The following is a 71,709-nucleotide window of genomic DNA, read 5'->3' on the forward strand; positions in this document are numbered from 1 at the left end:
TGCATTCCAAGTGCAGTGTGCAGGCTCCAAATAGCAGAAATACGTGTTGGCAAGACCCTGGTCACTGCAGGGACCGAATCATAGAATCATAGAATCATAGAATCATAGAATCACCAAGGTTGGAAAAGACCTAAAAGCTCATCCAGTCCAACCGTTCACCTATTACCAATAGCTCCCACTAAACCATGTCCCTCAACACAACATCCAGCCTTTCCTTGAACACCCCCCAATGACATGTGCTGTCCAGAAGCAGCCCCATGTGCTGTGTGGATGCAGTCAGGACAGCTGGAGTGGGGATGGAGGGGAAAGTGCAGTGAGGTATGGTGATCTACGTGGGCATCTCGTACACCCAGGGAGTTTGGGAAAAGCCAGCATCCCCATGCTCTGAGTGAAATTTCCTGCAGACGCCCAGGGTCAGGGCTCTGAGCACCTCGTGGAGCTGTGGGTGTCCCTGTTCAGTGCAGAAGAGATGGGACTGGATGGCCTGGAAAGGTCCCTTCCAACACAAACCATTCTATGACTCCATGGTTCTAAGAAAGTTGGGTGTCCAAAGGCTTCATCTACCTTTGGGCTCCCTCTGGATTTAGGAGGAGGTGATGGGTTTTGGGGTATCACCATGGTGAAGCACTGCCTTGATCGGGGCAGTCCCAAGGTGCCCATTAACCCCTGCCTTCAGCACTTACTTTTGAGGTGAGGAAAAACAACCACAGAGGGAAACAGGGACTGAAAGACAAGGAGAACCTGGACGGTGCTGTTTTATCCCAAAGGCAGAGAAAAGGAAACAAGGCAAAGGAATGAAAACAAGGGAAACCTCGAGAGGGAGACGTGCTTGGCAGCCCCTACTGCCTCACTCTGCAAACACGGAGCAGCTGTTATCCCACCTGGACCTGGATGCTGGCTTCTCTGCATCCCTGGAGCGTCACGGAGCAGTGGAGATGCTCCACGAGTGCTCAGGGCACAGGTAATGCACAGCCCTGAGAGGTGATGGGGAGAAAGGAAAACACTTTTATGTTGTTCAGAGTGAGCTCTTTCTTTCTCTATTTTAATTTTCAGTTGGATGAAGCTGTGGGGAATGTGCTCCCTTTTGAAAAGGAACTCTTTGGGTTGTTCCCTTTTTCTTTGTGATCTACATTACCAGTTTTGGGGTTTCTCAGGGCCAAATTGCATGTGCCATCACCCCTGTGCCCAGCAGAAATCACCAACCCATCACCCCCAGTTCCCATTGCCCTCGCTGGCTCTGTATTTAATGCATTACATGGGAAAGCAGAGCTGGTCACTTGGCCCCAGTGGTGGCGTTGGGTTTTTCTTTGTGGTTTAAGGCCAAGCTAAAGGGCAAAGGGATTTGGGAAATGAGTGGTGCTTCGGGGTGGGCGCTGGCTCTGGGTAATCCCTAATCCCACAGCATGTGGAGAAATCCTGGCTTTGGGACACCACAAACACCATCAGTCCATGTCAGCGTAGCGGGGTGGAAACAAAATAGGGGGAATTTGCTTCATAGGAGGGGAAGAAGCACGAGGCAAGGTTTGAATCGCAGGGGCTGCGTGTGAAGGAGAACAGAGCTGGCAAAAATGAAGGGAAACACTCAAACCCCTCCATCTGTGGGAAAAGATAGGGTGGACGCAGCCCCTCTGGGGGACAACCTAAAATCTAGGGGCTGCCTGCAATGGAATGGTTCCTATTTGTCTGGGGAAAAGCGACGTCTGCTCCAATTAGCACGTCGCGTGCGCGTGCAGGGGAGGAGATGTTTTTGTTTCCTCTTAGGAAGAAAGAAAAGAATGAATAACAACAACAACAACAACAACAAAGCACGAAACGAGCTCTGTTGCAAAGCCAGAGTGCTGTGTCAGAGAGACCGGGATCCAAATGGTTTCTCTGAACCCTCCAAGAGGAACGGAGCATCCAATGCGGCTGGAAAACGGAGCACTACCTCCTAAAGCTGCCCTGGGGGAGGCCTTCAGTTGTTGAGGATGATTTTACAACTCCCCACAGCTGGGAGATCAGGAGCAGATGCCGACGGGGGCTCTGGAAGGGTTAAAACCATTCCGCCTGTTCGCACTGTTCCTTCTTAATATCGCCCTTGAATAAACAAACAGGCGAATCCCACCCTCTCCCCGGAGACTCGTACTTGGCTTGTTTCAGAGAACAAATGATAATTATTTGCCTTCATTTATTTATTTATTTAAAATTTCATTGTCTCCTTTCGGCAGCCATCGGGATTGAGGAAACCGAGTGACAAAATGAACAAGGGAAGCCATAAACTCGAATTAAACAAATCACTGATAAGCCCAGAGCAGAAAGGAGATAAAAACCCGATGACATTCCCCTCGTGGCACAGAGGCTGGAGATGTTGATAAAGCGCAGGGAGACGGATGGATGCAGCCAATGGATGCCAGTAGGTTAGGAGATGCAGGCGCAGCAGTGTCCTCCTTGTTCTAGACATTAGGACTGGCTTTTTGGGGATAGGTCAGGAAAATATCAGATAGATCACGACGTTTGCAAGAAATTCCATTGCTTTGCTGTAGCAGAGGCTGGCTGGCTGCAGGGGATGCGCAAAGCACTTCACAACCTCAGGATTCAGCCCTTCGTCTGCTCCTCTGCTTCTTTCCAAGGACCAGTTTCAGTTTCTGGGGAGGAGAGCAGTGCTGCATCACACAGCTGCCCAGGGGGTGTGTGGGGGGGGTCACCATTCCTGGGGGTGTTGCAGAGCTGTAGTGATGTGGCACTGAGGGATGTGGGCAGTGGGCATGGTGTGGTGGGTTGGGTGGGGATGAAACAAAAAGAGTAAAGGAGAGGTGGTGCTGCTGTGGATGTGATGGCATTCATGTGGTTGGAGCTGCACTGAGCATCCCCCAGGCATTCCCACACCTCAGCAAAGAGACTCCACGTTTTCCTCCTTTGGGAATGGGATTCGTGTGCCTTTCCCTTAATCTCCCATCTGAGAGCCCCTCAGAGCCAATAATGAAAGACTTCCCCCTGCATCAGGATTGCTGCTTTGCGAGATTAAAAACTGCCCCTCAAGGAATCTCCCAGCCATAACAAAGCCATTTGCTAAGATAACATTAGTTCAGCATTGGGGCTGCTCATGGCACGCTCAGAGGAAGCACTCAGATGGCTCCTGTGGCCCTGACCAAAACCAAATGCATCCACAGACCAAAGGGGCCACCTGGCACGTCCCATGGATGCCTTAAGTCACTTACTGGGTTGAACTGGGAAAATCACTTCTAGACATGCCTAACGGAGGGAGAAAGCAGAGCACAAGTTTGTGCCCTTTTGCACGTGATGGCAATGGGATGCTTTCACAGCAAGAGGGATTTGGGGACAGGATGGCGGGAAGAGCTGCTACTGTTGGATGGGGTTGCATCACTGCAGGGGAAGGGAGAAGGAAAACAGGAGTTTGGAATCAGGGTGAAATTCCTCCTGGCTCTCTGCTTTCTTCAGAAATAAAAATACCCCAAATAGCCTGAGAACGAGGCTGCTCAGCAGATGGTACTTTGCCCCTTTTGGGATGCTTTCTATCTTTGCAGCTGGGAATCCATTATGGGAATCTGATCCCAGGAGGCTGCAGATCTGCAGGCCCAGGAGCTTGGGTAGCTTGGGAAATTTGCAGTTGTGCCCTGCGCTGAACCTTGGATGTGAGCCCAGCTCTGATCTCGCTCCATCCGAGTGCCACTGAGCCCCTTCCCCAGGCTGCAGCTCCCCAGCCAGCCAAGCTCTGCAAAGCCACCCCAGGTCCCACAGTCTCTTTCTGTCCCAAACCATGTCCCAGTCCCCAGCTTCTTTGGCGGAATGCTGCATCCAAGCACGCACCATATGTGCTCTCATCAAAGCATTTCCCAGTTTCCTTTCCCAGCACTGGTGGCTTCCTCCAACCTTTTCTTGGCTGTCCCTATTCCTGGGGACATCTTGTGCTCAGCACACTCTATGGATAAATTTTCCATGAATTTTTAGGAACACTTGGTGAGAAGTGCAGTGATTCTGTGACCAAAGCTGGGAGCAGATGTTGGAGAGATGCATTTTGGTGCTCACCAGTCACCTGCTCAGCATCTCCTGCACTGCATTTGGGAGCAGGAGCAACAGGGACGAGATTTTTTCAGAGCCATGAGACATTGTGGGAAAGCCAGCTGAGCTCTGAACAGCTTCTTCCTTTGGGTTTCCTTTGAAAGTAACTCCCAGTTTAGCGCCTGCTTTGCAGAGCTGTGCCTGCAATGGTGCCTGAGCCCAGAAATCAGGGTGTGATTTGGGGTTGTGCTGTAGGCTGCAAAGGATGGAGAGGAAGGCTGCATCCCTTGGGATGCTCTCAAGTGCTTAAATGGTTTGTGTTTACGAGAGCTAAAAATATTTCCTAGGGGAGGGAGAGGGGACAGAAGGTCTGTTTGCTCTGTTATCGCTTATAGGCTCTGTTTTGGAATGAGGCTTAAATAGAAATAACATGGTATTGAAGGTTAAGTAAAACACAGTCAAGCAGCATCCCTGCGAGGCACAGGGCAGCTGGGATGAGCAAAGCCCCTGCATGGCCCTGGGGACAGAATAGGGACGGGGATCCCAGCCCTCAGAGCTGCCACGCATCCCATGGCCATGCTGGTACCTTGCTCAGCAACGCCTGGGTTCCTGCCCTGTACTGCAAACTGCAGCTGGGCCAGGAGTTTCTTGATTGAGCTTTTCTTCCCCCCAGACTCAGCTGAAAAATAGGAATCTAGGGACACTGCCCATGGGAAGAGGTTCTGATGGATGCTCTGGGAGCAAGGGGCTGGGGTCTCCTCCAGATGGGTCATATCACCCACGGTGAGCTCAGGGTTTGCAGCAGGGTGAGAGGGGGGCAGCGCTGCTCAAGCTTTCTTTTTAAAGGGCATTCTGTTTCCAGTGTGAAAAGGGAATAAATCAATGACTCTCATCGTCCTGAGAAAGGCATGTCTGTGCCCCTGCACCACGAGACCCTTGTGTTGCCCCCTGTGACACTGTGTTGGTGATGCACCAACAGACACAGGCTGGGCATTGTGCAATGTGCTCCCAACAGCCCAGCAGTGCCCAGCCACGCTGCAGAGCATCAGCACGGCTCCCCCAGTGCCATGATCCCCTTGGGCAATCAATGGGACATTGTCTGGGGAGAGCACTGGGTGACATACAGCAGAGTGGAGCGGTGGCACAGAGGTCAGGAACGTGAGGACGGTCCAAGTGCCTTTCCCCTGCGCTCATTAATTCTATACGTTTTGCATAAATTCCAGCACAACGAGGAATTTGGGAGTGCTACCAACCCATCTGCTTTGAACCGGCACTCTGGTTTGCAGGAAGGAATGTTACTGGGAACAACTCCGTGCCTAAAATTGGGTCTGATCCAAATCTTGCTGCTTCACCCTTCTTTCTGCCTTGAGCTGAGACCAAACCTGGGACTGAGAAGAAGCTTGGGAAAGAGAAGAAAGTTGAGCAACCTGGGGCTGCATTCACATCTAAGCCTCCCAGCTTACCCTGATGCTTCCAGCCCCTTGCAGATGGATGGGCAGTGCTGGTGATGGAGGAGACAGAGCCAGATCCTGGCTGGGGAGTTTAGAGAAAGAACTTGTAAATGGAGAAAGTGATGAGCACACAGGGATGCCTTTTCAACAGCCAGGAGAAGAAGAAATCGGGAGCTGACACCCATCTTGGAGGGTTGTGTGTTCTCCTGATGGGCTGAAGGACCATCTGGTGAAAGGATGGGGTCTTTAGAAGATGCCCATGGCAGCAAGAAGGCAACACAGGGACTGAGTGGCTCTGCTTTCCAATTCCTGCTTTGTGCACAGGGTCTGACTTTCCCAGCTTGAATTCCTCGTGTCTATTCAGACCATGTCTGACTTCCATCCCAGGCACGTCTGTGCGGCTGCTTAGGGAAAACAAAGCTGGGAGGACGGAGATAACATTGCTGATGTTGGAAATCTGTGCATCCCTTGGTGCTGGGAGATACCTACAGCAAGTAGGGAACTTTCTATGAAAAATCACAGGTTTTGCTAAGGCTCTCAGGAAAACACTGCTCTCCTGCCAACCTCACATCGCATCAGCGCTCTGTAGACAAGATCTCCCTCTGTGCCCTGCACGGATGGATGTGTTTTTGCCTTGGCCCCACCAAACAGCCGTGAGTCAGCTAATCCAAACCAAACAGCGCGGGGAGCGGGAGGTCAGCCCAGTGCGCGGCTGTGAACTCAGAAACAGCACCTCGAGCAGAACCAGGGATAAAATCACAGCACCACGAGCAGGGCAGTGCTGGGTGTCAGCGAGGACTGGTGCCAGGTCAGGGAGCACCCGGTGTGACACTGGGAGATGGTGACTTTTCCCATCCCCTCTGCAACCTTTCTATGCAGATGCTTCCCACCAAGAAGCCTCTGCATTCACTTCACCACTGCCTTCTTGTTGCATCCCTCTTATTTTTGGGGTCATTTTCACCCCTGTTTTGCTGGCTCCCCTTTCTTTCTTACCCTTCTCTCCTCCAAAAGCATCCCTTGGACACGCTTGCGCAGAGAAAAAAGTCCTTCCAGCCAGCTGCCAGCTCTGCCTTTGGCCTCTTGCTCCGGTTTCATGTTTGACTCTAATCCCACAATTTATACAGCGGAGCCCTGGGCCAAACCCAGCGTCTCAGGAACCTGCCAGAAACCTCAGCTTTTCCTAAGCTCTATAAACAGTTTCCTGCCTCCATCCCTGCACCTGCTGCCCATGCCGTGCTGCCGGCCAGGGATGCTGATGGCATCCTGAGGATGGTGGTACCCTGGGGATGGTGGTACTGTAGGGATGGTGGTACCTTGGGATGGTGGTACTGTAAGGATGGTGGTACTGTAGGGATGATGGTACCCCCAAGAGGGACAGGATGCCCAGGGGTGCTGCTCTGCTGGATGGGATGCCCTGTGCTGCATCCCCTTCGCTCTGCTTGGCAATATCTGAGGGCTGTGAAACACTCACCCAAAGCATGAGCAGTGAAAGAGTTCGATTCCTCAGAGCATCTCAGGGCAACCTGGGAGAAAGCAGACAAGGAGTTAGGGACAAGGAGAGACGTGTAGGTGTCCCAGACACCAGCAATGGCTGCTGGTGTGCAATACAATCTTTTGAAGTGGAGCTGCAATGTATTTCTTCATGTTAGTTTCCTTCCCCTATGTTTTCAGAACAACTAAAATCCCAGCGATGCAAACAAGCAGCAGGAGTGGGGCCTGGGGAAAGCACAGAGTGGGGAGATCTCTTCTTATTGTGCTCCTAAAACGCAGTGAGGACACTGCAAATTACGGAGCACCATCTGCTGGCACGTTATTTATTGACTGCCTCTTTCCTTGTGATGCAGCACTGGGGCAGCACTGAAGCAGCTGGGGGCATTATACAAGGGTGAACCCAAAGCACGGTGAGATGAGAAAACCAAGTGGGCAGAACGTGCTGGGTAAATGCACAGAGGCAAAATCCCACTCGCTCCATCGAGGGCAGGACTTCACCCATAAACCTCATCCTAATGGGGAGTTCAGAGCTTAACTTCATTAAACTGATGGTGTCCTTCCTGAGCGCGAGATTAAAACCAGGAGACTTTGCAGGTCTCTGCTGGCAGCATTCGGGGCTCCAGTCGAACGGGACATAAAGCCATTTCCTCCTGTATAAATCACCTGAATGCTTTTAGCTCACCCCGAGGCCCAAAACAATGCTTTCAGCTCAGGTTTGCTCCTTGGTAATGCGTGCTGGCAGCTGGCCCCATCAGTCTCCGGCACAGACATGTAACTCAAGCCTCTGACAAGTGCTGATTTAGAGCTTCAGCCAGTAAATCAGCATAAAATCATCGGAGTGCTTGCTCATATTTTTCCGAGTGGGGCTTTCTCACATGCAAGGCAAAAGGTCCTGGGACCCAGTGCTCACTATGGGACACCAACCGCAGGCTGCTGTGTCCTGGACCCTGCAAACTGCTGTCAAATCCACACAGTGCGCAGGATGGAGATGCTGGGAAAGCAGTGCAAGAGGGCTTTCTGCCGTGGAAGCTGTTTGTGCATGCATGAAGTTGGCATTGCACAGCTTTGGAAGCCCTTTGCAGCGCAGGGAGCTGAGGGTGCACTAGTGGGCTGTGTCGTGCTATACGGGATGATGCTGGGCCACTGTAAATGAGCCAAAGGCTGTGTTTCCCAGCATGGATTTCTCTCCCGTGGGCTCTTCTGCTGGCACTAAGGGAATGGGAAATTTGCAGTACTTCAAAGCCCCTCTGCCACTCTAGACTGTGTGATCCAAGCCAAAGTGCAGCCCCAGTCCATCATCCAAAGAGGGATGTTTGTGTATGTGTGTGCAATGACAGACTGGAGAGACCTGGAGCTGACAGCCAGATGCTTTCCCCAGAAATAAAACGGGTTAAGGGCTTTAAAATGCAGGAAGAGCCTGTGAAGGAAGCACCACTGCAGTCAGTGGCTGTGACAGCCCTGGCCCTGGGTCCCAGCATCCCAACAAGCATCCACTGCCATCCTGTGTGCTGAGGGGAGACAAAAGGACACGACCCAGACCTCTCAATCATTCCACATCAGTAAGTCCTTAATGGGGGCAGAGAACTGCAGAAGTCAGCATCCCCCATGGGTTACAGCTAACGCTTCTCCAAACAAACACCCATCAGATGCTGATAAAAAGTTGCTTTCCATAAACACTCTGTTTATTGCACTGTCCCACTGATTCCTCTGCTGTCAAAACAGAAAGGCAAACGAGAGCAGGGCTGAAACCCATCCCAAAGTCCTACCAAGCTGTGAAAGCATTTGGTGACTTTGTTCCTGGCTTGGATTTCTTTTTTTTTTTTTTTTTTTAAATTGTTTGGATTTGGTCACAAGCAGGAAAAGCTGATCTCATGACAGCTGAAAAAGCCCCGTGAGAGCCCGAGCTGTGAGATCTGATGTCACGCACGGGCAGTCCAGGAGGGAAGGAAACCTCTGTGTCAGCCCAGAAAAGCAGGCAGCTCAGCTCGCCTTGCCTCCAGGCAGCTCTTGGTGGCACGTGGATGCCCGAGGCTTGTGCCTGAATGGTCAGCCCCAGGGAGGGGCTGGGGGTCCCACCAACATCCCATCCAAAACCTGCCTGAGAGGTTGGCACGCAGGCTGAGTCAATGGACATAGGGTGACAGAGCCATTCAGGTTGGAACAGACCTCAAAGAACATCCCATCCAACTGCTGTCCCACCCCACCGTGCTCACTGCCCACCTCCCTCAGTGCCACATCCCCACGGCTCTGGAACACCCCCAGGGATGGGGACCCCACATTGGGGAGCCTGTAAAGATCAGTGCCAGCTGCCACCCAGAAATGGGGGAGCAGCAGTTGTCAGAGAGCTCAGAACCCCCTCAGCTGCCAGGTGCTGCGCTGTGCACACGTGAAGGTGTTTCAGTGCAGGGAAGCATTCAGGCTCAGGCTCTCGTTCCCAAAAGCCGATGCAAAGAATCCTGTTTCACTCTCTACACTGCGATTAGCCACGTGTACAATGGGCTGACCACTGGTATGCGTGGCAATGCCAGAAGTAAATGAAACTCCTCCCTGGGGAGAGGGCTCCATTGCTTTTGGCTGCTGAATTTGTGAAGTTTTTTCACTGTTTTTTTTTCTTTTTTTTCCCCCAAAATGCCTCCTTGGAAAACGCCTCTGGATTTTGATGTGAAGAAAAAATAAACCCAACACTTTTGGTTGTGCAAGGAAAGAAGGAGGAAAAAAAAAGAAATCATTGATATTTTTGAAAGCTGGACGATTTAACCAAACATGGGAGAAATTGAATAGCATCCACGGCCATTGGAAGTGCTTAAAAGAGCTCCGTGAGCCTCCTGACAGGAGAGCAGCCTGCTGACACCTTTCACATGCAATGAGTGCAGCTCACTGCTGCAACAGGAATAAGCCATGGGGAGGGTGCTGGGAAGGCAAGGATACAGAGGGCTGTCCCGCCTCAAAGCACTCGTGTGCTGTGGGCTGCCTCTATTCTGTGCTCATACACTGCAAGAAAGGGATGGGGGCAAAAAGGGCATGAAAGAGAAATGGACAGGAAAGTGAGAAGTGGTGGTTTGCACTCTTTAATTTCCTTATCCAAGTGGAAGCTGCTCTGGTAATGTGTGCAAGGAGTGAATACCTCCAAATCTTCCCAGCAAATGAATAAAACCAATAATATTCACAGAGCGTGGATTCGACTGATTTCCCTCCGTGTGTTTGGACTGAGATCTGACAGCTCTGGATCCAAAGGGGAGATCTGTGTTCGACTTCCTTGGCTCTGGATCACACCTAAGGAGCTCGTGTTTGAGCAGCATCACCAAAGGCCCTACCAACACACCTCCACTGAACGTTGGGTCGCTTTTCCCTTCTGGTCCACAAATAAATTATCTGCCAATAAATGGAACCAGAAGTGGCTTGGCCAGATGTTCTGCTGGGGCCCCAGGGAGTCGTGGTGCAGAAAGGGTAAAATAGGGGGAAAGAGAGAGAAAAAAAAAAAAAGAAGGCAAATAAAAGATAAATATGAACATGGCAGCTCCATTGGCTGCTCAGCGCCGGCGTGGGACCCCCGGCTGCAGCAGCTGTGCCCATTATGGGGTGAGGTGCAATGCCCCAGCTGGGAGGCCGTGCCAAAAGCAGGATATGGGAAAAGACCATTTTCAAACACAGATGGATTAAACCTTGATTCCTTTTTAAATGAGATTTTAATGCGCTGGCTGCACGCGGCCGATGGATATGGGAGACGCTGGCTGGACATGAGATGGGTTGGGGTTGAGTGTCCCCAGGGCACCTTGCTGACCCCATGGTCTCCCATGGGAGAGGCACACTTTGGTGTCCCTGTGCTCTCAGCCCTTGTGCTGAGCTGCAAACCCTGGAGCACAACGCTCTGCAACCCACCAGAACCTACAGACGGGAGATGGACAGATGGAGCAGAAGGACCTTTGATTTTGTTGTGTTTTTCCAGCTGGAAAGAGAAAGAGAAAACAGAACGTTCCCACAGAGGAAACACTATTTACTTCTTTTTTTTTTGCTTTTTTTTTTTGCTTTTTTATTGTGGTGGAGCTGAACTGTAACAAGTCACTTTAGCTCTGTTGAACGCAGGATTTTCTCACTTTCCGGTAAACTGCAGTTACCATGGAGAGCTCTGAGACAAGCCAAAGGCAAAACATTGGAAACTACACCCAAACTCACCGCAGCCATATCAAACAGTTAATTAGAAAGGCCGTCCATGTGTTTCCCATTCCCTGGAATGGTTTGAATCAATTGCCCCGTGATTTATCACCTGTTTTCTGTGCGAACGGTTCAGCTCTGCTCTCGTGCATGTGTTGGAAGGGGGATCTGTGCTGTGCAGCAAAGGAGGGGAGGGAGATATTAAGGACTTACAAAAAAAAACCAAAACCCAACAAAAAACAATCATCAAATAACCAATTCTGCTCCTTCCTCCAGTCTAAATCTCCCCCCGGAATGATACGCTCTGGATTCTGGTGGGATTTCTATCCCTTGGCAACTGAGAAAAAAGGAGAGACAGCTTTTGATTTTGGAGCACTGAGGATTACAGCTCACCGGGCCATGGCAGGGCTGTGCTGTGCAGGGCCCAGATAGGATTCAGTCCCAGCTGCTTCTCTCCCCTTCCCTGTCCCCATCCCTGCATGAAGCAGAGCCCATCCGGATAGGTGGCTGCAGATCCTCATCTCTGGGTTGCATCTCCTTTCCAGGAACGCTTTTCCCCACTTATCTCATGCCTTAAAACCCACAGACCACGGGGTTCCCCCTTGGTGGCCCATGCATCCCGTTGCCACCCTGCTGGCAGGCATGCAGTGATGGCTGATGGGCAGTTGGTGAAGCCTTAATGCCCAGAGCTAAATTCCCAGTTGGGCTTCATCCCCGCTCCCCCTTCACAAGGCATGGGGAGAACACACCTTGGTCCTGCCTTGTGCCAAGAGCTTCAATGCAGAGTTGGTTTCTGCTAGCATCCAAAAGCAGCAAAGAGATGGTTTGGAGGAGATCCCTCTGACCTTCAGCTCTTTCCAAAGCACGCTGACCTGATTTTTCCACTGCCATCTGCATCGCTGCCCTTTGGGGTCGGGTGAGGTTGTGAGCCACTGCAGTCCCCTCCGGTGGTGTGGGTTCCTCCAGGAAAGTTTGTGGGGATGGCTGGGATGGACACGGTGTTATCAGCAGCCATTCCCCCACGCTATGCTCCAGTGAAGCGTTCTGACCGAGGTGTGTGGGGCTGATTGGAAACCCTGCACATTTATCTAACCCATCCCCCAAAGCAGCTGTTGGCCTGAAAGGTGGCTGCTCCTCTCGCGCTCCGCATTCCACCTTTCCTGCCAAGAGTGGGGGAGAGAGGGAATAAAAGCTGCTCTCCTATCATTAGCAGATGATTGAAAAACCTTTCAGCTCCCCGAGCCAAGCGTGGGAGATAGCAGTCCTGCAAGACAGGAGCCGAGAAGCCCACAGCAGCAGATGGTGGGAAGAGGCAGGGACTCCCCTCCATCTGCAGAGGTTCGATGTGGAGCTTGGGGTGAATCCTACACCTGCAGCAAGTGAGCAGAATGCAGCAGGAGCGTGGCAAAATTGCCATTTACCCACACACCTCTGTTCCCATAGTGAACATATGAATGTGTGCACTGCTTTAGCTTGAATTTATCTTTTCATTGCTCTGAGTTCCGCCAGCCTCACTCCTGTCCTGCTCCTGGCCACAGAAGGGAAACAAAGTCATTGCCTGGCACAGGGGTTACTTGCCCCATTTGTCTGCAGATCTCCTTTGCAAGAGGAGAAGGTCAGACCCGTGCCTCAGTTTCCTCTCTCACTGCAAAGAGAAGAGCTGGTGGCAGGGGATGCACAGAGCTGCCTTGGAAAGATCCGCAGGGTTGAGCTGCTCTGGCTGTTTGCACAGCCTGGGACCCTGCAATCTGCGAGGAAGGAAACCGGCCTCAGGCAGCAGGAAAAAAGAGAAATCTCCCAGGACTTTCCAAAAGTTTTCCCACCCTGTGAAAAAAAAGGGCAGTGGTGCACATGTGCACTCATGCCCTGGGACTGCTGCAACTCCTCATGCAGCCCCAACCTGCAGGAGGGAAGAAAATGGCAGGGAGATCTACAAGGCAGGAGGGAACGGGGCTTGCAAAGAGGAATGACCTCTGTGAAGTGCTCTGAGGAGCAGCAGTTTGGAAAGGAGGATCTCAGCTACAGATGTGTGCACGACGGATCCAAGAGCAGTCAGCTGCCATCCAGCTCGGATGGGCGGCTGTTATCGGCACTCACGCTCCGTTCCACGACAGCTCCTTTTCAGACACTCTGTTCTGACAGGCTGAATAAGAAATTCCTCTTGTCTTCATTTTCCAAATCCAGAGTCAACGCTTTGTCCTTTTTGTGGCTGTGAAATATTTTGGCAATGCGGGGCTCCCTCTCCCACCTGGGAGTTTGCTTTGATTGCATTGACAGGGCAGTTGGACTAGATGGCCTTTAAGGGTCCTTTCCAACTCAAACGATGCTACGATTCTGTGACTTCCTTCAGCCCATTGCTGCAAGCAGGGCTCCAGGGGCTCTGCCAACACCACAAGAACTGAAGGAAGGAGGGAGAAGGGAGGAAGAAGAATCAGAGCTGCCCAAACTAGAACCCATGGACTCCAAAGGGTTGGCAGCAGGGTGTTTGTCATCACTGCAGATGTAGGGAGTATGTAGGAGCAGAGCCAGAATTTGCTTTGCATATGCTTTATACAAGAGTGAAAACTCAATCTGCTTAAAAACATGAAGAGCCAGAACTGCTGCTGACGTGAGCCCAGGCTGTGACAGCTTTGGTTAAGGAAAATCACCTAGGTGAGCACAGGGCACGCTGCCGTCCTGCTCAGGGTGCTAGAAGAAGGCTTGTGTGTTTGCATTCTAGGTTACATTCCCTTTCCATTTATCAGGGAGACACCGTGGTTTCTTGTGCTTTATTATATTTAATGGGGTATTATTTTTTTTCTTGCTGGCTGTTTGTTTGAGAAATTTCTCCCAGGGGAGCTCCTTTTTGATCGCTTGGTTGCCAGACAGAATGACATCAGACAGACGCTCAGAGGAATGATATAAAGGCAGAGCCTTATTTCTTAATAACAGGCTCTGGCAAAACACAGAGTGAAGTTAAACATGCTGGAGAGCACCAGGACCCAACGCTGCATGGGCTGCAGGGCAGGGGGACAGGAGGGGCTGCTCTGCCCAGCCCATGCATGTTCACCCCTGCTTGTTTGTGGCCAGGGTGTCCTGGTCCCTTTGGGAGCAAAGGAGATGGGGTGGCAGAAGGCATTAAGGTGGGCTTGTGCTTGCAGACCAGCTGGTGCCAGTGTGTGGCTGTGTGCACGGGGCACTGCTTATCAGTTCACTCTTTGTGCCCTCTGTGCTCCTTGCGGTGTTCCACAGACTTTCTGCCTGTTCCCTCTTCCTCATTCCAGCAGCTGATAGCAAGAGCTGAACGAGATGGTCAGACCCTCCCATTGGAGATGGGCAGCAGCCCAGGCACCAAGTGACCTAAGGTTCACAGCTGCCTCAATGCCCAGTTACAGATATTGGAGAAACCTCCTCAGTGAGAGCTCCTACACAGTCTGACACTGAGCTAAAAGCCATCTAATGTTATGGTTACATCTGGCTTTCAGTTTCTTCTTGCTCTTCTTCTTAAGTTGCTCATGAATTTTTTTTGGGGGGGGATAAAATCCCATTTGGGCTGAAGTTGTCTATGTTTGGACATCCCTCAAAACTTCATTTAAAGAAATGTAGAAAAGGGAGAAGAGGGCTCTGTCAATTCACATATTTTGTCATTCAAAACCTGAGCTTCCCCTCACTTCCATCTTGGACTCCCACATCCAATTCGTACCCTACTTCTCAACAGCACCCAGAACTGCCATGAGAAAATGCTGTGAAACCCACTGTGCCCTGAGGCTTTGTGGCCAATTCAGGCTCTCTGCTCTGTCAAGTTGGCTGAGATGGTTTCACCTCCTCCCATCTTTTCGGCACGCCGCATTTTGGAGGAGCAGTAAGGAAACCCAAGCAGCCAGCAGTGGGATCAAAGCGGGGGCTGTGTGGGGTGGGAGCAGTACGTGCCCAGGAGCCCGAGGACAACTCGCCTGGGAACAGAGCACTGTTGTCAGCCCCACAGAGGAGAGCATTCTCCATTCATGCCCACGCCATTGTCTGCCCCATGAGGAGCACCGTGCCGTGCCGCGGTGAGGATGGCCGTCTGCACACAAGAGATGCACTGTGGCGGCTGCTGGGCAGGCAGGGAGGGGATGCACGAGTTAATTGGGCACAGAAAGGGGTCTGTAGGGGTCTTGTGTTTCCCACTCCCATTTGGGTTGATACGTTGCTGGAGGGGGAATTCCCAATTTCTACTGGAGTCGGCACAACACAGACACCCTGGTTTGATGTGTGATACCTACAGGCAGAGTTTGGAGAGTCAAACCCACCAGATATGAGCCATGATGGGATTAAATCTGCAGTTTTTTCAGGAGTTCATATGGATTTCAAGAGCAGCGATTTGAACAAAGGCTTCTCCAATCAGCAGCTTTGGGAAGGGCCTTTGCGTGCTTTAGGCAGCTTTGGCTAAATTAATCACAGAATTAGATGGCTTTGCCCAATTCACATGGCTTTGCCCCACCTGCAGAACCCTTACATCTAAAAAGTCTGAGTGCCAGCTGTCACCAGACCAAGCTCTCATTCTCTTGAGGCAGTTCTCTGTATCCAGCTCAGTGAAGGTCCCAGATGTGGGTCTTCTCCTCCTTGTCTCCTCCCAAGTACCCCAACTCAGTGCAGACATCATTTTACCATCCCGTGGAGCAGCTGCCACCTGTGAGCAGATGGTTTGATGCTGTGGGATTAGTAAACCTGGATCTGAGCAACAAAAACCAAGGGGGAAAAATATAAAATAGCAAGCCTCAATGGCCGGCATGGCATCAGTGCTCTGGGTGATAGCTTTCAGTGGGACAGATGGCACCGAGGCCTTGGAAGAGCAGTGAAGTAAGAAGGGCTGGAGTGACACAATGGATTTCTTGGGGGGTGAGGAGGGGATGCTGTCACCTGATATGTGTGCACCCCCATATCTGTGCCACAATGCTCATTTGGAGCATGGTGAGACAGCTCTGCTGGCAGCCAGGGGCTGAGCGAGCCGGGTGCTTGGAGGGCTGTGCTGATGCTGCTTGGCTGCTCCAGGGACAACACGGTGAGAGCACACAGAGCAAAGCCTGACGTGGGGCTGTGACAGCGGTGTGCACCGGGAACCAGCAGCGCTCTTTCTCCTGGTGGCACAGAATAAAGGCTGAGCAAAGTTCATGGAAAACACAGCCGGTGTTGCACAATGCTGGCAAAAGGTCCCTTCATGGAGAACACACTGAGAGCTTTGAGGATGGGGGAAGGAGGAGAGCGAGTGATCCCACACTGCTGGCACTGCCCGTGCAGCCAGATGCTGCTCCTGGTGGCACGGCAGTGACCCGGTGCTGATGGATGCCAGGACTCTCTGCCCTGCAAGAATGCAGCCCTGGCAGGGCAGGCAGGGAGGAGAGCAGCACACCCAGCATGCAGAAATCAAGACATTCCTTTCTCCCCCTGCAGACACAGACACGAGGCTGGGATGTGCAAGACAGCTCCTTGTGCCCGCAGTTTCACCACGGCCAGATGAAATGTAGGAGATAGGCCAAGAAATAGGCTTTGATGTGCAACCACCACCCGGCTCCTCTCTGTTATTCCTTCCCCCCCCGTGCCAAACCGAAGTAATAGATGCTTCCCCTCTGCCCCCATGATCCAAAGGTCCTCACATGGACGAATTCATCACTCAGATAACTTCCCGCAGCCATGAGATGGGAAGGCCAAGGTAAATACACACCCATCCATCAGCAGATATGTGATGAAGCTCTCCTTTCTTCAAGGAGTTCACTGCAGAGGTTCAACCACAAAGCGATGCTGTAGCAAGGCAGTGGGATGCACAGAGCCACTGAAGATGCTGTCAGCATCCCTGCCAACAGGATTCATCGTGGGGTGCACAGCCCTCATCTGAGGGGTTTGCCAGCAAAAATGATCCTTCCCTTCAAAAATGAAGAAGTGTTTTCAAGCTGTGTGTATTGGTGGCTTTTGCTAGAAGGCAAAGATGAGAGGTAATGGCCTCACGCTGCACCAGGGGAGGTTCAGGTTGGTTGTTAGGAAACATTTCTTCTCAGAAAGAGAGATGCTGCACTGCACAGCTGCCCAGGGAGTGGGGAGGTCACCATCCCTGGGGATGTTGCAGGGCTGTGGGGATGTGGCACTGAGGGATGTGGGCAGTGGGCACGGTGGGGTTGGGCTCAACGATCCGAGAGGTCTTTTCCAACCTGAATGATTGTGTGACTGTATGACTAAGGCAGCGGGGACAGGGCAGACGCCATTGGCACACAGCCTATAGACAAACAAAACTGAACTTTAGACCAGAAAAACCCGAATCTTTTCGAATCAAAATAGCCTCCAAAAGGCAAAAAGAAAAAAAGAGCAGATTAGGAGAGTGAAACAGATTCCCATGAAGAGAGCAAAGCTCCGAGTGCATCCGCACCGTGTCTCCACATCTCTTCTTCCCACGGAGGGACCCTGGCTGATCTCCAGACCCCAGCTGGGCAAGCAGCAAAAATGTTCCGACGCGACAAACTGTCTGATCCCTGCAGCACAGGGAACTGTCTCTGGAGCAGTGGAGCACTGAGTAAGATGCTCTCACTGCAGGGAGCCCCAGGCCAGCTCCCACCCTTATTGCAAAGGAGCAGGAGTCAGATAAAAGCTCCTCTGATAAGGATGAACTGTGCTATGCCCTCCTCTGGGATCTGGAGGATTAACCCAACAGGAACATGATCTTGGGACTATAGTCTCTATGGGATGTGATGGGAGCTGCTGTGGACTCCAAGGAGTGCTGAGCAGACAAGTCCATATAGCAGCATGGCCATGGGAGCAATTGGCCAAAGTCAATGGCAATACTGGGAAAGGAGCTTGGTCACTGGCTGTGAGAACAAGGATCAGAGCATGATGGATCTGAGAATGTAATGTGTTTGCTTGGAGATGTCAAGAACAGAAATTTATTTGCTGTCAGGGTGGTGGCAAAGAAGAATAAAAGAGAGCAAGAGGGTGTAGCAGATATACTTCACTCCAGCTTTGTTGCACCCCACCCTTCAGCCCCAACCTTGGGTGGATTTGGGTTTCTTTGGATTGAGGATGGTTTAAGAGAAGAAATCAGGAGTGAAGTCAGGATCAAAGCCTTAAAAAGTCTTCTGCACCAATACAGTGTGAGGAATAGGCACATACCAGAACACCTCCCTGCCACTGGTGCCCGTTTTTCCCTTACCCTTTGCACATACCTTAGAGCTCTGCTCTGTGACTCTGCTGAGTTGGCTCCAACAATAGACATAATTTATATTCGGTGGGAGACCTGACTTCCCTCCCACCACCTCTGCAAGATACAAGTGCTCTGCCTGTAAATGCTGATACAGGGGAAACGAGCTGCTTGCTGCAAGCTCTCCGTGCCGTTCTCATTGGCATGTGATATATCACAACTAACAGTCTCTCCTTCATGATATTACCAGCCCCAACCCGTGATCTTGGGAAGAATTCAAAGTCCAGCTTATCAGCAAAAAAATAAGCTAGTTAAACTTAAAACAGCAAGACGCAGCTTGGGCTAGAGGATGATTTATTAAGAAACACGGACTTCGGAGACAGACAGAGGGAAAGGAAGCCACAAACCCCACATACAGCCTGTAAAAGTTCCAGTTTATAATCTAACATGAGTGGCTGCACTGCTCTGGCTGAGAAATCATCTGGGATCCATCACAAGGTGGAGGCACGCAGCTGCAATGAATCCACGGGTGGGAGCATCACTCCCGTGTGCGCAGTGCAGAACGTGGATCTGAGGACACAGCCCTGCTCGGGCACCCCAAGCCCTGCATTTCCCAGGATGGAGCACCCAGGGGGGTGAGGCTCACCTCTGGGGGTGCTCCCCTTGTTTGGGCACAGCCTGGCTCCAGCGAGACTTCATTCATCCCCCCTTTCAGCTGCAAATAGCCGTGGTGCTCCACGTGGGCAGCGTGCCATTGGATGCTCCATCTGGGCAGCGAGCCGTTGCTCCCTGCTAACCAGGCACAAATATTTCCCTGTGGTATCTAATGACTTGTTAAAAGCAGGCAACTCTATTACAAATACGGATCTGAATATAAAATCGCACCTCAAACAAGGCAAAGGCAAATGATGTACAATAATACTTTACACTCACATTTCTTTTTCTTTTTTTTTTTTTTTACGAGAGCAGAGCAAAGCATTTGAAATGAAGTGAAAAGAAGATATCAGAAACCAGGTGTTGTTTTTGTGAGACCTTTTGATTTGGAAGAAACTCACTTTTTCCACTAGGAAGCTGTTACATCCCAAGCCTTTGGCTCACACTTCCAGAAAGCACTGCAGGCGTTATTAATGACCACCAAAACATGAGGACCAAAGCATCTGAGCTGACACCTCCCTTCCTGCTGAAGGATTACACTCATTCATAAAATCCAAAAGAAAAAAAAAAAAAGCCAATCTGATAGCATGAGCTGGGATGAAAATCATTCAGGAAACAAAGCAGCGAGGCTGGATTTCATACCTTCAGCCACACCACTCTCAGTAGGGCCTGGGATTTTAATGCAGCCTTTGAAACAGGAGAGAAGCAGAGTATCTGGTGAGTGGGAAGGGCTAAAGGCAGTGAGGAGATCGGGTAAATCCCTGTCATCCTCTCCCAGCCCCAGGGGTAACCCAGACCCACTGCTTCCCATGTGCACCCTCCTTGCTGGGACCCCTCTCCCCGTGTTTGTGCATTCTTGTTTTACAGGGAGGGAAACGCCAGCGAGAGCCAGCAAACATAAACTGAGTGAGCAGGGAAGCTAACGAGCTGCCCGTAAAAACAGAGCTGCAAGAGCCTGGGGCGAGGGGCTGGCAGTGGAGGGGCCGTGCATTGGGGCTACCATATTGCAGAGTGCTTCCACACCAAAAAGGGCCCCTGCAGGCCCATTTGGGTGTGGGCTGCCTGTGGTTCCCACTTGCATGTTTGGGTTTTGCTGGTGCAGGCACTGCCATGTGTCCATGCTGCAGCCAAGGCTGCCTGTGCCAGCATCCCTTGCAAATGAGTGCACGGGAAAGAGGAACAACAATGGGTGGCAGTCAGGAACTGAGGCTCAGCTCCCAGCCCTGCCATGGCACAGCTGCCCCACTAAAAAAGCACCAACACCCCCCAAAATGCGATGCTTCACCAAATTTCCAGCCAGCTGTGTGCTGCTCTGACACACAGCACGCCCCCAGGCAGCCCCAGCCCTCTTCCCTTGAGTGCAGATGCTGCAATGCAGTTCTGCCACAGAAATATTTCCACCCCACTGTGACACACAGAGCACGTTTTGAAACGCTGCAAGGCATTGCAAAATGTCTCTGTGGTCGCTGTTTATCCTGCTGAGATGGAGAATGGGGTTCCTGGTCTGTGCTGCTGTGGATGTGGTTGGGGAAATGCCAGCACTCATTACACAAATGATCAGTGCAGTGGATGCTGTGGGAGGATGTGAGAACGCCATCATTTATGTGCAATGAGCTGTGCCTGTTCTCGGCTTCACCCACCTGGTTTTGGGAGTTTGCTTCCAACTGGAGCTGCTCACAGTGGCCAGGACCCTTTTGGGACATTTGGGCCAGAGCTGGGTTCTGTTCTGGGTCCTTTCCGTGCCAAGGAAATAGACCCACATTGCTCTCATCCTGCCAGCACTCCAGTACAGACAAGCAAACACATGACCAAACTTGAGCAAACCTGCAGGGTGAGAGCTTAGTGAATGCAGACTGAAAAACTCTCCTTTTTTGGTCCTTTCCTGTTTTACAGCTGGTCAGAGGACGTGGGCAAATGTTCTCAGCATGATCTAAGAGCCAGGTGACACTTTCTGGGACTTTCCTAAGAGGATGCAGAGAGCAGCATTCGCTCCCTGCCACCACGCACTTGAACACAAGAAGTTTGCACAAGAAGTCATTGACACCTGAAGGAAAAACCCAACCACTGGTCACAGAAAAGAACAGGATCATTAAGATTGGAAAAGACCACTGGGTTCATCTCCAACCATTAACCCATCCCTGCCATGCCCACTGTCCACGTCTCTCAGTACCACATCCATCCCCTTATTGAACCCCTGCAGGGATGGGGTCTCCACCACTGGATCTGACATAGCCTCACCTGAGGACATCAGTTCCTGCTCTTGGAAACACCCAGATCCAAAAAAAAAACGAGAGCTGCAATTAGAAAACGCACCCTTCTAATCTGCACTGACATCTCCATTGATTTTTGGGTTCATTGGCTCTTGGAAGCTCGAGAAACCCAAGCTCAGCTTTGCTAAACTCTGAGATGAATGCTCCTGCATTTCCAGTTGGGGCTGAACAGGTCGTGGTTCCCCACGCCCTGCACGGGGCTGACATCAGTTCCTCTCGTTTTTATTGTCCCAGGCCCAGCTCTGGCCCTGATTTTTAATTGCCTCATAATTTCTGCAGCACTTAGAGCTTTTATAAGCCTCCTGCCTTCCCCGAGGTCAAGAATGAGTGCCCCCAGCTCCCCCATTTTCTTAATCACCGAATAGTTGCGAGCAGTAAAAGAGGAACGTGGATGCCATTTCCTCACACTGAAGGGTGCACTGCAGTTTAACGAAGGCAAAGGGGGGAAAATGATTGAGGGATGAAGTAACTTTGTGGCCTTCCTTGGCCACCTCCATCTGTTGGTGTCAGGGAGCACCAGAAGGGTGGAGATGCTGGGGAAGGACAGATGTCCTTCATGCTTTTGGGGTGGTTTGTTGTCAGACTCTTTATAGGGGCCGGTAGCACTGAGGGTAGGTTTAACCCTGCCCAGTTTGCCAGAATTGGGCCTGGTGGACTGACTGCCTGTGGGTGGTAGGAAGCAGGCAGGGTTTGGCTTGCTTTCATTAGGAGCAGACTGAAGCTGTATGAGGCTCTGAAGGAGGTGTAAGGAGGAGTTGCAGCCAGGAGGGGTTTTCTAGGGAATGTTTCCCATTCTGACAGCCCCCACGCAGGCAATCTGTGCCCAGCACTGATGGAGACAGCCCCATCCCAAAGCAGCCCAAGGCCTGGTTTGCAGGCAGCAGCACACGGAGTACAGAACCATAGAATCGTAAAGGTTGGGAAAGGCCTCCAGCATCACTGAGTCCAACCCCAAGCCGCCCCACCATGCCCACATTCCTCAGTGCCACATCCCCATGGTTATGGAGCATCCCCAGGGTCAGTGACCCCCCACTCCCTGGGCAGCTGTGCAATGCAGCACTGCTCTTTTAGCAGAGATTTAACCTCAGTGAGAACTGAACAAAGCTGTTAAAGCAAATTCTGCACTCGGCAAAAAATGAACCTCCCCAGATGTCCCTAAATAGATGTACTGACTTACTCTGTTTGCACTCAGATTTCCCCCAGGAAAATACTAAGTTGGAGAGGCCAGAAGTGTCCCTGCTCCCCCCAGATACCAGGATGGACAGAAATAACACAGCATGGTCCTAGGATAACAATGACTTCGTGCTGTTGTGTTATAGCCCTAAACATAGCCAGCCCTACTGCAGTGCAGATAAGTTCATTGGGAGCTGACAGACACCAAATGCTTGCTTGATTTCATGTGCTGGGGCTGAAAAATTTCATTAGCATCAGAAGCACTAAAGAAAAAAGCATTTTTCTAGCTCTCAGAGTCAGCAAAAAGCTCAAAGACGTCCAAGAGGGAATCAAAAGGCAGAAGAAACGGCAGCAACAGAAGCAAAATGAAATAGAGAGTTCTTGCTGAGCGCTGATGCTGGAGATGCAAATCGTGATTTGTGAACGCCTGGAGATGGAGAAGTGGAGGCCATCCGAAAAGGGAGCGAATAAATGAGACTTTGTATGAGGTCCATAGAGATAACTCAAAGCGAGAGCGAGCCGGTGTTTTTCCAGCTGAATAGAGTTCTGCCAGACAGCATTTTGCAGGCAGGTTTTGATGTGATGAAAACATCTATTCAGGATTCTGAACGCATTGTGCTTGGGGAAGGTGAGCAGCAGCACCAAGCCGTGCCCCTGCCCTCTCTCAGATCCTGCATTACTTTGAGCACTGAGGACTGCAAAGGGCTAAAAGTCACAGCTGTGATTTATTTTCCCCTTTCTTTCCACATTGAGCATCCTCGCTCACACAGCCTCCTGCATCCTGAGCTACACCACACTCCCAACCCACAGGGAATGATGCAAAAAGATGCAGGGAATATTGCAGGGCTGGAAATGATGGCTCACAGAGAGATGGGCAGGGGGTGGCAGGTCCTCACAGCCCCTCCGGCTGACACCTTCAGGGGGAGGTCGGCACAGAAACAGCACAGCACAGCCAAAATACGCGGTGGTGCCGGCGGCCCAGGTAGGTGCTCGGGGAGGGATGTCCATAGGGTGGGCTGTGGAAAGCTGGCCGGCGGCTGCACAAAGCCTGCTGTGAGCCAAAGCAAACAGCTCCTGCTCCAAGTGCCTGCCTGGCTCAGCGCACAGAGAGGCACCGAGGCACAAGGTGAGGTGCTGGAAACGGAGCTGGGAGCACCGGGGGCCTTAACCTTCACTTCTTGGGCTGCTCCTGGGTTTGCAGGAGATGGGGGAGCCATTTATTTGTTGCATTTGTGCTGTCGGCAGCGAGCCAGCAGCTCAGAGCACCGTGCATCACACAGCACCGTGCATCTCACAGCACTCTGCTGCCCTGCACCCCTCCTAGAAATGTGCAAACGAACCCATTCTAAGAAAGCACCTTAAGATCTCCATACCCCTCTCATCTGAGCCCTTCTGCTGCATGTGCTCCAGCGATGCGCTGTGAACACAGGGCCACCCCTGGCTGCTGCTGGCTGCTCCTGTCCCCTGCCATAGATGGCACAGGTCCCAGTGGATGGCATGGCCCAGCTGTGACCGAGGTGTGGAGGGCGGTGGGAGGCAATGGCTGGAGGCCAACCACCCTGCCATGAGATCCCCAACTGTTCTCCATGAAGAATGGCCCCTTGTCCTGCCCCGGCCAAGGGACAGCCGGGCGGTGTTGGGGACAAAACATCGATTTGCAGAACCATCAACAAAGGAAGCACAACAGCCGAGGCAGACGGGGATACCTCAGCCCTTGGCATGGGCCCAGCAGTGCCACAGACATCATTTCATGCTGGGATTCTTGCAAAGCAAAGGGCAGCCACCCTTTTCCCCAAGCACTGTGGGACGTATGGGATGAGTGTGTGTGTCACAGAGTGACATTTATTGTTTTTTTTCACACACACAGCCTGCTTTCTCCCATAGCCTGCCCACCGTGGGGAACAGACACATGGGAACCTGCCCAAGTTATGTCATTCATAACCAACTGAGCGTATGGGGTTTGCTTGCTTCCTTCTGTCCACCAGAAAAGTCCCAAGATATGGGTTGGTCATAGAATTTACTCTTCCTGATGTCAGAACTGCATGCAGCTCTGCAGGGCAAAGGCAGCAGATGCACTGAGTGATGCCAAAGAACAAGCAGGCAGCAATAAAAGGAGTTGGGCTCGGTGATCCCTCCCACTTGTGAAAAGGCACTCACCTGCCACAGCCTGCAGCAAATCCCTCTCCTGCTGGTGGTCCTCGTGCAGGAATGTGCAAGCATCAACCCAGAGCCTGGGGGTGGGAGGGTGAGGGTTGGGGTGAGCGTCCACAGGTGGGTTCGGGGGTATTTCCTGAGCAGCAGAAGCCAGTGAGCCTGTGGGAGAGAGCAACAGCTTGTCATTCTTGATATCAAAGCCACCAGCTATATGTTACATTTAATAGGACAGTTATCGAATGTTAAATACTGGCATGATTAAAAGCATATTTATAGAGGATTAACAGCTCTGTAATGGCTGCATGTCTGCTCCGAGGCCCTTAAATCTCCCAGAATATGTTTCTAATCATCTATACAATAACCATCTTAATAAATCAGAATTAAAGGCATGTTTGGGTGAGCGCGGATCCCAGCCTGCACCTGGCAGCCTTTTGTAGACGGGAAAAAAGAAAACTCCCAATTTCTGTACAAAAAATGCCATTCTATGGGGGGTGTTTCTCACTCTGCATCACTCCAGGCCTCCCGGGATGGGTCTGGGCTGTCCCAGGGCAGTGCGTGTCCTGCTGTCAGCAAAGCACTGCAGCGCAGCAAAGGCATTCTGCAAAAATAAACGCCGGGGCAGAGTTGGAAATGTTTATTTTCCAAGAGCAGGCCATTCATCCAGCGACACCGCTCTGCTCCAGAGAGTCCCCCTCTGTTTATATGGGATGATTAATGAGACGCAGATTGTCTGTAGCCCTGACGGATGCTGCAGTCACCAAGTATGAACTTGGGAGTGATCCCACCTCTGCCTGGGCCATCCTGATTGGCCTGGAGAACGGATTTTCTTCCTGTTTTGTGCAATCAAATCCAAGATTTTATTGCTTTTTTTTTTTGATTTTATGGTCTCTCCATCCACCCTCTGCAATCAGTCCTCTTTAGGCTCTTTAGGCTGCGACCTCCACTAAGATGGGAGCGGGGCTCAGAGAGCTCCAGGCAAACAAAGGGGCCGAGCCAATCCTAAAGGAAGGAGCAAACCCAAAAGCCGAGGTGTGCTCATGACCATACACCACGATGTGCTCCTGCCCTGCAGCCTGAAAGCAGTGCCATGCCCATAAGACACAGGCTGTCCCTGTCCTCATCACTCCACCATCACTCATGTTGGTTTTGTGCCATCTGCTCACCCCATGGGTGCATACCTGACTTCCCCATAGAGAGATTTAAGAAAAGCTCAGTTTTCACCCTTTGAGAAGCTGCCATAAATCACTCCCCACCATTAACAGGCACAGCTGCACAGGGGGTGGTGGGTCACTGACCATGGGGGTGTTCCAGCACCGTGGGGATGTGGCACTGAGGGAGGTGGGCAGTGGGCATGGGGTGGGCTGGGGTTGGGTTTGGGGGTCTGAGAAATCTTTTCCAAGCTGAGTGATTCTATGAGTTGTTTCTAATTGCAGTTGGCAGGGACTGGGGAGCTGTGGCTGAGACCAACCTGTGTAAGTGGGCTCTAATTAGCCCCACTAATCAAACGCCACCGGGGGAATCACTCTGCACAGAGACAGAGGAGCTGAGGGAAAGTGCAGGACACAAATTAATGAGCCCAATTAATAATAATAATAGCAAAGACATTTTTGCAATGGCTAAAAGGGGTTGGATTGAAACCATCTTGAACTTGTCACCACAACAATGCTTTTGCACCCCTCCAAAATATGGCTCAGGGCAGCAGCAGTTGACACATTTCTCCAGCACTTGAAGCTCAAATTGAAAAACTGCCATTAACATTAAAAAGGAAAAAAAAAAATAACTTTTAAAAACTCCATACGTTCCTATTTTTTTTCCTCCTTTCTGATTCACCCTTCCGATATTTTGCTTGGACTCCAGTCCTGATGCATTCGTCCTCCTTAGCACATTTTTGGGTTGCTTCCACCATTGTTCTTGGAAACGTCTTTTTTTAAAGGACATATATTTAGATATACAACCTGGTCTCCCATGTTAAAAATCCTGCTTGAAGCTGGAAGGGGAAAGCATGCAGGAAAGTGAGCCAAGCCCCGGGCCAAAGCTGCTGCCCCGGGCGCTCGTGGTGTGCATGGGGTGTGCATGCAGCATGGGTGTGTGTGTGTGCGTGTGCAAGGGTGTGCATGCAGTTTGCACAAGCATGTGTGCAAGGGGTGTGCATGAAGCTGTGTGTGCATCTGCACGTGTGTGCAAGGGATTACATGGAGGTGGGTGTGCATGAATCTGTGCATGTGTGCGTGTGCAAGGGGCTTTTTGTACTGGGTCAGGAGAGAGTGCAGGTGGCTACGTGGTGCTGGGGGACCTCGAGGTGTCAGCACAGTTGCTGGCACAGTGGGTGGGATGTTCTGTGTGTGGCACTGGAGGGCTCTGTCTCCAGTGCAGAGACATCTCCCAAAGCTCTGCCAGCACAAACAGCAGGGCTCACTGCTCCAGCCCTATAGTCCCCAGAGGGGCTGGAGCATGGCCCCACATCTCCCATCACACCTCTGCAGCCCAAGCTGGGTTCAGAGGGTCATGAGCATTTCCTTCAATCTTGCAGCATGCCCAAGTGTCTTTGCAGCAATGCTTTGGGCATGGTGAGGGGCTGCACAGGCTGCATGGGCAGCTGCACCCCGTGCATTGGGGCTGGGGCAGGCTGGATTTAATAACCCACGAGCGCTCAGCCCGCACCCAAACATCTCATTTTGAAAAGCCAGCTCAGAGTCCAAGAAGCACTCGCAGGCTTTTCATAAACACACTTTAATAATCTTCATCAAGAATTTTAATACAGAGCGAGCAGCTTGCCAGGAAATGCATTTACACTGTCAGCTGCCGAGAGAAATGGCCCTGCACTGCTGCTCAATACCAGAAACACCCTCTCCCCCTCCCTCCCATGCTTCCTTTCCTTCCCTTTGTATGAATGTGATGGAGCTGGAGAGCAGGTGGGGTGCAGGCAAGCAGCACAGAGATGCTGCCCATCTCCATTTGAGATACAGAGACTCATGCTATACCTCTTTTTTTTTCTGATAGTTTGGGGGTTTTAAAGGCTGCAGGCAGCATCTTTCCCTCTCTTCTGCTAACCTGCAGTATTGGGGGGTAGCTACAGAAAGCTGGTTATTTAGATGATGGGAATAACCAGGCGGTTGCAAGCTATGGATGTGGTTCCAACAGCCTTTCCTTCACAGCAAAGATTAATGGGATCACAAAAAATGTCCTGGCTGGCTGTGGCATTAAACAATTAAAGGTTGAGGGTTCACCATCTGCTGGCGCATCAGGTTTTGGTTGCTGCCAGAGGCAAAATACCCGATTTGATGTACCCTGGGCCCACAGGGCTGCTGATGGTGGGAATTGTGTTTTACAGCCTTTTTCCCAACAGCTGAAAACGCTCTGCTGTAACACTGCGTGTGCTGCTCTGAGCACTGCGCCGTGCTCTCCCCAAGCGTGCAAAGAACATCACCGTGTCCCTGTACACTGGTGGGGAATGCCCTCTTCCTCCATCACCTCTGCAGCCCTATGACCCTAAAGCTGAGAGGAAAAGAAATGAGGCTCACCCCAGCAATGCCTCGAGCCAGGGGAACCCTAAAACCAAGCACAGGCAACGAGTGGGACAACGCAGGTGTCCCGAGGCAGGGCTGGAAGCAGAGCTGTTGTACCTTGTTTGTGTTTCTATGGTATTACCCCACTGCTGGCTCCCCTCCCGCAGCCCCCACCAGCTGCATCTCAGCGAGGTTAATTTCTAACATGAAAAACGGCCTCCCAGGAGCAGCCGTGGTTGATTTAAAATAATAAAAATGGAAATCTCAGATTTGATGACTAATCCCAGGAGAGGGGCTTAAATTAGCGGGAACCAATCGGCCGCAAAAGACCAGAGGAAAATTCCTGCTGGACTTTTCTCCTCGGTCCACTCCCTGGCTTCATTTTCCATCCCCAGATCCTTCCAGCCTGCAAACATATACAGTGTTGCCTCGGCAACCATGAGACGAGATATACGTACACGAAAAAATGAGACAATCTCTTTCCTCGGCGATTGCCTGGAAGGTGGAAAATGGAAACCTCTCATAGCAAGGCCAGCCCATCCTCAACACCCCAACCTGCCCCGAAATGCACCAGCTCCCATGGGAATGCTCATAGCATCCTTCACCCACGCTGGTCTCTGACATGCACCGCTCCTTCAGCTCATGGGAGGATGCTTGGGATACGCTGGTCCTCTAAAACAGCAGGAATGCTGCACGTGCCTGGTGGTGAAAGCAAAACATCCTCCTACAAATAAGCAGAAGGCTGAAAACCAGGGGAAATAGCTGGGTGAAGCGGGCCACTCACATGTCTTGCGGCTGTGACAGAGCAGTAAGGAAAAGCTGCCTTTAGTACCCCGTTACAACTGATAATATTGGGTTGGGTTGGGATGATGTTGGGCTGGGTTGGAGGCTCCTGTGGAGCAGTTCCTTCAGCTCAGCCACCGTGTGCTCTGCTTGGGATGCCAGAAAAAGCTTCAAGTGAAATTCTGGCATCCTCAGAATCGGTGTGGATTTTGCCTCAAGTCTCATCTGAGCCAACAAATCACTCCTTGCTTCCAGCCCCACAATTGTCTTCATCAGTGAAGTTCCTCATTTAAGATTTGCCCCATCAAACAAGGGATGTGCCTGGGATTAAACGTGCCAGGGCCATAACCAGATTTGTTCCTTGGATGCTCCAATGTACTGCCATGCAGTTCTGAGCAGCCCCTTCTCACATCACAATTGCTGTTTGCAGCGTTAGCGCTGAGATGGGCAGGAAAAGTCCTCCAGGGCCAGCATGAAATGCAAAGCTGTGATAGCAGAGAACATCATCACTCAGAAAGTCAAGGAGAAACATGCTTTGCCAAGGTGTGAAAAATATTTATATCTGAACACACAGTTTCTCTCCAATTTGCAATTCCCTGTGCACTTGGGAACCTGAGCCCTATTTGTGGGAGCGGTTGCTAAGGTAAGCTGCTCTCTGCCATCAGCATGCCAGTTCTGGGGCGCAGAGAAGATGAAGTGAAAAAAAGGGTGGGAATGTGTGATTTGATCTGCTTTTTAAGCAACAACAGCTCCACTGCAAAGCTGTAATCCGTGGGGTGGAGCAGGACCAAGATCATAACTCCCAGAGAAGAAAAATGATGCCCTTTCACATGCTGGTAGCGTGTTATCTTTAAAGTCAGAGGAAGATAAAATAACTGTCTGCAACTATCACCACCTTTCATCTGGAGGGATTCTTGCTCTGTGCACATCACTTTTCCTACGGCCGCAGTGGGGCCACCTTTGGGCTGGAATGCAGCAGTGGCTGCACAGAGCAGGCAGGGCTGCAGGATGGGAGGGGATATTTACTGCAAAAACGAGGATGAGGGTTGTTGATGGCACTCTCCCTAGAAGAGACACCAAATGCTGTGCAGAACTGCAGGTGAGGGCTGATGCAGGGGCAGCACATCATTAGAAAGCTGAAGTTGGAGCAGGGATGCTGGACCAGACGTGTGCTGGACCCCACTATCCCTTTGCTCCCTGTGTTTCTGATTATGAAGCATCACAGCTTTCCACCACAGGACCCATCCCACCTCTGAAGAACTCTTTTCCCTTTAAAGATAAAGGCTTGAGGTCAGAACCATAATTCCTATCCCAAAGTGAGGGGTTTACTTCCCTGCAGGGGGATGAACTCCAGACCCCGAGCTGAACTGGGTGCACTGAGACAGCTCTTCTGCCTGGTAGCACTGATGATGTACAGAGGTACCCAATACTTCAGACCCACGGATTGCAGGGACCAGAGGCCTGGTACCTGAGTCCAATTGCAGGTGGAATTTTAGGTAGTCGGGATGTGTTTCCTCAAACTGGAATTTGGGCTGCAGTCCAAGACTAACACCCCCGGTTCCCCTCCCGCAAATAGAGCCGAGGGCTCTTTAATGACCACGAGTGGTCTAGGCCTGTTAATGTCTTATCCATAAGCTATTCAGTATTTCCTTTTAAAGACAAAATAGTTGGAATACCTCTCTTTTTCTCTTCAAATTGCAGTCGTGGCGGCTGAAAACGCAGCCTCTGCACTACTTCCATATGTGGCACCGATGCTGAGAAGCCTCCGTTCCATGGGAGTCCCACCTCTTGGATTTTTATGGGAAACTCCAGCATTATCAGGTTTATAGCAGTGCTAATACCCCGAGATAAGGGCAGCTCCTCTCAGTGCTCAGCGTGGCTGGGAACTGAGCGTCCTGCAGCCGCTGCTCACATCCCTGTGCATCCCAGGAAGGGCTTTAGGGTGGTCACATCCCCTGTGCCGCCAGGCTTGAACACCTTGGAAGAACAGCAAAAGCCAACACCACAAAGATCCCCAATCCCACTCCAATCCACCACACCGTGCCCACTGCCCACATCCCTCAGTGCCACATCCCTACAGCTCTGCAACACCCCCAGGGACAGTGACCCCCCACTGCCTGAGCAGCTGTGCCAATAATATCTCCAGTCTGCTCTGGAAAGTACAACTTTTTCCCATGGTAAAATCTATCACTTTTCCCATATTGTTTTTCATATACATACATATATATTGTTGTTGTTGTTGAAAAGCTGAGTGCAAAAAGACAAAAGCATTTTTCTGGGAGGTTAATTCCTATGCCATCGAGTCCTGGGAAGACGCATCTCCTGGTGCACAGCAGATGAGCTTTGGCCATGATGCTCACAGAGGGAATCCTTTGTTAAGATTGGAGGACACAGCTGAAAACTGCGGCTCTTTTTGGCCCCTGAAGGGTACCATGTTCCCAAGTGCCAAAGAACCTTTAATGCTAGTGGGATTTAGGGCTTAGTTTCTTAAGCAATTTGGAATCATGTTCCAGGAATGATTCTCTCATGTCCCTGCAAGGGTCAGTGGATGAACTGGCATGAGTTTAGTGAACAAAGATCTCCTCCTTCCTTGCAAGAATTATTTCACATGGTTGCTTACAGGTAATAGGGATTAGGTTGTTGCCTAGATGGTCCCAGTGCTGTGGGGCCCCTGGTCTGATATGAGCTGCTAATTGCTACTGCAACATCACCAGCATGGCTAACAAAGCGCTGGGAAGGCAACTGCCAGGAGAAGCTTTCCATCCATCCAGAGCACAGGCATCATCAGCATTTTTGGAATAACACAAGCAATTGGGACCCCAGAGACAAATGGTTGGGAAGGGAGACAAGTGACATGGCCTGATGACCTGCCTTGTGCTCAATGCTATACATGTATACATACCTTATGTTTCAAACAGCCCAGGGACGGGGTGTAAGCACAAAATCAGCTCTTCTAAGCCTTCACGCCAAAACCACGCACAAGGAGGCATTTTCCCTGCCCTGTTTTCATGTTTCTTGACAGCAGTGGCAGCAGCTGCAGTGAAAATGGAAAGGAAAGGCCTGGCCCAGAATTCTTTGATATGTTTGCAAGCTCTCCTGAACGCCCGTTTGCATTTGGATTGATGATCTGGGTCACTTCGTGGCCTGTCAAGAAATATATTTTGTTTTAATGAAAAATGTCAGTGAAAAGAAATGATTCCTTTGATATTTCCCTTTAAAAGGTTTCAGGCTTCCTTTGAAAAGAATATGCCTGAGCCTTGCGAGAGGAGAAACATCCAGCTTAGGCATTTCTAACAGAAAACTTATTTGAAAATATTTGTTTTTCCTAGGACCCCTCTTGTCTCCCCCCTCCTTTTGCTTGAACTGCAGATTGTTTCCATTCCCAGTTCAGCAAATCCTCAGCTCCATTCCTGCCAGGTGCTGATTCCATGCGCCTGCAGAAGCTGAAGATCCCACAGGTCATCCCACTGGGACACATCCCTGCTCAAACCCCATTGCAAACGGGTGACGGCACATCCTGGGGTAGAGCTGGGATCTGAGTGTTGGGATGTGCCACTGAGGACACCAAGGATGCTCTGGGTGGGACCATTCTGGCTGTTCAGCTCCGCTTGGTGCAAACAAACATTCTTTTGGTCCCAATGGAGCACACATCCACCTCCCAGCTTTTCCACCTTCGGTGGCTGAGAATGCAGAGAAACATCAGGAGAGGCACCGTGCCGGCTTTAGCAGGCCCTTACAGCAGTCCCTCCCTGCTTTGACAAGGGATTGCCAAGGGCGGCTGCTCCTCGCCCATGTCACCTCCTCACGCACTGAGGATCCCGTCCCCATGAAGGGCCGTGGGCTCCCAATGAATGGCACTATTGAGGTGCCCGCTCCCAAACATATCTGTGGCTCCAAATCACTGCAAAAATGATTTTCTTTGGATGCCTCGAGCCACCGGTAAAAGTTTCCCTTGTTTTCATCTTCCTGGTAGCTCCCAACCACAGCAGCAATGTGCTCTTCTCCTGCCAGCCTTGCCAGAAAAACAGGAAGGGCCAGAAAAAGTAGAAAAATCACCTGAAAAAGGCTCTGTGCAGGGCAGCACTGAGTAATTGCCCTCCACTGGCATGCAGTGGGCTCTCAGCATGGCCCTATGGAGGGGAAATAAGGGGGAAAACACCACCTGGCCACCTCAGGTACATCTGCCTACAGGTTTTTTTTACCCAGGACATTGTCAGGGATGTGCAAATAGCAAAATGCACGAGCTCACACTGGCCCTGCAAATTGTTCCAAAAGGAAACGGGATGATCCCGAGGGAGTAAAAATAGTCCTTTCTGGACATGTGTGGGTGAGCCATCCCTGTGCTGGTTCCACCCATGCCTATGATTTTCTGATTCGAATAGATTGCCACTTCCCAATTTCCATCTTTTAAATTCAGTTTGAACCAGAATGGGAAGAAAAAAATAAAAAATTCCCCACCGTCTGAAGCAAGATAAGAAACCCTTCAGACTTTTCGCTAGCTGAGAAAAACCAACAAAACTCATTTGGATTGAACCACAAGCACTTTCTTCATTATAAGGCTTTGAGGAGCTGCCAATAAACCACAGCAAAAGTCCTTCCCGCAGGCTGGGCTGCACAAAGCTGGCCCTGGGATGCTGGGAGGACACAGAGCTTGAGGCTCCCTGAGATCTGTGCCCATCTGAGGCACTCAGGTGGTCCTCACAGTTACTTGCACAAAGCCTACAGAGCTGCCAAAGCCCCAGAGGGGTTTGGTCCGGGATTCCCTTGGAGCAGAGCTCTGTGTTTTATAGGACCACAGTCTATTAGCTCATTTATAAGGCAACGTTAAGCTGTTTTCAGGCAGTTGGAGCAACGGGAAGACCAGATGGCTTTGGGACTGAGGGTCCTTTGCCATGCAGGATGTGGGTGCCAGCTCCGACCCCTCTGCTCCCAAGGTGCTCGCAGTCTCACCCCACCCTGGGGTGTGGGAACTGGCTGGGAGGGAAATTGGGGTGGGATTATGCTTAAAAGGTGCATGGGATGGGCAGGCTGACATCACCACCACTTACATGGGCTGCGGATGATTTAAAGCAGGCGTGGGGCTGGGTGGGTCTGGGTGCAAATTCGGTGGGGCCTGGAGGGAGCCTGGTGCCAAAGCACAGCTCCAAAACGATCCTCCTGGAGCCAGCAGGGAGCTACGGAGCGAGGGGTGCTCTAAGACACTCAGCAAGCATCCAGTGCTCCAATAAGAGGCAGCACCAGTAGGGATGGATCATTATGAATGCTGTATTTTTGTTTTTTAAACCATTACTTGTCCTCAGAATGGGTTTCGCCAAGCAGGAAAGGAGCTGAAGCATGGAGGTGAGAGCAAGCTGGCTTCCCCTGGGGAAACAAGAGAGCAAAGGCAGAGCGCGTGTGGATAATTTGAGGGCAGAACAAAACGGGTTTGTGGCCATGGTGGTGAGAATAGCAGCAGGAAGGGAAGCAAAGCAAGAGGAGCACTCAGTGTGGGTCACAAACAGCACAGAGTTTTCAGGAAAAAAACCAATAAATCTAAACAGAATGCTTTGGGTCATGGCAATGTTTTCTCCAGTTTAACACTGCGTTCCACTTTGTTTCGTTCTGCTAATTGGTTTACTCTTTTGGTTAAGCAGGACATTGTATTCCTCGAGTCGCTGTCAATTTTTGAACATTCCCAATCCAGAATGAAGGGTCAAAAAGGTTTATTTTGAAAAATGTCTAAGCAAAACATTTCTACATAAAAAAAAAGGTCCTTCTCTGGCCCAAACGTACTTGCCAAATTAGCCTGGTATTTGTGACTCATTTCTCTGCCACATTTCTTAGTGAATTTACTATTTGTCAAAAAGGGGGGGGGGGGGAGGGGGAAGGTTAACCTTACTGTTAGGAAAACACACATACATTGGGTTTACATAAACAGACTGGGTGAAGAAAAGGCATTGGAATATTGGTATTTCCTTTGCGTTTGTTTCAGCATCTGTCTCTGTGCAGATTGGATGCAGAGCAGCAGCGTTCCCCTTCCCTTCCACGTGTGTTTCCCCATCAGGAACCACAAGGCAGGCCAGCGGAGCAGCGTGGGTAACATATTTCAGCAGATATGCTTTTAAGTTTATTTAAACTTCAAAGCAGGGCATGGTGGATGTGATTGTGGAGGAAGGAAAACACGGGTGGTGCTGGAATCCCTTTCAAAGCCAGACACTCAGCCCTTAGCAGGATCTGAGCACACATTTTTCTTCCCCTCCTGCACATTGCCCCCAAAAGCCCTTCTACTTTACTCCTCCTTCATATTTTCAAGACATAGAGTTAAGTGAACTGACTGCCTGCATTAGGAGGAGCAGTGAGACTTCACGTGGGAGTTGGCAGTGCTGGGCATTGGTCCCTGGGCTGGAGTGAAAACAGGTTTTGAAGTCCTTACTGACAAAGGAAGAAGTAATGGTGAAAAGCAGCGAGGATTCACCCAACAGCATGGAAAGCCAAGCACCTCCCACCTCCAAACGCCATCAAATGCAAGTCTGCACACTGTGGTCCTGGGGAAATGGGCATAAAGCTGCATTGGATGCTCATGGTATGGCCTCCAGCTCTCCAGGCCAGGAACTGACCCAGGCACAAGGTGACCTTTACACATCCCTTCCAACTCAACCATTCTATGACTTACAACTCCCAATAAGCCCAGAAGAAACAACGTTGGGACAATTTAGCCCCATGAAGACAGCAGTTTGTCCCAAGGGAGACACAACCGCCTGGAGGGATGCCTCTCTGTCAGGGCACACGTCTTGGGGAAGGAACAGGAAAAGCATCATTCCATCCATTCCCCTTGGTTCCATCCACTCCCCTTGGTGCCAGCTCTTGGCACTCTCCACGTTTCACTTGCAGAGCTGTAACTACCATCTCTGTTACAGCTTGGCTGTTCTGCATTCCCCAAGCTCTGTTTTGCTCCATGTTTCTTCCACAAGGCTTCCTCCCTGCAGGAGGAACTATTCCCACTAAAATCCCTGCTCGCACAGCCTGAGAAATGTCCATTAAATCATTTTTCCAATGGAAGATTGTGCTTTCAATTAAGCAAAAGAAAAAAAAAAAAAAGCTCACAGAAAGCATCCGATTTCCTCGAAAGTGCTTAAGCTGTTTTATTGGAAAATAAAACGACCAGAACTTGAATGCTGAGAAATTCCACTTAGAGCAGAGAATGATCAAGTTTTGGTCACTAATCCCGTATTTCTCTTCCAGCAAAAGTCAACCTTTTCTTTTTTTCTTTTTCTTCCTGACACATCACAAATTCAATTTTCCCTGGGCAGGCAGCACGTGGACCTTGAGTTTGCAGTCACACCTCTAAATCAGCCTGGAGACACGGGTCTCAGTTGCCTGGATGAGGATCTAAAGCAGCAACACCCGAACGTGGCCTCAGTTGTGGGACCACCAGAGAGCATTACGAGGGCAGAGCTTTGCACCATCATCAGGAACCTTTGTTGAACAGGGATGCTGCAGACACGAGCAGACCCTGTGCTGCTTTCCCATACCTTTGCACTACCACACACCAATATGAAGATGTGTTTTTCCACTAATTCCTTCCTTGCACTCTCTTATTATAGGACAGAAGGCTACCTTCACTGTCATTACTGAAAACCACCACATTTGCAGGGTTAATAGCATAAAAAGCTTTAGATTCAGCTGTTCAGAAAACAAATCTCCATCTCCACCACCCCTGAAGCTCCTCAGCTCAACCAGCACTTCAGTTCCCCTGAATAACTCATGTCCTTTCTCACAAAGGCAGCCTATGCATACACCTGCTTGTTCTTGATTGTTAATGAATAATCCTGAATTAGCCACGAAATGCTAAATGGCACCGTGATCTCATCAGGCACTAACCAGCCATGAGACAAGCTTAGCAACCATCCAAACACACAGCCCAACCTGGGGAATGCTTCACACCCAGAGGGTCTTTCTCAAGAAGCAAGAAGGCTGAACTCCCAGCCTGGCAGGAAAGAAACCTCTTGACGATAAGGCCATCAGCACTGAGAGAGATGAAGAGGGCTGGGATCGGAGTGGGGCTGCATGCATTGCACTTGGGATCTCACTCTGCAGATGGGAAAACTGAAAGACACGGAGGTTTGGGCCTGAGGCTGCGAGCCCAGGAGTTCCTGGTGCCCTCATCTGGACTCAGACCAATGGAACACCTTGTCTTGGGTTTCCTCACCCAGCGGAGCATCCTGCCTTAGGTTTCCTCACCCAATGGAGCATGTTTTGTCTTGAGTTTCCTGCCCCCAGGCATGAGCTCCTGGTGCTCCCAAATGGGCACCCCACTTCCAGCAGTGCATCTCTTTCAAACTGCATTTCCACCAACATATCACAGCAAAGGGTCAGCACTGGGGAAACTGAAGCACAGGGGAGTCAGACCTGCCCAAGACCAGAAGCAAACCCTGCAGCAGGGGTGGACACTTCAGCTGAAATAATCCAATTTAATCACAAAACCATTTCTCTCTCTGCCCTAGGAGCCTGGTGTGCTTCATTCCCTTTCCCAACAAAGCCAGCACGAGCTGTAAAATCAGGATGGTTTACAGTTATCTAATCATCAGCTTTTCAGTCCCTAGACATGCTGGAGCCAAAGATTTGAGTTCTACCAGGGCTCAGCACAATGATGTTTGGCTTCAGGAGGTTCCCTTCTGCTGAGAGCTGTAAACACCAGCTCTGCTCCACAGTGGGGAGATGTTTTTTAAAGGGGTCACACAGGTAAAGGAACTGCAGCCCTACGCTCTCTCTGTGCTGTTTTGAGGCTATGAGGTTTACAAACTTCATTCGCTGCTCAACTGATGTCCTTACACTCCCGGTCCTGCAGAGCACTTAGGCACGTCCACGTGTGCTTTCAGACAGAGCCCTCAGCAGGGAACAGGCTGCTAATTTCATATTTAAATCGACCCCAGGCCTGATATCCCATGCCCTGAGCGCTGACCCAATGGCTTGCACAACACTGTTCTATATCTGGAGGAAACGCAGCGATTAATGCTAAGCCAAACACTTTGGCAAGCTGTTGTGAGAAAATGATCGTGTGAGGCAGAGAGCTGAGAAGTTTTGAAGTTTTTAGCTTGGCCATTCTCAAGTCAACTGCACTCCACCAGCAAGTCCTTGAGCACAGCCTGCTCCTTCTGTGCTAACCATTAATTCGTGGCTGAGGGCTCCCACTGATCAGGAACACAATCAGAGGGAAAAGCCAACATCCATCAGGATGCTCTGCTTCACAGAGCATCTCCTTGCATTTCAAGGCAGCTCAGAAGCTAAGGCTGTATCTGCTTAGCAAAACTTAGGCTTGCTGTTTAGGGATGCCATTCCACACTCAGACTTTTCTGCTGGAGCCAAGCATTTATCATGCCTAAAGTAACCAGCTTGCAAAAATCAGAGGTGGGAAGTTTGGTTTGCTTGTTGAAAAAGCTTTGAAGCAATGTGACTTTTGTTTGCATCATATGTAGAAGTCTAGAGCTCTACAGGAGGTAAGCTGTGCTGGTGGCTACAGCAGGACCTGAAGCCATCTGTGCATTAGCTGGCACTGACGTGGCAAACACAAAGACCCAACGCACCTCAGATGAACACAAGAAAAATTAGCTCAGTTTCCAGCGATGGAATTCATGCAATTAAACCCTGCCTCACCACATCCTCAATCCAGAAGAGCAATTCAAAGAGCATCAGACAGAAATTAATATATTTTTGCTTTCAGGCCCCCCCAAAAAATCAGCTTTTTTTTTTTTTTTCCTTTTAATGCTGAAATATTCTGCAGAAACATCTCACATTCTCCAGTTAAAACAGAGCAAAGCGTGGTGCTAAAACATACACAACCCATTTCATCCTAAGAATATTCAGCCAGCTCTGCAGCTAAACTCAAATTGCTGGATCCCTGGTGAAGAGACGATGCATTTGGGGAAGAATCTGGTTCATTTTGTCCAGTGCAAAGCAGGGATCTCACAGGGCACAGAGCAGCTGCTATCTCGCAGCACTGCTGCCCTGATTGCAGTGCCCTCTGAACCAGGAAAAGAAATCAGATTCAGATCTGTTCCAACACACACTTGTGCAACACATGTTGGACTGACTCAGCTCAAAGCATTTCTTAGGAATTATGTCCCTAGGTACAAGCTGTCTTTAAAATGCTAGGGAAAGAATCATTCCCTTCACGAGGGGCAGAAAGGAGAGCTGAAAATGATGCTAATTCTCCAAAGTCAATTGAAAAACAAAACAAAAAACAGTTGGAGAGTCAGTGAAGCAACAAGATCCTGGTCAGCCCAGATGGTAAGGGAAGCAGATCAGGGCACAGCTGGGCTCGGAGGATTGCAGGGCTGAGGCAGTGGAGCACAGGGAGTTCAAGGGTCTGGGTCACAGGGACACACTAAGTGGATTTAAGGGAATAGGGCTGATGCAAGTCCCATGCTTTGGGTTCGGAGGAAGGGCTGATTCACATCGAGTCACGTTGCAGGTCAGCTCTGGGGCTTGGAGAGCCAGCTGGGCAGGAGCAGGAGAGGACCTGCATGGAGCAGCTCTGAAGCCAGCTCCAAGGCAAACACTGCTGCAGTGCTGCCCAGCCAGGGATGCAACCCTCTGCATTTCAGGGCAGGGTACGCCCAGGAAGGATGGAAGCTGATGGATATGGGCTTGAAAACCAGCCTACAAGAGAAAGCTGTTTCAGGAAGACAGCACAAATGGGGAACAAACCTGCTTAAGGAAGCGAAATACAGAGCTCAGCAGTCCCTGTGTGGCCAGGAGGATGCAGGGGTGGTGAAACGGGCTGATGGGATATGGGAATGGCTTAGCAATGGCTTGGGGTTCTGCTGTAGGCTGTCCTGAGATTCTTCCAGCCAAACCCTCATGCTTAATGTATTTCAGATATTTGTGCCCAGGTGTTATTGTTATTTTGCTATGGTTTTATCATCATTTAATAAAGAGTGGGATTCCTCCTTCGCTCCCTTTGCTCCTGCCTGCTCACCTTGGTCCCACAGCAAGGCACGGCTGCTGGCTTGCTTTCCACCCACAGTGCTTGCTAAACTCAAGGACAGCTGAAGGGTATCAAAACCAAACTGCGGCCCAACCCCACGAAGTCCCAGCTCCAGGCACCCTCCCGCAGTCAGGAGTTAAGCAGCAGCCATCTCTGAGAGCCTTTATCTGCCTACGCTGGGAGCTCAGCCCCCACAATGAATGAGAGCAGCAGGGAGAAGGCTGGCTGTGAACAGTGCCCACCCAGGGAGACAAAGCTCAGGGTGAGAGCTCAGAGCCCTGGAGCAATACCTGTACACGATACAGACCCTTAGTAGGGATGCCCAGCCTGGTTTAGGCTCTGTGTAGACAGCCACGAGCTGATCTCTGAGCAGGACCAGGCCATCAGGGAATGCATCCTTTCCCCACGCTGGCTTACAACTACTGGCTTGAAAGAAGCTTCAAAATAAAATAATAAAAAGCTGAATTCCAGTACATTCCATTACACCATACAGTCTCAGATTAAGGCCCTCAAATATGCCTTTAATTTAAGCTTAATAAAGCTGTTATTGTCCAGTCATTAATGACTGCTTATTAAAAACATATTTATTGCATATGGTGCTGAGAGATCTCACAGAGAGCGCCCGGGGCAGCAATCCCTACCTCCACCCCGTAGTGTTTAATGAGAGATACATGTGTATGGGGCTGTTAATTCTCAGCAAGCATGTTTCCAATAAGCACTTGTTTCTCAGCTGAGGTAGCATGCAGGCATACCTGTGTGTGCACAGACACGCCGTGGGATGTAAATGAAATGCAGACATACAGACCTTCTTTTGACAGCACTACTGGCTGCAGAGGGACAGGATGAGAAACACAAGTGTTACCAATAGCAGAAGTCAGCTTCTGCTCTGCTTTAGTAACAAGTTCAAAGATGCTCAGTGCGGGTGATGGCTGGGGCACCATGCTAAGGATCCACAGCCCCTTGCACCCTCAGTTACAGACAAGAGGATGGCATTGTTGGGCTGTCCTCAACAGGAACTTCATCCAAAGAGGTAAACAGACCCACTGAGAGCCAAAGCATCAATAAGAAAGGAAGGGTGTCTGTGCAAACACCACCTCTTCTGCTTTGTAAGGACAAATGACATGAAAAAAATGCTGATTTTACTCATTGGAAAGCTGGCTTCGCTCAATTTTATAAATAGATCTGCAGAAAGCAAAAAGCCTTTTGCAATCCCAAGTCTGAATTGTTCTGTTCCCTGCCCTCCCACCAGACAGCCCCAGCCTGCAAGGGCCTATAAAAACCACTGACTGCTCATGTTGGTATTCTGATGCCAACTGCTTTCGTAGCAAGCCGTACTGCAGATAAGAAAAGGACAGGAGGAAGAAGAGGGAGGTGAGGAATGTCATCTCACAGCAGCTGCTTGCACTGTGGGGACATTCATCCCTCCTGCTGCCCACTCACCCAACTAAATGACACAGGATGCACACACCGACCCCATCTGCCACGCTGAGGTTCGTTGTTTCGCCTCTCAGTTAGGGGGAATTAAAAGGGTGGGAGAGCTGATTTTTGGAACACTCCCTGCCTCCTTCCTTTCTGTTTTCCTTCGAAGCAGCTCAGCCAGAGGCTGGGGGAGAGGAGGGGAAACACTGCCAGAACAGCTCGAACAGCCCTCTTTGGAGACCAGGTTTACACGCTCAGCTGTCCCTTGTAAACTAAGCCCTGTGTGAGAATTTTCCCAACCCTTTCCATCTCCCCTCCTCGCCCCCTTCCCTCCTGCTTTGCTCACGCTGCAAGAATGCAGAAAGAAATACTTTGGGACAAGGACATCCTTCAGTGCTGCAGGAGAGGAGGGGGGCACGAGGATCAAATAAAACAGCCCCAACTGCAAAAGGGCAGCGAGGAAATGACAGAGTTGCCTCGATCGTCCTTCCTGAAGGCTCTCAAGCACCTCGCTGGAAGGAGGCAGCCCCTCTGCCAGACACAGGTTCCCCAGACAGTAGCCCCAGCCAAAAACCTGTTTGCTCACCGCTGCGGCGATGTCACCGCCAAGACCTGTAAGTGGAAGTGACAGCACAGGGGGTTCTGCTCGGATCACTTTCCTGCAGCCTGTGTGTCTGAACGCTCAAGGTCAGGTTTGCAAATGGGGAGATCCTTGGTTGAGCACTACTGAGCTGAGATGGAGCAGGGATGCTCCCTGGGTGGTAATTGAGCAGGATGGGTTTGGCTGTAGGTGAAACGCATTCTGCTCACTCTGTAACAAGGCACAGGGGGAGGAGGAAAGAGACCATCCCTGCAGGACCTGATGTGGCCTGAACCCTTTGGAAAATCTCATTTAAAATGCTGAGCACTTTCTGACTTGGAGCAGGATAAAAAGGAACAATTTGCTCTGTTGTGGCCAGAGTGGATGTGTCAGCACTACGAATCTGCAGGGCGAAGGATTCCTGGGACTGGCTCCTGGTGCAGAAAAGAGGATCCGGGGAATGTGTGTCCCTGCTGGCCAGATGTGCAGTCTCCATACAGCTGAGCTCACAGAAATGCCCTGGGAGCCATGGTTGTCTCCTTGCTATGCCTGCTCTGGGCAGGAGGATGCACAGGGGAGGCTGCTGGCAATGAGCATCACTCAGAGCCAATTTAACACAGCCCTTTGTCCCTATGACAAACTCAAGACAAGCCCAGGCTGGGTGATGCTGCCCCAGGAGCCCTTATGAAGCAGGCGCAGGCCTCCATGCTGGGGTCTCACCATCTTCCCAGCTGCTCTCTGATGGCCAATGATCTACGAGCACCATTACTGCAGCCACACCACCTCCCCAGCACAGCCCAGGCCTGACCCCAAGAGTTTCACTCCTTGAGTCGAAGGAAATATTCCCTACACAGAGCTGGCCCCATCCCAGAGACACTGTGTCCTGGTGCACGGAGGGAGCAGCAAACACCTGACATTGGGCAGGCAGGATGACACCTGGACATCTCCTGCACCCCACAGAGGCTTCCCAACACAGCTGGACAAGGAGGAAGGATGGGTTCAGTCATCACTTCAAGCAAGAAAGCTGCAGCACTCATCCTGCTCAGGTTGCCCTGCATCATCTGCGAGATAAGACCCCACCAGCCCAAGCTTCACACAATGCAACAAGCCAAAACCAGACTGGTTTCTGCCACCCCTGAGGACTGCCCGCTGTCTGTGGCTGTTCTCACCCACATGTTTGTCTTCCATCCCCATCACTGAGGCCAAAATCGAGGAGGGCCTTCTTTTTACTAAAATGTTTTACATCTTTTCTAACCTCTCTGCCAGCTGGACGGCCACGCTTCCAGTGCAATTACATGCATCATCTAAACATCATCTGAAACGAAGGGACTTCATTTAATTAGGTTATTTAAATGACACGTTTGATGGAAAAAGCCAAGAGGGCTTAGCAAAATGTTTAACGATCACGTTAGCTTGCATGCATACAGAGCATTGTCTGAAAGCCTCAGAAATCAATGGCAAGACTTCTGTTGGCTCTGGAGGCTGCGGACCAGATGTGGGCAGAGGGTGACAAGAGAAGCAGCCACTGAAGCTGGGCTGGGAGCATGGGCACCGGCCTGTGGGCTCCTACCACAATTCTGTGGCTTTCCTCCCCCTTTAGGAGCAGCACTTCTGCAATTTTCGCCTATTTGTGTTATTATTTTTCCCTCCTGCTATTCCCTCTGTGCAGAAAACAAGTCCAAAAGAGGCTTTTAAAAGGGGAAATTCCTTCCCTTCAGCAAAACCAAACCTGAAAGCATGTCTGCTGTTAAAAAATAAGAAATCTGGTGTTTCGTACCAAAACAAACAGCGATTTAGTTCAATTCTTTCAACTCCTTCCTTACAAACCCAAAAAGCCCAAACCAAGGGGCACGTTTTTCTAACAACTTATTTTCAAAGTGTGACAGGAAAGATTTCCTGTTTCCTCAGCCCTTAAGAAGCTCTGCAGGTACAAAAGGCAGAACATGTCCAACTGGGCATCTGCTGATGGAAGGCACAACCCAAGGAGTCACAACTGATGAGCACAGCATTAAAAATAGCTCTGCCCAGACAAGCTGCATGTAACCTTGTCAGATGCTATGCAATAAAATTCTGGAACACAGCTAGCCTAAACAATTTCTCTTTCTGCATACGCAAACGCAATCAGTGCTGAGAGTCGAGAGCCAATTCTTATATGCCATATTCAATAGCATCCCACTGAAACACAGAACAGCAACAGAGAAACCAAGAGAGGAGAACATGCAGAGAACTGTCGTGTATGACAACTTGAGAAAGATACGAAAGACATCTGTAATACTTGAAAGGGAAACCGTTGGATGATTTTCAGACTTCATGAGTATTTTAGCTTTTTCTTTTTTTTTTTTTTTCTTCCTCCTGGTGGATTCTGCTGCTAACAATTCCCAGTTTCTGGGACAAACCAACCTCCTGGATGCAACCCAGAGCTGTGGCTGTTGGTAAGGCAGCACCAGCAGGCACAGCGCTGGACCAAGACCCTCATTGCGGGCAGAAGGGTGGGACAGCCCCGTGATGGGCAGAAGGGCTCGGATGCCCCCAGGATTGCCCTTTCCTTGGGCAAAGAGGAGCTCCTTCGCTTCTCCCCCAGCCTCATCCGCTCAGCAGGGCAGCCAAAGAGTGTCAGCAAGTGAGTCACCACAATGGAAAGAGTTGTGCCGAGCCCAACTCCTGGCCCTGGCTCCTGCAAGTGACACAAGCACTTTGGCACTTGGCCCTTGCTCTCTTTAATCTATAGATCTGTAGCCCCCACCGCTTCCCTTCGGAGGTTCCTGCTCTCCCCACAGAATGCTCCATGGAGCCGAAGGAAAACAGAGGTGGCCCTTGAAGCTGCAGGAGTTGGTCTTAAATCCTGACACCTCCCAGGGTATGAAAAGCTCAGTGGGGAGGGAGAGACCAGAACATAGGAACGCAGTAAGTGTTGGCAGCCTGCTGGGAGGGCAGCAGGGAGCAGAATGCCAGCTTTGTGCCGTTAAAATAGGAACAAATATGGGGTGCTGGAGGCAGCTGAGAGCAAACGCACTGGGAACCCTTGCACGCATCGTTGGTTGGTAACCTGTGAGGGCAGGAAGGGGAGCTCACTGGGTGCCGTGCTACGTCTGAGGGTGCAAATGCCCAGGGCTGAACTACAGGATCCATCAGGTCCCTTCCAAACCATCCTGTGATCCCAGGGCTTTCCTTTAAGCATAGGGAAAAGAGCTCCAAGGAGAGCCGAAGGTCCCAGCCCCAACCCAGCGGAGCCATGGGGGAAACCCATCCGTGCTCAGCTCCCGCTGCACAGAGCAGCACATGGGGAGGTCTGCAGAGGGAAACAGCTCTGGAAAAAAAGCCTCAGAAATTTACGGAGCTTGGCCTGGTACACAGCCGTGCATCACAGCGGGTAAATGAAGATCGCAGGAAGAGCTCAGTTCGGCTCGAGCCAAACCAAACTTTTTCCAAAAAACAAATAAAGAAACCGAAAACCAGATCCACAAATAGGCTCAGTCTCTTCCCTGCTGTTTCCAAAACTGCACTTCTTTCGGTGAATTAACTTTCTGGACCTCCTACAATGAAGCAGCCACTGCAAAATACGAGCAGAAGAACCCAGAGACCGTTCAAATAAACACTTCCCTTGTGTATATTTGAATCTTTCATCATGTCCTAAATATCTGTGTAGGGCTTCTATTTGTATTTGTAAACTTGGAGATAAAGGTACTCAGAGAGTTTACTTCTTTCTAACATCACACATGTAAATAAGCAGGGAGCACAAACCCAGCACAGACCTGTTTACCTTTTCCCCATATTCCTCTTACTTCTACATCCTCCTTCCCAAAAACAACAACAGAAGACAAGCTAAGGAAGCTGAACACAAACAGCACTGCAAGCTCAGTGCTGGGCTGCAAGGAGTTCAAGGATTCCAGCTGCAATTGCAGCCACAACGCTCCAGGAATTACTGTGGGGTTGGTGACAGCAAGAGATTAATCACGTTTAATGACACATCACCTCCACCCAAATTAATTTAGGTCTTTACGAGCCATTTGGTTTCAAAACGGGTGAAGAAAACTGGCAGCAGTGATACACCACAGAAAAGGACCTGCTGGGTTCTGTGACTCCAGGATGCTGGATTGCCATTGCCACGCGTGGTGAGGATTGCATGGACCAGCATGCAACACAGGTGTGGAGTTCTTCCATGTGCTTCTCAACACAGAGAGAAGTGGCTCCTGCCTTCACACCCTGCCCAGGCTCCCAGCAGTCAGCTTAGGGGAAAGCTGTGGGGGACACCAGATGCACAGAGCCCTCAAGCAAAGGGGAAAGGTGAATCTCCTCCTGCCATCAACTCCTGTTCTGTTTAGCATAGGACAAGCAAAACAAATGCAGGGAAAATAATAACTGCATTCCTTCAAAAAACTCCTCAAAGAGATGCCTTATGAATTATATGCACAGAAAATCGTTTGTGTGGGCTCTCATTTTATCAAAACCATCCCACTTCCTATGTCAATAAAGGGCCATTACCGGTTACATGATATTTCTGGCTTGTAACTTGATGTCTTGCCCATATTTCTTTGCACTGCAGTCAAAAACGTCTTGTCTGCAAAGCACAGGTCAGATAATCTGGGCTCTACAGCTGTTGGCAGCTCCGGGGTTGTTTTTCCTTCCCCTTCACAATTGCCTGCTTTCTTACAGCAATCCACATCGCTGTCCTTGGTTATCCATTCTCTGCAGCCAAGCGACCACCACCATTTTGCTTCTCCTTCTCCCCTTCTCCACAACGCAGCAATGCTTTGCTCCAGGCTGATGGAGCTGCACCAGCATGAGACAAAACGAGTGGGGAATAAATGCCCTGCTCAGGGATTCACTGCCCCCATTTCACTCTGGCTTCATGCACTGCTGCTGCTCCCCAGGTGTCTGCTCTGCAATTAGCAGGGTTTGCTGGCATGCAGCAAAAACTGGGCTTTGTCAGGTTTTATTAATTGCACTGAATAACCACCTCCGCATTGATGTTTTGTTCTAGAGATTTCTTGGTCCCTGGTGGCTTCAGGAGCTGCTGATATTGCATCTCCAGGGCTATTTGATAGCACAGTACATCTGATCCTCCTCCGTGCCTCGCTGGCCTTACCCTGCTGATTGCACTCCCTCCCTTTGCCTTTGTAATTCTTCACCTCCGTGCATCAAAAGCACAGAGCCTTTCTCCAGCTTTCAACCCAATCCAGAGCTGCCCTGGTCCAGCTGGGTCTCCCATTCATCTCATTACAGCATCTCATCCACTTCGCCGCTGCATTCCCCTCCTCAGCATCACAGCCTGGCCTGGCTCATACCTTTCTTTGAATTTTTCTGGAGGAAAAAAGCAGGCTAACCAGAATCCTCGCTGTGGTGCCTCAGTTTATGGTTTAAAGGAGAAAAAAGGACCCTTGTGTTTATTCCACAGCTCTCTGGAGGCTCTTACGTTAAGTAGAGACAGATGAGCTGAGCACACTAAGCTCAGTGTTTCTCTGGGACAACATCTCCATACCTCATACTTCTCTGGGACACCTCTCCATACTTCATGCAACCTTGAAGGAACATCTGATTCCCTTGAAGGTGAGGTTATTCCTAATGAGCCTCTCAAGGGGAGCAAGAAAAGGGAGGTGGATTTTTTTGCACACGTAACCGAAAATCCTGGAAATGGCTGTTGGCTGAGTTGCACTAATAAATAAAGACTAATTTTTGCGTGCATAACTCATGCTGGTGGGAGATAAGAAAGGAATGCAAGTTCCCTCCGAGACCAGTCGAGGAGAGAGTTATCCTCTGAGATCAGAGCAGAGCTCATCGAGCCAGCAGCACAGGCCAGTCCCCATAATAAATCCCCGCTCGGCACAGCAGACCCCGCAGCGAGGCACCGGCTCACCCAGCAGGGAAGCAGGAGGCATGCCAAGCCTGTCCCAGAGCAAGAGTTTGGGGTTTGCAACACAAGCTCCATTTGAGCAGCAGGCTGTTTATCACTGTTATGAAGTAAATGCATTCCTCAAAGGTGAGGCAATGGGCTCTGCGGATGGGAGATGGTGCTCGCCCTCCCAGAAGGCTTCGGGTGGCACTCCTGCTTGGGGAATGGGCTCCACGTGGTTGAAGGCTGGAGAGGCTGCCAAGGAGTCCGGTGCTTCCCTGCTGCCAGAAGAGGAGGGAGCTTGCTGGTTCGCCCTGCTCTTGCAGGTTGTCGGCTCTGCCTGCTTGTTGACCTCGTGAACCAAGTGATGGAGGCTCAACCAGCACCTTTTGTGCACCACTGCTTCGAGACCCTCACACATCCCTCCCAAAAAGCTGGATTTTCCTTCATTCTCTACTTCTTTCTAGTTTTCCTAGTTGAGCTTTTGGAATGATTCAAACTCCTGTCCGCCTTAAAAACACCAAGGTCTCCTCATGCTAGACACAGTCAGAAACCTGGCAATAGAGAATGGCACTGAACTCCTGGGTGTAACAAAAATCCCTCTTGCAGGGTGTTTCACATTCCCTGCTCTTTTCCACAGAACCCCTGCTCCTGTCTCCAGTGGGAGATGCACATCTCCCTCTCCTCACCCATTGCAGCATGTTTTTGGCAGCCAAGCCTGTGCTGCTGAAGGAGAAGTCAGACAGAGCTCCCAGCACTGCCTGCCTTTTTAAGTGCACCCTGGTTACACTCTCACTGTTCTGTGCCTCCTGATGTCACCACAGCCAGGTGCCATCACAGCTGGGATGAGGGAACACCCTTCCCTGCTGGCTGGGCAGGACACAGGAGCAGGGAAATGCCTACTACACAGATAAGTGACAACTGCCCTGTGCAGAGCAGTCCTGCTGCTGGCAGCACTATGAATCACATCTGTCCTTGCCTGATGGTTACACCCAGCCTCACATACACCAGTTTGGTTCAGGATCACAATGAGAGCTGGGTTTTGCCTGTCGTCGTTCCTGTCGAGTGCAACATGGTGTAAAGCAGCCGTTTGGCAGAGCTGGAGGAGCCATGGCTCTGCGTGGGGCCTCTGCTGCTCCTAGGATCCTGCCTGACATCCAGTGATGCATGCTGACAGCAAAGCCATCTCCTTCTGGGAAGGAGGAGCCATCAGCCGTGGATCGGACCGCAGTCCCAAAGAGCTCACTGCACCTGCTCTGTATTTATACAGCAATAGTAGGAAAAAGTCAAGGCAGTGGGGCTGTGGAGAAAACGGGGTGGGAAAATCCAATCTCAGCTATGCAACACTGCATTTTTCTACCAACACATTAAGCAAAACCTTCCATATTAAACCAAAGCGACATTGTTTAAATCCTAAGGGGCTAATCCAACTTCCTATCCTGCATCTCTCCAGAGTGTTTCTTCTAGCAGGCTCCCATAGAGATGTGCTCTAAAGAAAAGATGTGAAAAAAATTCACAGCAATCTTTCAGCCAATATCTTAAAAGTGATGGAGTTGGTGCTTTCAGACGCACCTCCTACTGTGTGATCCATGCCTCTCAATGAGAGGAGGAATAACCTCACGCAAAGACAGATGGAGAATTTCTAGGGACACGCAGCCTTTCACATTGTCAATCCCAGCGAGGCCATGCCAGCAGCACTGAGGACACAGCTCACCCATTACCCTGATCCTAAAGCTTCCTAAGTCACTTTTTCCAAGGCCTATTTTCCCCATTCATCACCCCACTATAAAAAAAAAAAAGCAAACACCCAACATTAAAAACCTGCTGGGAGCGCAGTGGGGTTTGTAGCAGCAAACCCCAGCCAACGTGACAGAGACATCACCTAATAGCTATGCAAAGAGCTCTATTTTTAAACCTTTGCCTTGGCTACCTATTAACTCCTTTCCTCCTGGGACGAGGCGTGGAGATCCCTGGGTTAGCAGCGAGCACCAGACCCGATTCCTGCCTTTCAACCTTTACGATTTGTTTTTATCTCCAGGAGGGAGAGCTGCACCCCCCGGCCGCATCGCACACCCGGCTGTGTTGGTTTTGGAGCAGCACGGGGCTGCTTCATACTTGGCACTGGCAGAGCTGCGTTACACCAGCTGCTCAACAACAACACACCTGGATGCAGGCTGAGGCTGCAGGGAGCCGAGCAGAGCTCTTCATTACGGCAGGGTGACACGGCGATGCCAGCATGACCTCATGGTTTACTTTAGCTGCACGGTGACGTGATGAAGAGCACGTGTTTGCTCAGCTGCCCACGGCCCCTCCAGCAGAGCCGTGTGGGATGGACACCTGTCTGCAGGGCTGGAGCTGTCACCCAGTCGCATCCAAGCTTCTTCTCTGCCCCGCCGACGTAGAATCGATTTTCCTCTTGGCAAGATTCATTAAAAGTGGTTTCGGGTTTGGTTTGGCTCTCCGGACTGATGAAAAGATTTAAATTCTCTCTTTTTGAAAACCGTGCCTTACTCCGGCTGCCCAGAACAGGACAGGAAGCTGCAAACCCGATGGCATCCACATAAAGGCTGGGAAAACATCTCTGCAGCAAGCTGAAGGCTTGTGCAGGAAAATATGAGACATTCATGTCATAATTATAACTCACACTCGCACAGAACCTTTCAGCAGGGGATTAAAAAGCACTTTGTGAACATTATCGACCGCAGCTCCTTGACGAGGTAGGTGGGAGAGGCTGAGAGGTGCTGCTCCAGCCCATCTCTTTAGCAGCCAGAGTGTGCATCTGGGGGGCCGCGGTGCCTGGATCCTAAAAATGACACTGAAAAGGGCATCAGAAGCCAAAGCTGGTTCCCTACCAACAGCACCACGCGACTTTAGGACTCTGGATACAACACAGCAGCACAACTGAGATTCTATAACAAAACACCTCAAATTGCCATGAGATGGAGCACGCTGTTCCTAACCCAATGCACAGCACAGGACCGAGGGCTGGACCTACAGCAGTGCCAGCATAAGGCTGGGGACACTTTGCAAAGGTGCATCAGCAGCGTGCTGGCTGACAGCATCCCGCTGTAGGGTTACAGCTGAGTAGATGAGAGATCCTCAGCTCCAGACACACGAGGTTATCCATTGCTAACATGCATCTGAAGCATCTGCCTCTCACACTTCGGATAGTTTTGTCTCACAGTGCCAGGAACTACAACATCCCAGAAAACTTTGGAAAGCTTAGAGAAAAGGAAATTGTTTCAACAAAACCTCGGGACTTGCAGGACTCGACCAAACCAGCCCTGGCCAGCCACAAGCACATCCCCCTGCACTGCTGGAAGCAGCTCCTGAACCACAGCAGCATCAGCACCGCAGTGCTTTGTCACAGCTCAGGTCAGCTATTCCTTATCTGCTGGAAGATGAAAGCACCCCTGGTCCCCTAAACCCTGCATAAATGCCCCATCGAATTCTCACCTTCCCACTGCAAGCAAAGAGCCCCAAAGGCCACTTCCAAGCCATGACAAGGCAGTCTGCAGGCTGAAAAAAGATCACAGTGACAACTCAGCGAGGTTATTCCAACATACACCTCCTCACGTTGACCATTCCTATTTTAGACCCCTCTCCACTTGCCACAGAGCCGTAAGGGCACCCAGAGCCACCCAGCAGCACGCACAGTGCCAGAAGGGCACGCAGGGCACAAGCTCGCATTAGGAAAAGCTGTTTCACAACACAGTGCAGTTATAGGATGAGCAGTGGACTCTGCCAGGAAGAGATTTTTGTTGTTGTTGTTGCTCAAAACTGAACTAAACCAGAAAAAGCTGTGATTTTTATTGTTGGTGAAAGGTGCTGGATTTGCACTCACTCAGGAAGCACGGGATTGTGAAACGAGCTGGGGAGAGCTGATTTTCCTATCCCATGAAGGCTTTTAACTATCCAGAATTTCTTCATGTCCACATCACAGGATCAAGAACACAGAGTTACTATTACATTAAACAAGGATTTTATACCAGTTTTGTTATCAAATTCACCAGCTTCAAACCAGAATATCATGAGATTTGGCAAATAAAGCATTCGTATTTCTCCTGACTTTTTCACTAAAAAATCATTCTTCCAAGAGGAATTATCAAGGATTCCTTAGAGAAAGATTTGGCCAAAATTCCTCTGGAGGAGGCCAGCTTGGCTAGGGCACAAACTCAGCATTCCATCTGCAACTGGGCACTGCACACCTCCTGGCACACCTGAGCTGATGGGATGGCTGTGTTATCTGCCTATGGACTTCAGATAGTGGGTTTGAACAGCCACCAGCCGACCAGTGAAAGGGCATCAGCTAATTGCCTTGGGGAAGTAGGGAAAAGGAAACAAACTTCTACAGTGAGAGCAGTAGAGAAGGTGATGACTGATGGGAGGTGAGTGAAGACATCTCTGGACCCAGCTCCCCTTCAGCTGGAGCATCACTGAGCCTGCAACAGCAGCTTCAGCTGACAGCTCCAACAAATGAGGGTACTCACTTGTATTCAGCTTGCTCTTCCAGAGCACGTAAGCAGAAAGGAATCCTGTTCTATAAGAAAAAAGCTCTGGTGGGTTTCAGACAACTGCTGCAAGGCAAGGCAGGCAGCATCCCCACCGCAGGGCTCTCCAGCATCCGGTGTGTTTGTCAGTACAAGAGCGCAGACCAAGCGCTGGGATCTATGGTTTCAAAGCAAAAACACAAAGCTGGGGCTGCTTCCCTCTGTACCAATGTTCTCTCTGTAATTTATCTTGGCCGGTGAAGAACTTGTGCTTTTGGTTAATTCTGATTAGGGAAGCAGCAGTGAATTCCAGCCCAACTCTGATGGGACGTGGGGATGGAAACCGGCATCACGGAGCACGCAAGCACTGAACCCCTCCCGCAGCAAAAGCCATTGCACCAAGGCTGCAGCATCACCCCAAAGCAAAGCTGTGCTGCAGGGATGGGGCTGGGAAGGAGTCTGGGTGGTGCCAGGATGCAATCGTTCCAAAGAACTCAGAAACCACAACATAACTTCCCCCGTCATGTACAAAAACAATCTGCATGGAAGAGGGGCCAGTGAGTACATACACTCATTTACACTCTGTTGTTATTATCATACATGTTATTCTCCATCAGTGATGAAATCCATATGTCTGCTTTTCCCTTCGTTCCTTCTGCATTACCATCTGAGGCTCTGATTTAATTCCTGGCTTTCTCTATCGATAATTCGGAGCCATATAGGAGGGAAAGCATGGAATGGGAGACCTGGAGACAAAGCCGTAAGCAAAAACAAAGGGCAAAAAGGCAACTGCGGGGCCAAGCACCACATCTGTTGTCTCAGTCAACAGGGGTTGGGGAGAGCATGGAGCTGATCTCCAAAATGAAACAGACAGCGATTTACTGCGGTGAACCAAACGCATTGGGCAAGGGTTAAGAAACCAAGGACCTGAGCTTATAAACACTGCAGCACATACTTAACTCGGTTCCAACATCAAAGATGCCTCACGTGAGCAGAGTTATTGAGCATGTGTTTGCAGGGCACGAGGGGTTAGCACTGCAGTCAGAAAAGCTGGAAAAGGCGGGGACAGAAAGCACAAATAAACAAGGATTAAAAATAACCAAAATAGAGAAAACTGGCAGGGAAAAAAAGTTGGCAGTGAGATAATAATAGGAAAAAAAATTAAAAATTGTTAGCATATATGTGAGGCATCCTCAACCTGCTTGTTTGCCAGAGTGAGCAATGAAACAGTCTTGCTGCTGGAGCCTTTGTTCTCTATTACCCTTCTTGCTCTATTAACAGAGCCTCATCCATGAGAAAACAGCTCCATTGGCTTAAAAATTCTCACCCAGGTACAACAGCCTGCAGAGTAGGATGGTAAATTCCTTCCCAGCAGGATCTTATCTTTGCACACAGATGGACTGATGGGTTGCTCAAGCTTAGGACAACTCACCCAACCAGCAAAAACCAAGCAGAACAGCAGTGTCATTGTTTTTGCTTCCCATCACTCATGATGGCCACACATCAGCCCACCCCCAGTAACCTCATGCATTTGCAGCAATGGGAGCTCAGAGCAGATGTAAGCAACGGGAAACACTCCTGCAGGTTCCTTCCTGGGACTCTCACAGTGCTGCCTGCAGCCAGGTGGGATGCAAACATCCACTCCTCACCACCACTGCCCAGCTTCCACCAGCTCAGAGCAACAGCAACACTTAGGAACACCAAACTCGAGCTGGAAAAAGTGAGAGGCAGTGAGAAAGTGAGGAAAAACCCACCTACCCACAGAGCTCACACATTTCCTGTGGGAAAATCTGCATTTTTTTTTTTGGTGGAAGGCTGTCAAAAAAGGGATTTTTCCCATAGCTAACTTTCTTCCAGGGGAAATGCTGGAGTTACAGCCAGCTCTATTCTGAAGCTCTTAGGTTTCCAGTACTAGGCTGGGAATATAATAAAAATAAGCTTCTTCTGGAAGAGCACTGGTATTTCTAGCTCCGAAAAGAGCTGATTCGAGGAGCAGCATGCACAGCCATTAGTAGTGTTAGAAATCTGTCAATGGGAGATACAGCAGCGCAGATGAAAAATGTCAGGAGGAGCTTTAGAGAACATTTTAGCTCCCGTTTCCCTCTCCAAGTTATTTCCTCTGCCGTATTTCTCGCTGGTGTAAGACGACGAGTTATGAAGCATTCTTGTAGGCATGAGAAAGCTTTCACAGGTGCCTGGCATTCACTGAGAGCCCGACCTGCCTGGCTTTGGTGGAGCAGCTCAGCTAGGAGCACCCAACCCACCCCATCACAGTGCATCCAAACCCCAACCCCAACCCACGCATCCCCTCTCCAGGGAAGCACTCAGCACTCTCCACACACTGGCTGCCAGCAGCAATCCCTAAATCATCCCCTGCTCCTCTTCCCCTTCCAGTTTTGCTGGGGAAGGTCTGCAGCCGTCCCCTTTCAAGAAGGGTTACTGTGCCTCAGCAATTGCAGTTTCTGGGTATTGCTCCTTGACCTTATGCCTTCACGAGGCTGAAAGTCTCATTTTAAGTGCTGAAGGCACCTAAGGGATGGTGTGCCACTAAGATGAGCAGGATGCTAGTAGAGCGGGCAGCTTGCATTTCCTGAAGTTCAACAAGAGTCGCATCACTTTGCTAGGAATGAAAGCAAATGCTTTTTTGAGGTTCCTCCTCTATTCTCCTTACCAGGAAATGCTATCAGACACCAGCAGGAGAAAGTGAAGTTGGCTGCAAGAAGCAATTATTGAATCACAGAACTCTTTGAGATGGAAGGCACCTTTCATAAGCTCATCTAGTCCAAGTCCCCTGCAATGAACAGGGACATCTGCAGTCAGGGCTTTGCTGAAGTCAAAGCTTTCCTTTTTTCAGTAGCTCAAATGACAGTTCCATAGCACTGTACTCCAGGCACGTTTCCTTGGCAGCTGATCTCAGACAGTCCATATCTCATGCCTAGATCAGCTCCATGCAACAAGGAATGTGGTGCACCTTTATCCCACCTTCTTCCAGCGACCATCAGCTTCCTTCCTCCACCCCTCAGCTGTCTGGTTTTCAGCACTTGGTACCATATTCCTCGCTCTGAGCTGCCAGGAGGATGAAAGAAGCCTGCAGCTCTCCTCTTCATGAAACATAGCAAAGGGATCGTGTCATGGCTAATCCCTCCCCCACCACCTATCAGTTATTATTACAAGAAAACTAAATTGCCTTGGAAGCAGGAAAACCATTTTTTTCCTCATCTCAAGATTGTCTCCATTTACAATCAACGGCGTAATGCTAAACCAGCAATGTCTGAGCTGACCGTGAGGAGCCGTCCCCGAGGTGCAGCCGTGCCTGCAGACAAACAGGATCCAGACTTGGGCTCCATGGGACTCCAAGACTACCTTGCCCTGTGATAAGACCCAGCAGAAGGAAGCAAGCCTTGGGGGATTCACATGAGGCAGTGAAGGCTTGCAGCTGGACGGCAGCAAGCTCCGTGCTTGGAGCTGGAGAGAGATCACAGGAGAACCCATCGCTTCCCCTTAGAGATACCAGCTGGGCCAGCAAGCAGTAACCTGAGAGGGGCTGTGGTAAGGAGCTACGCTAGCTAACACCCTCTTATTGTCCACCAAGGCCCAGGCCCACCCTTCCCCAGTCATTTTCCTAGAAGTTTAACCTTTTATCTTTTCCAGGCATTGCTTTATTTTTCTGCAGCAGAGTTCACTCGCCGCTGCCCAGCAGGTACTTGTGGCAATGCATCTCAGAGGCTGATGGCCACATCCCTGCAGCATTCCTTTGCTTCCCTAAGCACTCTACCTTCAAGCTTTAGGTGACTCTGAGGTTTACCAGCACCAAAGGAAGAACCATGACCAGACACAAGGTTGGGGTAAGCAAAGAAGCTGTTTGCCTTCCCATTGCACGGCAGGTTGGTGGCTCACAGGGCCCCCCAGCTCCACGCTCTGCCCAGCTTGGGAACACCAGGCATTCTGCCTGCTCCGTGGCTCCTTGCCACAAATAAAAGCGATCGTGCTTCGGGGCTGCTCTCTCTTCCCACAGATTAGCTGCCTTTGCACATTCCCAAACAAAGCATTACACTATGTGAAAAGAAGGCGCAAGCCCTGCAAAGCCCATCCCGCTGCTGGGACAGGAAATATCTCCCATCATCTCAGCTAATCCTCCACCAATACAATGAGAAATGATGTCCAACGGCCGCCAAAAGATTATTAAGTGAAGAACAAAAATACTGCACCGCCCATTGCAATGGAGCCAAAGGCAATAAAGGGGAAATACAAGCTGCAGCCAATGGCTGGAAGGAGGAGGGGGTGAGGAGCAACAGAGCTGTAGGCAATTCCTTCTGCAAACCCCAGTGCTGCAGTACAGGTGCTTTGAGGACAGCAGCTTAACCCCAGCTCCCCAGGAGGCCACCTCAGCCTTTTTGCTGCACCAGCAGATGCGTTTTGCTGGCAAACAGGCAGGCACACAGGAGAGGACCAAAGGCCAATGCACTGATGTGAGAGTGGGAGCAGAACGGAGCACACAGAGCTGCCAGCTATGAGCCAAGCACCAGCAAGGCCTCCTAAGATGCAAACTAGGGTAACACCACAGCAGTGCTCCAGCTTGACATTGCCTTTTCTGGATGCTCACCAGCTTCTCTCCTTAGGCTGGCTGTAGACCACAGAGACAATGGACCAAGTTTATGATGCACCTCGAGACCTGCCTGCAGGTAACAGAGCTGCTGCACCAAGGCATTACTAGCAGGGTCCTACCTGTACATCCTACCTCTTTTGCAGTACATTAACAGTTTGGCTACAAGAGATCCAGCTAGCACAGCCATTCTGCAGCCACCCCCAGCAAGCTGCTGCTGCTTACACACTTCAGCACCACACCATAGAGAGCTCTGGGTTACCTGGGGTGATCCTGCACAGCCCAGCATCAGCCACACCAGCTCCTTCTAGGAGAACGACATGCAAACACTCGGAACAAAAGTCTCACATCTCCTTCCTGTTCTTCTCCTCGGTGCTTGAAAAGGGCTGTGAAATTAAACGAGGCACCTGGACGGACAGCACTGAGCAAAACTTGGCGCCCGCTTCAATAGCAGCCTCCAAAAAGCATTTCCCAGTTTGAACAGCTTGTTTTTAAAGGCAGCATGGGCTTGAGACTTTTGTTTAGATTTCTAACAAGTGCATTTAAGGCAAAGAGAATTAGCTCCTGCAGAAGCAGCACAGGTGCTGCTCCTTCTCTGTGCTCCCTGCGAGAGCTGTTCCACCATCAGTGGCTTTGCTGAGCTCCTCCAGCCCATGCACAGCCCCACTGTGCTGCTGCTATGGGAAAAATCAGGCAAAATTCACTCCACCAAGAAGGCGGAACGTGATTTTCCTGTCCATGTGATAAGAGTACACAACCAGTTCTAATTCAGAATTAAAAGTGGTGTTTAAGTTCCATGCTCTATCTCAGCAGAGAACACACACATTTCAAAGCCCACCTTCACCATTCTGATCTCACGTTTGATCTTCTCAACACACCAAAGCATCGCCCCATCACAGAGCTCAAACCCTACCCACACCTCAAGGAGATGCTTTGCTGGATATGGTGCTCCAGCCCTGATTGCCCACAGCATAACTTCAATCCAAACACCCCAATTGGCTCTCAGCCCACAAACACCCCCAGTTCCCCTGCACACCTATTCTTCCACAGCTCCTTCTGCATCCAAACCCATTTCCCTTATCCTCCTTCAGGCAGCAGGTCTCCAGTCCCAGGGAGAACTGTGCTTTGTGATAGCAGAGCTGCTTGCCAATCAACAGCTGAAGCCAGACTTAATCCCCTAAACAGACAAAGGCTTGGGGAACAAACTCAATTTGTTTTAATTTGTTGTTTGCTTACATTTTTTATAATGAACATGGAGATCTTGGCACCCTGCGGAGCACAATCTCTCCTAGGTGAGCTTTTAATTCCTCCTCTTCATTGCCATGCAGTGACATTAACTGTTCCTCTCACTTCAGGGAAGCATTTCTGTTGTGTGCTTTGGAGAGCTCGCCGACTCATTTCCTGCTCTGCAGCACTGCTGGGCACTCGTGTCCTTCCAAAGCACTTGGGAACACCTATGGATAAGCTGCATGCAGGGCAAGATAGCCCCAAGCAATTAAAATTGAGGGAATGTGCACAGATCTCACACAACACAACACCTGGATTGCTGCTGATTCCCCAGGCACCCCACATCCTGCCCTCCAGACTGAGGACAAACAGACACATCCCCTTAATGTCTGTGCTCGGATGCTCACAGAAGCACTTGGGAAGATGCAGGGACCAGCTGTCTCTGAGCACAGTAAGTGCCTGGGTCTCATTTTTATTGATGCTGGGTAGAGTCACACATTACTGAACATTGGGCTGCTTTCCTTGCAGTTCAGCAGAACACATGAATATGTGCAAATCTGGGTCTGGGGCCCCTTTGCAGCATCACAATTATGCTAATAATGATAATAAAAAGAGGTTGTTCCCTCCTAGAAGCTGAGTTTGAGCAAACAGCCAGACAGGACCAGAGCAAAGGATTATCCTTATCACCACTTTCTGTGACTCATCTCAGCCTCCCCAGAGGTCACCACTGCTGGGAATGGTCATCACCCAACTTCCCACAGCCCTCCTGTGGTGCTGCCCTGCTGCATCCCTTTGCCCCTCACCTTCCCACTAGAGGAACCCTCCAGTTCTGTGAATAAAGCAAACTTTAACAAAGGAGAGTCCTGTTGCTATTAAAGCAATTAAATCCTCCAAACAGTTCCACGAATACCTGAGACAAAAGCTGGGTTCTGACTGCTGGCTCAGACATGCATTCATTTCTGCAAGTCATTCTACAACACATCATGGAGATCTTAAGGGAACACTAAAATGATTGCACCAAAATGGGGAGATCTAATGCCTTCCAGGAAATCTTAAAGGTGTTTTCCTTAGGCACACTCAGTCGATCTTTTGCAATAGTGACCCAATCTGTGATGTTCAGGTATTATATTCCCACTATGGATCCATTGCCAGATTTTCCATATGGAAGTAAAGCTGAAAGGTGGCACAGAGGGAATGCACACCTCATCTCTCACCAGGCTCAACATCTGACAGAGGCTTTGAACTGGCAGAGCTGTTGGAAGTCAGCTGCCCTCCAGCAAGGTGCAGAGCCAAGTGAGGCACACCTCAGCCCTGCTGCTTGGGGTGCTGCTGGGTACACTCATTGCATGGGTTTGATCCCAGCTCCAATCCCTCCTATCTGTATCCTCCCCTTGAAGTTGCTGTTAAGCAGAACCATTTCCTCCTGGTGGCCTTACTTAGAGGGTGGTTGCTAGCAGAGATTGCTCCCTATTAAACTGTCAGAGAGCTGCTCCAGGGTTTGAAGCAGTGACATCAGGACTGGGGGTGGCTTTCACCCCAAAGACTGCTGACAAGGTTCCCTGTGCAGAAACTTCACCAGCCCAAAGCTCCCGATGGGCAGAGGCAAAGAAAGTGCCACTGTGCAGCAGAGAGCTCCACTGCCCTCTGCCAGCCCCTGACCACGTATGGAAGTCTGCAGAGAACCTGAGATGTACGTGCTCCTGATTTTGACACCATAGAAGTGTGTGCACACAGAATGTACAGAATCTCCCCATCCCCACCTGGTGCTGCCAGCACCCACAGCTGACAGCTGGCAGCATGCTGAGCAATTGCAAGAGTCCTGTTGGTAAATCCTGTCCCGCTTGTCTTTTATATGCAGTAACAGATTGCATGCAGCCAGTCTAAGCCAACCCCAAACCCTCCCAGGCGGAGCTGCGAGCTGCCCAGTCATCCTTCCTTCTCTATTTATGCACCTGGTGATTTACGTGCAAGCCTCACCCACAACAAATCCTGCTCCCCAGCCAGCAGGGAGGGTGTTCCACCACACTGGCTTCCAACCCAGCTCATCCTCCAGCAGGCTCCCAGCACCTCCCTGCCTGGCAGTGCTGACACACGTGCTTGTTCCCTCCTCCATTATCCAGAACCTCTGGGATTATGAAACACTTTGGGTTTGAGTAGTTTTTTGGGTTTTTTTTTTTTTCAGGCCTGGCAAAATCTCACTCCATAAAGCTTTCTGTTCTGGCAGTGAACCGTTAACAACCATTCCACGTCTGTTTTTCTCCCGCTTACATCGAGCAGCAGCCTATAGACCATGCTTACCCACTTAAAGAAAGGTCCACAATGCAGTGTCAACAACCTCCAAGTCAAAGACACACAAATTTATTCTTCCTTATCCTCATATCCTATTACTCAATCAGAAAGGCAATTAAATTAACTGGTTGGGAATAAATCATGAGCAATAGCCTTTATTCCTTGACATTTGCTTGTTCTATGTCACAGCAAATAGTTATATAAGTAAATACTGGGGAAACAACCACATAATTCAAGCAAGGAACGTCACAGGGTTTCTGGAGTCATTGTAAGCAGCATAGGTCATGGGGCAGCCTGCATGTCTGTGCTGCCACATGCTTGTTTGCAAGATGGTCACACAGAGGGTTTTATCTCCATTGGACTGTGTGCAACTTCCCCCGGATCTCCAGCTTTGCACCTGTGAAACCCACAGGTACATGCATGGAGGCTCTGGGCTTTATCTTATCCCCAGGCTCACACAGTCACCTGCTGCATTACGATCGTGCCTCCAGGTCCACTAGCAATAGCACACAAGCAGCTGGCACTGAGGCTATTTTAAACAGAGAACCATCATCAGGGGAGCCTGGAAGCCATGCCAAGCTCTTCTTGAGCTCCTTCTATGCAGCTGCTTTCTGCCTACCAGAAAAAGGTTTGCCGCATAGGATCCAACGCTCCAGTGTGACTCAGAACTCAGAAATAAATCAAAGCACAAGCAGCAGCCACAGAAGTGATCCAGATGTTTCTATGATACTTTCCCAGGATGATGCTTGCCTATAAGCAGTCACCTAACAAACGTATGGAGCGCTCAACCTGCTCACCAGTTCAGCCAGGCAGGCACTGTCAGAACTGCTGCACATCCCACCTTGCATTCCATTCAGGATTCACAGGTTTTACCATCACAAGAGAGCCAACTGCCCACACTGCACCATTGTGTCACTCATTCCCACTCCCTTCTATGGCTGATGATGTTCTGCACTTCACTTTGACAAGTCCTCCCAGCACATTTCAAGCTTTTAATCAGAGACAAGATGCCAGATCTTCCACCAGTCACCCAAAGCCCTTCACAGCCACGTGGCTGTGGCTAAAAGATGACTTCTACCCACCTCTATTCTGCTGTTGATGACTTACTGCTAAGTCTCTGCTCCTTCATTCCCCTTCTCACCCTCATGCGTTAGGGAGCATCCCTCCAAGGACCGTCTCCCTCCCATGGGTTGACCCACAGAGGTATCACTGCCTTTGGGATGGACACATGGAGCAGATCAAAACTCCCAACAGCAGCTCTGGCTCAGTGAAATGAGTACAACTGGGACCAGGTGAGCAGAAGTGGGGTTACCCATAGGTATTGTAACAATACTCACAGCCATCCAGTGTCTGAGGGAAAGCCATGCGATTGATTTGCACCACGTGATGATGGAACAGCTTCTGATTCAACAGTAACTACAGGGGATGTTAGGCCACAGCTAGTAAATGAGGTATTTGGAAATCAGCAAGCCCAGAGAACTTGTAGCTGAGATTTAAAAGAGGCCTGGCCAAGGAGTGCTCTGGATCGTTAATGTTGACTTTTAATAAGTCTTTGGAACACTGAGGATTGAAAGAAAGCTTATGTTGTGCCAGAGTTTTAAGAGGATAGAAACAGGATGACCCGCATAATTATCCACCTGTGACCCCAATTCTTATCCCAGGTGAAATAATGGAACAGCTGTAAAAGAACTTCATTAATAAAGCATTAAAGGAGGGTAACAGCAAATGCCAACAGCTTGGGTTTATAGGAAGCAGATTTGTCACTACATTGAGAAATTTTTTTGGAGTTGAATATGTTCCTTAAGCTCACAGCCTGAACGTAAAAGGAGTAACAAAGTTTGTACAGTTTAAAGCCATCAGAGGCCTTACAAAAATCTCTGCCTTCCTCTCCCCACAGAAGGGCTACCAGAAGAGTTGCAGGAACCACCATACAAAGCCAGGAAATAGAGAGGCAAGGTGGGGAAGCCATCCTTGAGTCACTGTGTTCTTTGGAAAGCCACAATCAATGAGCGAAGGGAAAGGAGCAGCAATCACTGGAATTTCCCAGGTGTTAAGTGCAGAACATTGTCACTCCCTGCTATGGATTTCCTTGGTTCAATGTTTCCACAGCTGAGGAGTGCACTGGCTTCTAATTAGTTGCATTCAGTGCAAGATCTACATGGCATTTACAAAACCTTCGCTTTGCTAAGGCCAATACTGTAATCTTAAGCACAGCTACCAGCAATGCTTCCAGGTATGCGCCAAGGGATGTACCTCTGAGTCAGAAACGGCAGAGAGAGCCAGAGCTAAGCAACATCCTGCTGGTAAGGGACCACTAAATGCACCATGCATTGTGAAGTCCTTGGGCCCTCGTCCAAGGGCAAGGAGGGAAATGTGGGGAAACATACTGAAGCAGCTGGAAGTTGCTGTCCGTGTCATCTTCCGGGATGAAGAAATGGGGGATGAAGAGCCAAACTGCATCATGCTTTTGGGTCCAGTATTACACAGAGGATGCACTTCATCACCAGCAGCACTGCCGCCCTGCCTGAGGTCAGCCCTGGTGTGATCTCCACGAAAATGCCAGGTCTTCAGCACCGCAGCCAAAAACCTTCAGTCCCTGTCATCTTCCTTTTGATTTATGCCTGCATCCAAGCCCCTGCCAGCTCCAGGTGCACCGGTGGGAAGACATTCTTCACCCTGAACCCATCAGCACACAGCAATGCACATCGGGGGACATCGCTGCTCTGCCAAACAGCTGGGCTGCCCTGGGCATCACAGGGATGGACGGACAGAGGGGCTGTGAACCATTTCAAAAATCCCCTCGACAGTCATTGTCAAGCCTCTATGACTTCATCTTTGTTACTGTTATGTTTTTGAGAGTCAAGAATAACACCGACTTTCCATATCTTGTGGTTTTTGGAGGGTGTGAATAAATTCTCTTGCTGTGAGTTATTTAGGTATCAGTAAACCCAACCATTGAGCAATATGCAGAGCCCACGGTGGAGATGTGGCAGGCAAAGATTCACCATCATGACACATCCTGAGCTTCTAAATGTCAAGTCAAAACCACCAAGACGTGCAGATGTCTCTCACATTCATTACAGGTCTGCTCAGCCACATCAGCTTGAACTTGAAAATGGTGGCACATGGCTTGTCCTTCTACATTCACACCTTACACACCTGATTGAATACAAAAATCAAAGCTGAGTCCATCTCAGAAGTACTTGGAGGTCATCTCCCTCTGCTGGTGTTGCTCATGTTATCCAGTTGAGAGCAGCAAACAGGATACATTAGGCCATGTCAACCAGAAGACTACAAAACACTCTGGAGAGCCAAATCAGGGCTGGTTTTGGTCTCAGGATTCATTCAGTGAGTCCCCGTGTTCGCTTCACTCCTTTAAGTTCTCAAGGCTGGAAAGAACAGCAGCGAGGGGGCAATGAATGAGGCACCCCAAAGTCACAGCGCTCCCTAAAGGCAGCCTTACACCACCATGGCTGCTTCCTCCCTCGTCTCTTGATTTTTCCCTTCATTCTTTACTCCAGAAGACCCTTTGTATTTTTGCTTTCCCTTTGCAGTGCTCCTCAGCTGACCTAAAGCCCACGAACACACACAGCAAGCCTTCATTTTACTCCATGGCTTCCAACTCCAGCTCAAGAGGAAGAAACCTCCTACACGAACAAGTGCATTAAGAACAGGAGGAGAGGGAGAGACCTCATTTAAGACCATACAAGGGGAAATTGCAAAAAATTACCTAAACCTTTAGGAACATATTTATATTTTGATTTCATGTAATATTACTTCCTGGTTTCCAGCACATATTCCCTGGGCGTCCCCTATCAAATATCAGGCAGTATTAAATCACTGATCCCTGATCCCCGTAGCTCTCAGAAAAACATCTGTACTAATTTGTTGGTTTTCCTTAACACGAGGGCCAGATGAACTCCTCCAGGGCTCAGCCAAGTGAGATCGCTGACAGATGCAGAATAAAAGTGCAAAGATTTTTCCTTTATTAAAAATAAGGTTCCACACTCCAAGCCCCGAGCTTGTCATTTGCCAGAGTGATGAAATGACACGCGGCAACCTTGATCCAGCACTGTTGTGGATACAAAAACAGGGTTCTTACCTAATGCAAGCAATTGGTTTCTGACAGCACATCCAAATTGGCACGGGCCAACGAGGTGAGGGGTCCAGAGTCTGGATGCGGTGCCTTTTTGCTAGGGGTCTCTGAAATGACTCAGTTGTTGAAGTTCACTGATCTGTGAATGCAGCAGTTCTGGCACTCAGCTCTCTGCTGTCAGGGCTCTGCCTGCAGCGCTGCCAAACCTGGCTGCAGCACTTCGACACAGAGCCGCATTCTTAGCGGGGACAGCGGTGTGAAAGCAAGCCAGCTCTTTGTCCTTGTTCACAGCAAGGTACAACAGCCCCAAGCAGCAGCAGTGACTGCTGCCAGAACAAACTGCACAGCCAGCACCACCTTTGGGGGGCACCTTCTGACCTCCCTTCCCTCTGAGTCACACAGAGACCAAAGCTGTACCACGCTGTTTGTGGAAGCAAGAAGGCAAGAAGTAAGAGGGCAACCTTCAGTTTGCTGAATCACCTCAGCCACGTTCCACAGCAACAGCCTCACACATCCCAGCAAGGTGCACGGGCATCTGGCCATTGCACGGCCATGGGTACGTTTTGTAGATGAAGCTATGATGCTCTTTGTCCTGCCTTAGGAAAGGCACTACACACCAAAAACAGTCAATTGCAACTCTGACAAAGAACCACCGTTCCCCAGAAAGGGCATAATTTTCATAGTAGAAGCTCCCTTCCAAGTTCAGAAGAGCCCCAGGAGATGCTGGGCACAAGTCACAGTCCTGCTGCAGGCCTATGAAGCTCCCACTAGTCACAAAAGAACCTCAGCTGTCTCCAAGAAGCACGGCTCAAGTCAGGGCCACTCATCTCAGGAACCAGTGGCATCTTCCCAGTTGCCACAGGAACCTGGCAGAGCTGGGCTGCTACTGGAGCAGACTCAGTATTCTCTTCCCTCCCTTTTCTACAATGGGACAATTCAAGAACTAACACAGCACGGTTCTTCCCTGGGGACACTTACATTGGAACAGGACAGGCTGGGTAGGGGATTCAGATGGCATTCTGCTGTGGCTACACGCTCAGAAGCTCACTGTGAGGTCTCAGCACACCACTGACTGCTTTCATGTCCTAAGGAAGCACGAGGGCTTAAACTTCCTCACGTCATCCAGGATGCTGAAGCAGTGCTGGAGGCCAGCCTTGCACTGACAGGGATATTAATAAGGGGAAGACACAGCTGTCAGTACAACCCAGCCCCACAAGAGCCACCCCAAACCTCATCATCCCACACCACACTGCATCCAGTGACACAGCTGCGTTCGTGCTGGTGGCTCATGGTGGGCATTCCCCCTCCAGCCCCTTCTCAAGCAGCAGTGACACAGTGCAGGAAACCACAGAAACCAGCATCCCTCCACCAGCAGCCCGCAGAGCAGCCCAGCCTGGGCACTGGTCAGCCCATTGACAGCTGTATCTGTTTTCAATAAACTTTTATAGCCTGTCAATGCGCTGAATCCTACGCAATAAAATCTGTCATAAAAAAGGCCTTGCAGTGCCAGTGTCTTTTCTTTTTCCCTTTTAATTTGAGGACAGCTGGGAGGGACCAATTCAAGGGCCAAGTCCATAAGATGTTTTTTTTTGAGAGAAAAAAAAAAAACAAAACAACTCTTAATTACAATGGGAATTTTCAGAGCCTCCTTGTGGGGAGAGCAGCCATCTTCAGAAGTGACTTCATTTCCAGAGCTGGCTTCCCTCCCAGTATTTGAACAAGCAAGGAAAGAAAAGTTCAGAAAGGAGATAGGTTTCAAGTTTGGCTTCAATGGCCATAAACTGGCCTTTAAAGCTGCAGGCAGGCTGTGGGATGGTTTGCTGGAGTCCCAAACTCCAGGCCATAGACCTTCAGGAGCAGACTTAATGCCTGGCACAGATAAGGAACCTGAAAATCCTCCATTGGCCAACCTGTAGATTTACCCTGCCTGGCTTCTCCATCTCCTCTTATAAAGAGCCAGGGTCTAAAATCCCTGGTTTGTATTCCCTTCCCAACATCAGAACTTTTGGGATCACCATTACAGCCATGTTGAGCCAGTTCCAATCCCCTGCACATAGGCAAGTGAAGAGAGAGGGGCATTTAAGAGCAGTTATGAGATCCCAGTGGAGCACAGCAGGAGACACAGAGCACATGGAGACTAAGAGCCAACAGCCTCTTTATTCTCTACCTTTAAGATGGAGATAACCTTGTCTCAATGAGCATCTTAGGAAGATAAACGTGGTGCCAGCGATCACAAACTCCATCTCTCTCAGGATATCCCAATTCCCAGGCCTGCAGGCAGCTGCTGAGGGCAGCTCTCACCGCAGCTGATGGCTGTTTGGTTATCAGGCTGAGCTCTCACTGCAAGGAGCAGGGCTTTGACAAAGCTCCTGCAGCCCCAGGGACAAAAGCTATGAGTAAGCAGGAGGAATTTTCCCTGCTTGCATTGTTTGGACTGTCAGTCACCCCAAGTAGTACATGAGCCTGAGAGTGAGCTGCAAATACTGTGTCCCAGCATGTGGCCCAGGGAGGGGATGCACGCAGGCACGGTGCAAACAGCTGGAGCTATGGACAGCTGCTCTCCACCACAGCACACTGACTGATGCAGCCTCTCACAGAGACGTCAGCTTTCACTTGTGTTTGAGGAAAGATAAGTCACTAATGACCACTGCTTAAATGATTCTTGGCAGGAAGAAAAACACAGAGGTCCTTTATGAAGGGTTGCTCTTTATCTGTCAGAATAGCAGCGCCAGTTCATTTCTTGGTTTCATGCTGGATGCTGTCTCTGGAGCGGGCTGGGGGATGCACATGGGGGAAGAGCTGCTTTCCCAGTCCTCCAGACAAGATGCTGATGTCTGAGAGTGATTGACCGCCCGCTGGAGTCCCACAGCTCCATCCACCAATAGCAGCTCCTCAATTTAAGCTTCTCTTTTCTTCCTGATGAAAAGTGGGGAACTGACAGCAGTCAGATGGAACAGCCAGGGAAGAGGAAAGCTCCTGTGCCCCCACCTGGGGATCAGCTTGGACTGCACAGCCAGGTGATAGAGCCCAGGAGGGTGATGACATACACCCATGGGCAGCCCTTGGGATCACTTGTTCTATCCAGCAGCCTAAGCAGCAGCTCTCTACGAAGGTCTGCCAGCACTCTGGCACAATCAGTGCCTATTCTCCAAATGATATCACAAGAAAATCCAAGGCAACAAGCCATTCCCAGGCTGCAGGAGGCTTCCTCCAAACTTGCATGGCTTCAGAAGCCACTTGCTTTCCCATCTACCCTGTATGTTTTCTAAGTCTCTGCTCCCCATCCTTCTCAATGCACAAACTCCTGCATGGCAGCAAAGCCCAGCTGCACACCTCTTGGCACAGAGCAGGCACAGTGAGGGCTGTGTTCGCCAGATGCATTACAAGGAGCAGGAGACTCCCTTCTGCCAGGGGTCCTCAGGGGTCACTTTTCCTCCCCATCTGCCCAGAGATGGATGGCCAGACTGCCCGACCAACTGGTGAGAGTTAACCGGTGCCTCAAAGCATGCTGAGAGGCTTCCATGACAGGTACTACATCGCTGAGAGCTCTGTTATGTCATTCCACCAACCCCTTGGCCAAAAATCTGCCTTTACAGAAAAGATCCAGACACCAAATAGGTTATTAAGTGAGGATGTCTGACAGTAGTTCAGCTACAGAGAGATGTTAAATAGGAACAATGAAACGATACTCACATTTGAGGATGCTGTATATCTTCAAAGCACTTCACCAAAACATTAACTGATTATACCCAAAAATAAATTGCTCACAGCTGTTACTGAGATCCATGAGGTATTCAGAAGAAATGGATGGGACATCATCCATCCTGGAACATACAACATGTGCTGCAGTGTAATCAAGAGCTCAAAGGAAATAACTCGCAGGGAGCTCAGCTTTTAGCACCCCTTCGCCGCACACCTCAAAGCAGGGCTTGTTGTTAGGGGAAGGAGCCCAAGCTACCTCCTCTCAGCTGCAGATGAAAGCTGTGACGGAGCCAAAGCCCTGTTCAAAGTTCAATGTCACAGTTACAACTCCTATTCCTATTTTACCTTAGCAGGAATGATGTGCACTTCTGTGCATGCCAGACAACTGAAGACATTTACAGTGTTTACAGCTGCAAACCAAGAAGAGAACATACATCTGGCCCTGCTTTAGTAAACACTGCAGGCTCATCCAGCAACCCCATTTGCACCCATCTGCATCAACTTAAGCACAGCCCTCACCACCACTCCACAGCACGGTGTTCAAGAATTCAGACTATCAGTGCACACCCATAACAGCATCCCACCCCCAGAGCAGGGAGCAGCAAACAGGTGCAGCACAAAGCCTCGTGGCTGGAGCTGCTTTTGGTAGCACAGTCAGAAGAGCACCAGGGCACTGGCATCTCAACAATCCCAGGAGAAGTATTTGCACACAACTATTGGCAAGCTCTCCAGCACTGGAGCTGGTTCCTGGCCTGCTCCCCACCACAGCACAGCATTTGCCCAAGCAGATGCCTGGAAGGACACGAGCAGGGATCTGGCATCTGCAATAACTATTAAGGTATAAAAGGTTGTTTGTTAGCAGGGCAGCATGTGGCTGATTGCTGCCATGGCTCTGTGTCTGCCACTGACCCACTTCGCTGTTTGCTTGTGTTCCCAAAGGATGGAGCAGCCCTGAAAACATGCCTGAACCCAACCACTTCCACACCCAGTACCAAGGCATCAGGCCTGGCCCTTACAGCCAGTGCCCCCCCCAAAGCAAGGCTGCCATGGGAACACCCAGTGGGGTGCAATGCACAGGGCAAAGCTGGCAGCTTTCCGGATGCCAATGGAGAAGAAGGCAGCAGACCAGGCAAACTCATGTCTGCAGAGGACTACGGTGTTACAAATAGCTTGTACGAGGGAGCAGAGAAACCAAAGCTTGCTAGGAAAACAGCAGAGATGTATGGAAGACACGCTGACGCAGCCCACATCTAGAGGAAAGAATAACAGCCCCTCATTTTCACGAGCATTAGAGCTCACAGCATGCTCAGTCTCACAGGAGTTCTGGTTTCAGCCCATTCTACCATTCACACACCGTGTGCTGGAGATCATCCTGCAACACATCATCAACATCTCCAAAGAATCCCAAGGTGACTGCATTTAAAATGAAACTTGCAGTACCCTCCAGGAAAGCCTTGGAGCTGACGTGCCCAGGGTAACAGAGACAGCAACCTATTTCGGGATGAGTCGTTGCAAAGCAGCAGCCTGTGGTGCTGTGCCAGACTCTGCACCTGGGGAGAATCCACCACCTTTCTGTGGCTTGCCCTCAGTTCACACCACACCAGCTCCAAAGTAGCAGCCTGGTGGGTTTCATTTTGCAAACCCCATTTTGGTGGGTGTTTCCATGCTTGCAGAGTACCAGGAATACATTATCATGTTTTTTAGGCTCTGCAAGGCAGGAATTGTGTCCTTATTACAGTGTCAAAACTTGCCTCAATCTGTATTACTTGAAGCCAACTGTGAACACACACCCTGCAAACTGTTTCAGCTTGAGGGATTTGTCCAAGGACAGCAGCGTGGCATGGGGGCTGAACACCTCACCCCCATCCTGTTCATGGCAGAAAAATATCCTCATAATACTACAAAGCACTCAGCTTGAGATGTTATAAAAGCTGATACCAAGGGACAGAGAAAAGAAGGATGCTCCAAGAGGTGCTATGGATATCAGTCAAGAGAAACACCTCCAGATGCAGCTCTTATTTAGGATCTGCAGCATGAGATGCAAGGCAGACTGTCAGCAGGTTGTAGCTCAGAACTGGGGGTCTGGAAATAATGCTTAAAAACCTCAGTGTGGGGCATCAGAGGAGAAAGAACCAAGAGCTGCCACAGCTCAGCACTGCAGTGCATTGAAAGAACTGCATGCAAGTTCCAGGGGTGGGCACAAGCTGTGCCCAGAGCTGAGCAATGGGGTGACATAAGGCAGATGCTCAGAGCTGCCTATGACTGCAGGAGGGTCTGTGCATCCACACAGCCAAGGGAGAACTGTGGATGGGCAAAGCACACACAGCACCTGCTCATGCTGTGCCTGGATCCAGTCAGCACTGTCAGCCTCTCACTTAAAAAAAAAAACCCCAACAAATAGAGTTTTCTCCCATCCAAACCTCTCTCCTTCCCCCTCTGAGCTCATTCATGGCTCAGGCTCCGGGACAGCTGCCTGGCTGCCAAGTCCCCCCAGCTCACTCCTCGCCTCAGCACAGAGCAACATGAGCAGGATGATAGCAGGGCCAGCTGTGAGAAATCACTGCACCACTCAAAACAACTGCAGCAGAGAGCGAGCAGGGGAAAAAAAACATAAAACTGCAGCAAGCCCCTCAACTCCGTCCCCTCTGCCTGCCCACTGTGGTCTCATTGTTACAGCGATCCTCAAGTCACCAAGCCAGCCCTGGCCAAAATGACAGCTCATTAGGAACAGTTAAAAAACTACAATGGGTGGGGAGTGCAGAGCCCAGGGAGCAGGCAGTGGATTTTTTCACACCTAGGTGATTGTTTAGAGCACAGCTCAGGTCGATGGAAGTGACCTGGATCCCGGCTGGGCGCAGGGCCAGCAGGCTGCAGTGTGAAGCCCTCAGCTGCTGCAGAGCCCTGCTGACACCCCAGTGCTGCTCGGTGTGAGCTGGGAGCCTGCAGGGCCTTGTAAGCATTTACATTTTATGCAGTCTCTGCTTCCAAGGGTTGCCAAGCTCTTAACCTGCAAGCTCAAATCAAACCCAGAGCCTTCTCTATGGATAACAAACAAAAAAACCCTGTTTGGCTACAGCCACTTACTGCCCCCTGAAACTCCACAGGAACCATTTTTGTTTAAATGAGAGCACAAAGAAGGCAGTGATGCCCATGCTTATGTTTGTGGAAACATATTGTTTCCCCATGGTGACTTGCAGAGTGGGCTCCCAGCCGTCCTCAAGTGACACCAAGCATCAGCACAGGGATGCTGAGGGGATGGAGCTGCTCACCAAACACAGACATCAGGAACAGCACAATCTCAATAGCTTGGCAAGACAGACAGGATTTGGAAAGGCAAATATGCCCAGGAACCCCACTGATAGCAGCTTTGGCAGTCAAACCAACTGTGGCTTGCTGTCCCCAAGAGGACAGCAGTGCTGGGGACACAGCTGACCCCAGCAAGGCAGGAGCAGAGCTCTGTCTCTGCACATGGGACTGAGATGGGGCTCAGAATGCCATGGCAGCTGCTGCTGGTGACAGGACTGCGTGGGAAGCTGAGAAAGAGCAGCAGCACTCAGGCAGTTAAGAACAATTTTTTCTCAGTGTATCACCTTACTGCTCCACAGCCCTCAAGGCAGGCCCTGCAGCCCCTCTGTGGCAGGGCAGCATGGGGCCCTGCAGCCCATTTCAATTTGAAGCCACTCCCAGGCGATCATGCTATTGTCCCACTTTCCCTGTTTGCTGGCTGGCA

The 71,709-nt window shown here is 50.2% G+C and overlaps 1 long non-coding RNA gene across 1 annotated transcript; it reads right to left on the reverse strand.

Moving 5' to 3' along the window:
- Positions 1 to 2,164: 2,164 nt before the first annotated feature.
- Positions 2,165 to 51,107, reverse strand: LOC122186174. The gene is made up of 5 exons (XR_006181077.1): positions 51,029 to 51,107; positions 31,680 to 31,921; positions 24,492 to 24,647; positions 6,922 to 6,973; positions 2,165 to 2,624 (listed from the first exon to the last, which is right to left on the reverse strand). It is a non-coding gene; the product is annotated as an uncharacterized LOC122186174 (long non-coding RNA).
- Between the last annotated feature and the right edge of the window lie 20,602 nt (positions 51,108 to 71,709).

Source organism: Lagopus leucura, unplaced genomic scaffold (assembly GCF_019238085.1).
Source record: "Lagopus leucura isolate 7727_CA_CO unplaced genomic scaffold, USGS_WTPT01 Super-Scaffold_100034, whole genome shotgun sequence".
NCBI classification, from domain to species: domain Eukaryota; kingdom Metazoa; phylum Chordata; class Aves; order Galliformes; family Phasianidae; genus Lagopus; species Lagopus leucura.